This window comes from Mixophyes fleayi, chromosome 10 (assembly GCF_038048845.1).
Source record: "Mixophyes fleayi isolate aMixFle1 chromosome 10, aMixFle1.hap1, whole genome shotgun sequence".
NCBI classification, from domain to species: Eukaryota; Metazoa; Chordata; class Amphibia; order Anura; family Limnodynastidae; genus Mixophyes; species Mixophyes fleayi.
In genome coordinates, this window is record NC_134411.1 from 88,938,974 (window position 1) to 89,011,062 (window position 72,089).

Here is a 72,089-nt window from a genome sequence, read left to right on the forward strand (position 1 = left end):
CTCCCTGAATGTCAGGGAGACTCTCTGAACTAGGAGTGATCTCCCTCACTCCCTGAAGAGTCTGGCATTCTCCCTGATGCTCAGTCTGTACAAAACGTGGTTGGCTTCGCCATCTGTGGCATGATGACACAGTTCAAAAATTGGATCCTATGTCCATGTATTGATGCCTATGGAGGTGTCCATTTTCATGGAGACCAAGATTTAATCAAATCTAGGTAAGACAACATGACTTCAGTAATGGAGACAGAAATGTAAAAGACACTTTAGTCTGTAGAGATTCATTAGCTGCTTTTCATTAACATATAGTTGCCTACTCCCCCAGAATGTCCAGGAGACTCCCGCATTTTTTCTACTTTTTTTATTGAAAGCCTGGGAACGTGCTCTCATAATCCAAAGTGCTCAAAAAAAGTGTGAAACTTGAACAATGTGCACAAGGGATGCGGAACGTGGCCCTCTTCATAAGAGGAAGAGCCTTAGTCCCGGACCCCCAGATCCAGAAGGTCATTTAGGGGGCAAGGGTCTTCAGACCTCCTTCACCGCAAGGCTAGGGGGGCCTTTTGCCCCTGGGATCCGCCAGATCTTCACCCAGGGCTCAGGAACTGGTCCAACCCCTAGAAGGTAGGACAGACTATGGTATCTGGTGGGCCCCAAACTCAGGGCCACACAGCCCCCCCCCCCCCCTAGATCTTCGGGGACGGAGCCTAAAAGGGCCTACCCGCACTCTAAAATCCGTGAAACAAAAAAACATAAAAGTGAAAGTAACAAACGTGAAGAAACATATATAGTGCCGAGTGAGTACGGCCCCAGCCTAATGGCTGGGCTGGTTATAACAATTTTCTCGCCCAGCAAAAGGCCAGGGCAAAGAATAAAGGCGGTGCTTAAGGGAAAATATTCAAAAGTGCATGGGTGCCAACATAACGTCTCCCCCACTTGCATCAGATGTTCTTCATTAAAGCTGACCTACTGCATAACATTACCTTAACTTTATCATCATTTATTTATATAGCACCAACATATTCCGTAGCGCTTTACAATTGGGAACAAACACAGTAAACTAATAAACAAACTGGGTAAAACAGACAAAGAGGTGAGAAGGCACTGTTGGCAAGCTTACAATCTATGAGACAATGGGAGTTTGATACATGAGGTTAAGTCTACATTTTGCATTTCGGCCCAGCCAGGCTGTCACGGTAAAAGTGACTCATAAACTAAATGATCCTGTCACACAACAATGTTGGTCAGGGAGACACTGTCTTGTGTGAAATTGTGTAACGGATGGTAATAGGCTAATGTAGTGAGCTTAAGCGGGTGGTTGAGGAATATTATAAGCGTGCCTGAAGAGGTGGGTTTTCAGAGAACGTTTGAAAGTTTGTAGACCAGGGGAGAGTCTTATTGTGCGAGGGAGAGAATTCCATAGAGTGGGTGCAGCCCGAAAAAAGTCCTGTAACCGGGAATGGGAGGATGTAATGAGGGTGGATGAGAGACGTAGATTTTGTGTAGAACGGAGTTGCCGATTTGGGAGATAATTTGAGACAAGAGAGGAGATGTATGTTGGTGCAGCTTTGTTGATGGCCTTGTAGGTTAGTAAAAGTATTTTATATTGGATTCGGTAGAAAACAGGCAACCAATGTAGAGACATACAGAGTGATTCAGCAGAGGAATAACGATTTGCAAGGAAAATCAATATTTGCCGCTGCGAGCAAAATAGATTGTAGGGATTTGAGTCTGTTTTAGGGAAGACCAGTAAGGAGGGAATTGCTATAGTCAATGCGGGAGATGATAAGTGCATGAATTAAGTTTTTTGCAGTGTCTTGTGGGAGATATGTGCGAATTCTATTTTTTAGATATATATAACATGATTTAGATATAGAGTCAATGTGGGGACCAAAGGATAGGTGTGAGTCGAGGATTACACCTAGGCAGCGAGCTTGTGGGGTGGGATTTATGGTCATGTTATCAACAAAAAGAAAACTGTCAGGTATGCTCTTGTTGTTGTGTGGGAATATTAATTGTTTTAGAAAGATTAAGTTTGAGTTGGTGAGAGGACATCCAAGATGAAACTTCTTCCTTTACGCTTATCTCACCTCCCCCAGCCACAATACATGACTTCACTTCAATACACACAATATATAACATATGTTGTACAGTTAAATAATTAACGTAGTATTTTTAAATAATATTCACATATCACAGGGACAAGGTTATTTGATTCCCACCTTGTTCCAGACAATACAATTAGAGACTGCCCACAATAGTCTAATTAACATATAACTAGAGGTACAAAGACTTGCCTGCCAGGGAGTTAATTGTGGACAATAGTCTATTACTCATTAATCTATTGCAATATCTTTTGTGTATTCACAGTCTGTGGACCTCCAAACCTTAATCTCATTACCTGGGACATTCCTCCCACAGTGATACATTTACAATATATATCAACATAAATTGTGATTTACACATAGAAAGTCAATGCATCTAGTCTACATCTACTTGGATATTGCAAACCACAACTTTTACCATTTAAAATTCAAAATGTAACTTATATTGGCCAAGTATTAAATACAAATTGTCGAGTACATAACTATGTTAATAATAACATAGGTTAGCGTACAAATAAATCACAACATTGGCACACTGTATATTCACAATATATAGCAACATTCATGATACAACTTTAAAACACTGTTGGCTCACACTTCCGGGAAAGCTCAGGACACCCTGGCCAGCACTGTCTGTCTCTCTAAATGTTTATTGAGTTGGGATAACTTTCCCTTAATCACCAAATTATCAGAGATTGGCAGGATTTTCTTTATATCTCCTCCACACTGTCTGAAGTTTTATTTGGTTATTCAGAAAAGCCCCCTCCCTTTAAGCCCCTGGCAAATCTAATCCTAAAACATTAATCTCAATAAAAGCAAAGGTTATATTATTTGGCCACTATACTACAATACTTTTGGGCCTGATTCATTAAGGAACTTAGGCAAGAAATTTCTTACTTAAGTCTCCTGGACAAATGCTAGGGGTTAAAATTAGTTTTCTATTTTGCACATAAATTAAATACTTAAATACTGTTGGTTTTTGTCATGTAGCACACAAATACTTGACAGCTTTTTTGTACACTGATATTTAAAGTTGATATTTGTGTGCTACATGAAAAAAACAGACAGTATTTAACTTCTGTGCAAAATATAAAACTCATTTTCACCCCTTGTATTTTAACATGGTTTTGTCCAAATTTCTTGCCTAAGTTCCTTAATGAATCAGGCCCTTTGTTCCCAACTGTAAAATACTGACGAGTATGTCCATGCTATAGAAATAAAAATTAGCATTAAGGAAGGAAAAATAAGACTTTTAAATATGTTCTCCCATCTGTATTCACAAAGCAGGAAAAGGTACCATGAAACAGGTTGTTCAACAATATACCATGCACTCCATCAAATGTAATCTATTTCACACAGAGGAGGTGCATTTTATCCTAAACAAGATTAAGACATATAAAGCCCCTGGCAGGGGCAGATCTATAACTTTTTTTTTAGGGGGGGGGGGGAATTTGAATAGTCATGCCCCCCTTCATGCTGATTGGTTGGCCCAGTTAGCCCCGCCCCTTCCTTCCTGATGATCAGACCTCTCAGGAGCAATTTTAAAGGTATGAAGATTGATGATAGGGGGGGGCAATTGCCCCCTCTAGATCCGCCAGTGGCATCCATACACATGGACTAAAGGAACCAGTTTCAATGATTGAGAGACCACCAGGGGCTGGCTGGTCTGGGGGGCAGGGGGGCGGCGGCATCTGGGCTACCTTGGGCTGGGTCACCTGCATTTTTTTCCCTTTAAAAGGTTCCTAATAGGCTGCTTAGTTGAGTCTTGCCCCCCACTCTAAAATTTGCCAGCCCTCCCCTGGAGACCTCTATCATTATATTAATGGAATCATTCATAACCAAGTCAGTGCCAGAAGGTTGGTACTCCTCAACATGGGAACAAAATCAGATCCAGGGAATTGTAGACCAGTGAGCCTGACCTCTGTCATGGGTACATTATTTAAAGGACTTCTGAGGGATATATTGCAGAAATGAATTTTATCAGTGTCAGCACGGCTTTATGAAAGACTGGCCTTGTCTTCCAAATTCTTTATAGAGTCCTGAAGATTCTGTATGAAGTTTGTGTGTTCTCCCCGTGTTTGCGAGGATTTCCTCCGGGTGCTTCGGTTTCCTCCCACACTCCAAAAACATACTGGTAGGTTAATTGGCTGCTATCAAATTGACCCTAGTCTGTCTCTGTATGCGTGTGTTAGGAAATTTAAACTGTAAGCTCCAATGGGGCAGGGACTGATGTGAGTTCTTTGTACAGCACTGCAGAATTGGTGGAGCTATATAAATAGATTATGATGATGATGATGATATATTTGGATTTTGCTAAAGCGTTCAATACTGTTCCACATAACAGTCTGGTACATAGGATGCGTGTCAGGCAGTGGCTACAAATGCGGATAAAATCCTGGGATGCGGCTCATGATACTATCATAGTACCACCATTGTATTAGTTAGACCATATCTTGAATATGGAGTATAGTGTAACCACACTGTAAGAAGGACATATGAGAACTTGAGAGGATTCAAATCTTGGAAAATAGACTTCTTAGATGTAACCTAATTTAATATGTATTAATACATTACAAGTCAATACAAAGATTTGTCTAAGCAACTTTTCCTACCAAGAACCATACAGAGGGATCATAAACTGTGAATGGAAGAAAGCAAGTTTCACCATGAATATAGGAGGAAGTTCTTTACTATAAGGGTGATTATGATGGGTGATTTCTAAACACATCAGTAGGCCTATTTATTAAAGCCCCCCCAATTTGGGCACTAACTAGTATTTTTTATAGTGTTATCGCAATTTATGAAAGTTATCTCGTCTTGACAGTCCTGGCAGAAACTGTCCGAGATATCTCTCCCCAAAAATAACTTCACCGCTGCCTTACAGCAAATACCCTCCGTGACCCTCCCTACTTGACAGACTATACTTTGTAGCCTGTGATCGCCTCCTGTTCAAGCAATCGCAGATATCTGTACAGTAAACAAAGCCCTTGCCAGGACAAATATTCAAATCCATGAGACCTCTGTCCATTGTACTGGAAAAGTGAATTAGGAATAAACACACTTACACCTCTTACATAAATAATTTCGACTTCGCCAAATACAACACTCTGTAGTATAACATAGACTGTGCCTTTAACCTACCCATTTTACCTACCCAGCTTTTAACCTACCCATTCCCAAAGAGGAGGGAATGGGTATATATATATATATAGCGCCACTGATTATGCAGCGCTCTACAGAGAACTCATTCACATATACACACAAATATATATATATATATATATATATATATATATATAGTGCCAAGGTTTTATTTTTTATTATAGTTCTACAACCATTTAAGTCTTGATCTGTGCATTTTATATTTTATTTTGCATTTTGTTGACCCAGATACCTGCTCCCCCCCCCCTCTCGACACCCTTGCCTACACATCCTCATACATTGCACCTCACCCCTGCTGCTCCTTACTTTGGCAGTCGGAAGGTGGGACAGCCTCCACAGCTCCTCAAACTGGGACTATGGTGCTTGGCTGTGACATCATAGCCCAGCGCCACACTCCTAGCGTAACATCATATGGAGGAGCGATAGCTGACAGCTTCACAGGTAAGAAGCTGCAGGCTGCGTCTTGAGTGGTTGGCGCTACATTATGTCACTCACTCAGTGTTTTAAGCACCTGCTAACCATTGGCACCCTAGGTAACCTTCTGGGTTCACCTAACGGTATCGCCGGCTCTGCCTCCCAGTTATTTTTCCAGAAATGTAGCGCGATGCTGTGGTCACGCCATGTTGGGGGGCCAGTTTGGCCTACCTCAATCGGGGCAGCTGGAAAGTATGCAGCTATGTTTCAATACAGGATTTAGTTTATTTTTGTATTGCATGCACAGCAAAGCAATGCAGAATTTTACACCTTAAAGTGGGACTTGAGCCCAACTCTCAATAACGCCCTATGTAATGTCCCCATGAATGGCAATTGTGGTTTATTGCACCTGGAGGCCATTGAAAATTGTGAGATAAAGACACTAGTTACGCCCTGATAATGTTAGCACTTGAGCCAAGACATTGTGCACATTCTTTCTTGTCTATTCAATAAAACAGCTCTAAGAATATGAATAAAACATTTTTTCAAAACGCTTTTATTCTGTTACTTGCAAACAACTGTATCAAATTACTTCCAGGAACACTTAGCGGAACAGCTGTGTTTAATCCAGTTGCGTGCAGTACAATCCACATCATGACGCACTTACTGAATTTTGTCATAATGTCATTTTTTGGGGATTTGGATATATAGAATAATAGCGAGAATTGCATCCAAAATAAATTGTACTGTGCCGTTTGTAAATATTGAAAAATAGGGACAGTTTCAAAACCTTGGATTGTCCCCGGAAATTGTGCTGCAAACATAGGGATCATTGATCCCTATTGTTACCCAGGCTACTCACACACGCGTTTGATCAAAGTGGTGCGAGGCACATTTTTTATTCTGCCCTTTTTATGACCTGTTTCCATTCCGCTGACACATTCGTGTGAATATCTTTTATCAATGGTGATGGTGGATATCAAATAACACTACGTAAACGGGATAAACTGCAAAATCTTCCGTGAGTAATGAATATAACAATGGACAAATGGATTTCATGACCAGAACAATAGGAAAGTGTTGTAGTCTAGTGATTCAGATCATTATGTCCATTTAAATAGTGATGCAATTATTTATATATAGCTATTTAATGTTCTATTCACAGTCACCCTTAGCCCAGAATCCTACCAGATAATCTCCTGTTAAAGAAAGTGTAACGTTGGTTACCAAATGGCACTGAGACCATATGTCAAACGCGACTACCTTTGACATATGTTGGTAACCAGCACTTGTGATTGGGGGTCAGCCAGGGGCACTAAATTGATCTCATGTGTTTACTTGCACTGAACACGAGTCAATAGAGCTGGAAGCACCCAACTAACGCCTCCTATCGCAAGCCCAAACGGCTTTGGGGTCATTGGAACTCAGCTTCCACCCTCATACCCAACTATTATTATTATTATTATTTATTTATAAGGCGCCACAAGGTTTCCGCAGCAGCAGTGGGTAAGGGGTCTACAAGGGATAGGATCACCATCAAATCTGGCCACACACTTGGAGCTCTTCATTGGACAATATCTGGACAAATCACTTCCTGTGTTGCTGCGATCAGAAGATGAGGTCACACACACAAGGACAGCAGTCATCTTCAGACTGCAATTTCCAACTGGCATGATAAATAGCTAACCATGATCTAGTTCTTTAGTCTCTGTGCTGGACTAACAGATCCAGATCCTCCCATTCTGTCCGGCACTAGAAGTTTTATACCATAGTGGATCCAATCCAATCAGATCCTGATTGGAAATGAAGATCTCACACACAAAGTGCAGTGATTGACCAGACAAAATGTCAACGTGTGTTGGCAACTCTCCGTAATATCCAAGGAGAGTCCTTGGTTTTACCTGCTTTAAACACAGTGCCTTAGTCATTATTACATTTTATATTGTATTAGTGTTTTAGTTATCGTGATTCAATTGAAGTACACTTGACCTTTTTACTAAACCTATTAATTCCCGGCGTAGGTACCTGCCCCCCTTATAATTAGTCCACCAATCACTGACAGACGACTTCGGCTTTCTAACATTATTATGTTGACCACACACGGCAATCTAGTCTTCCACCCACCGGTTTGTGAGCGATTTACACTCATAGCTCAACATCCAATTAAATAGACTGGGTCAGAATGACCAAATTAAAATGCCCACACCTTTATAACTTCTGGGTCCTCCAGTGACATCACAAACCCACAGGGTACTTTGGCCCATCTAGTTTTCCGTTCCTGTTGGATCAAATCAGATTGGACAGTTAACACACTGTGTCTGCCAATTTGGACCAAATCCAATTCAATTAGCCAGCTGAATTAGTGCAAATTAACCAGCACTTATAAGCTGAGGGCAAAATGAACTCAGTGGAGGTCATTTATGTAGAGCAAAATGACCACTTATCAGCAGAAATACTGCAGGGGAGGAGTTGGGTGGAGGGAATTTGTTCCCACTGCAGCACGGGAAAGGAGCACCGATGCAGAAATGAAATGTAATTTTGCGGAGCAAGATTACACCATACTTGCCAACTCTCCCTGAATCAGGGGCGGATCTAGAATTTTTTTCTACCCCGGGCGATGTAGGGGGGGGGGGGGGGCGATTTAAGCCCTGCCCCCTTTCTAACTTCTAAGGCTGCCGGCGGCTGCACAGTATGTGCAGGTCCGTTCTGCAGTGATAATGTGCTGTCCCGCTGCTCTGATTGTGTTTAAAACATAATCAGAGCAGCTGGGCAGCACATTATCACTGCCGAACGGACCTGCACAGTGTGCAGCCGCCGGCAGCAAGCCCCTGCTAGGGGGGGCGATCGCCCCGATCGCCCCCCCCCCCCCCTGGATCCGCCACTGCCCTGAATGTCAGGGAGTCTCCCTGAAATAGGGGTGATCTCCCTCAGTTCCTGAAGAGTTTGGCATTCTCCCTGATGCTGAGCCAGTACAAGACGTGGTTGGCTTCAGCATCTGTGGCATGCCTTTTCATGTAGCACACAGATATCAACTTTAAATTTCAGGGAACAAACAAGCTATCAAGTATTTGTGTGCTACATGAAAAAAAAGTCAGTATTTAACTTATGTGCAAAACAGAATACTAATTTGCACCCCTTGCATTGTGACATGGTTTTGTCCAGGAGACTGAAATAAGAAGTTTCTTAAGTTAAGATCCTTAATGAATCAGGCCCCTTGTCCTTAACAGATACATATTAATATATTTTGCAGATTACCAAATTAAAAACAAAGATTGTCTCCAGAACTGAAGTTATTGTGTCCTCTTCCTGCAAATATTTTCGTACAGGAGCTGTGTAATCTGTCCATTTGCTACTATCCCCTTACAGGCAGTAAGTATAGCCTCTTCATTTACCTGCAAAGGAGTTTAAAATCATAGCAAGGGTTAACGCAGCTCCTCTCAATATTGCATAGTGTTTGTTTGTCATTTCACAACATGAATACAATGGTTTAATTCACATCTGCCACAGGTACAACTAAACCCCATTCTGTCTCTTAATTCATGATATTGTGTACTCAATGGATGACTAGTTTACAACCATGGGAAATGAGAAGGTCACATGTATTTCCACTGATGGAAATGAGGGAAGCAAAAGAGCCCATATTGTCTTAAACCAGACTTTTTTGGCACGATTGGGCTTTTATTTATTTTGGGTGTTCCCTGATTGGCCGAGACACCCTGTGTTGGTTCTGTGTGGCATACAGTAGCTGAATAAAGCAACAGTGAGTAAGGAGCAAGAGACTGGAGCAGATAAGGGAAACATCAAAAACTTCACCTAACTTCTACTCCAGGATTTTCCATGCGTTTGCCGATACCTGGCTCAAGGTCACCAAGGACTCTACAAGCGTGAGTGTTTTTCTGTTCCTCGTCCCAGTATACTTAACTTGCACTTGTTTTGAGTAAGACCGACTTATTATATATTCTGAAACTTTGGTGTTATCAGACATGATAGCATTTCATAGATGGTGATGGCCAACATAGGATGACGAAGGGGGCAAGAAGCAGCTTAGTGTTGGTTTGGTGGAACCTCAAATTTGATCAATTCTGAACCTTTGTTTGCACTAATAATTTATCATGTTATATGTTACCAAAAATATTTAAGGGTTACGCTGCCCATCTGCTCATTATTAATTTATTACACAGGATGTTGAACTTGGTGATTGTTTTATTACAGGAGTGTCTTGTAAATACACCTCTTCACTGCCACGGGTCCTATTATAAGTAGAGTTCTTTGCATTTCTAAGTAAATTCCGACCAATATAATAAAAGTACACAGTCAAGTGGCCTTGCTTAAATGGGCAAAGCTGCTATAAAAATCCACAGAAACCAATCAGCAGTTAGATTTTATCTGTCTTTTGCTAAAGGATAGAAGCAAACTTGTGATTGGTTAATATAGGGTAGTGTAGATTTGCACCTTTGAGCAGTGACCGTAAACAACGCCGACCACTCATGGAACGTTCCTGCTTCTCGGCCTGTAAGCGGCCCAATGGGATGAGATACAGCCACTCAGTAGTAAGCCGAGTCACCCAATCTCTTCCAGCTTCACTGGAGCCCATTAGTGTAGTCAGAAGATGTCCACACAAAAAGTTATCGGCTCTCTTTGACCGCATCTACCAGAGCCGTAACTAGAAATTTGAACATCTGGGACAAGAAAGAAGACTGAAGCCCTAAGTTTAACCAAATTTGCCTAAAATATTTATTTATCTACCTCTCACTCCCCCTTCAGCTTTGTACTCATTCACATCAGTCCCTGCCCCATTTGGGTTTATAGTCTAAATTCCCTAACATACACAGACACACAGACTAGGATCAATTTGATAGCAGCCTATTAACCAACCAGTATGTTTTTGGAGTGTGGGAGGAAACCGGAGCACCCGGAGGAAACCCACGCAAACACGGGAAGAACATACAAACTCCTCACAGATAAGGCCATGGTCGGGAATTGAACTCATGAACACAGTGCTGTAAGGCAGAAGTGCTAACCACTAGGTCACTGTGCTGTTGTGTATTGTATCTGGTTTCTTGCTGGGTACAAAGAACCCTCTTGATTGTTGTCTCCGGCAGCTACAGGGAAACCAAGGTCACCTCTTTAGAGAGAATGGGGTTCTCGTTATTAGGGACTTATCCAGTGTAGTAGAGTACGTGATTGTTGGTGCAAAGAGTGTTTGCAGACTGACAGTACACGTATGTCTGTTTTGAATTTTAATAACATAGGCATTGAGTCCCAGCTTTATCGGCCAGGTGGCAATCTAAGTGCACTTTAATGGTAGTCTGTTGATAGGTACTTAGACACTTGCTACACTCTCAGGCAGTCTGTAAGTAGAACTACGTCATATTTCTCTCATATGTCTGATATAAAGAACTCTTAGGGGTATATTTACTAAACTGCGGGTTTGAAAAAGTGGAGATGTTACCTATAGCAACCAATCAGATTCTAGTTATAATTTATTTAGTACATTCTACAAAATGACACCTAGAATCTGATTGGTTGCTATAGGCAACATCTCCACTTTTTCAAACCTGCAGTTTAATAAATCTACCCCTTAGACCCCAGTGGGTCCCATTGCACGTTTAAACCTAAAGTTTGCGTAAGTGGGCATTCTAAGTAACATAGATTTCAATGTAAGAAAATGTGTCAAGTTTAGCACAGAACTCAGTTTTGCAATCACTAGGTGAATGACCTAAAAAGCAGCTAGGATGAGAGTATGCGAGACTATGGGACGTCAATGAGCAAATCCACAGATTATTTATTTTATTTCCATATCAGGACAATAGGCCGAACAAATGCATCAGGCCCCTACACTTTCCCTGGGAAGAAAAGAGGTGATGAGTATATCAATAATCACCTTGGATCAAAGCTATACAATCATGCAAAGGAAGAGTAGTGTCAATCAGTTCTTATCTGTTGTGACAAACATTGCTAGGTTTCAATATAAACTCATTCTACATTAACGCAACCTTTGTACTAAAATTGTTTAATTACCCCATAAAACAGGATTAGAGATGAGACAACCACTATGGTCATAATCTTAAAAAAAAAATGATGGTTGCATTGGCGTTTTTATGAAGAAGACAAAGTGGGGTAAAGATCATTTCTGTAACCCTTCCACACCAAAAAGCCAGTAAAAGTTTATAGTGTAGCAAACATTGCTATGAGTTAACAATACTTAAAGGGGCCTAACTGATAAACTCCAAAGTGTTTATTTTGATTCTGCTAAATCTGGAGTCAAATCCATTATTTGGCATTTGACTGGTCCATTATACACTGAGTACACCAGCTACAGTATATTTCAGAGCAGACATCACAAGTATGGGATCTTTAAGCAAGAGACTCGGTATCCAGGAAGTTCCAAACAAAAAAAACCAGAAAGTACAAAGTAAATATTTGCAGCTACTCAGTGATAGTGATTACCTCTCTCAGTTAATGTGACTAACACTGTTACATAATTTAATAAGGGGGGGAATGTTATATACACAAACACACTGGTCCCCACCCAAGGAAGCTTTTTAGCTGTGTAGGGCAGGGAACATTACAAAATCAACTAGCTGTAAATTGCATTTGGAACTATTTTAAGATGTTGGCAAGTATGGCAAGCAACATTGGTGTGATTGTAATGCAAACATAATTATGGTCAAAATAACATTATTTTGTTCTTTCCTTGTGTCTGCAAACTAGTAATAGAAACGCAATTTCATACGGTGCCCCAAGCAGAGCCTATGTGTATTGTATGTGTAATGATTGTGGCGGGGCCCGCTGTCACCATAGCCGGATCAACAGAGGGGTTGATGGAACTGCTGGTGCAGACCCCATTCAAAAATAGGCATGTTACTGGATGGGCATGCCCTGCCACCATGACGTTGGGTTGTCTCGTGGTTCCACTTACTGTTACTGACCAATCCTACCGATGTTAGTGGGCAAGAGACCTCCCCGAATATGTCAACTGCACACCGTCGTGGTGCCCCCTAATTGTAGGAGAATTGTCCCGTCACCATCAGGCTTCTTCACCGGCACCTGGAAACGTTTTCTTCTGGATGTGTGCAGCTGTAGTGGTGTCTTCTTGTTGGTGACGATGGCTGGGTCCTCCTGACGGCTTACTCTGGACGAGAACTGTTGGGTGGCGGCGATGTTGACTCGGGGTAACTGGGGGATGGATGAGAGTGTTAGCACTTATTCATGGGCTAAAGGAACCCAGCGGGTGTAGAGGTCTTGCAGGAATAGAGATGGATCTTTAATAATAGCGGTGTTTAATACTCAATAATAGCTCTTACAAGAGGTATTACCCACCGCTGAAAGGTGTGTGACACACATACACTATACACAGAACTTTGCTGCCCTTTTAATACAGATTTTACACACATGAGGGTATGGGGTAATCAGTCTCAATCAACTTGGATGTTGTCACACTTTTCACACAATTCTGAGTGGCAGGGAGAGGGGAGTGCTCTGCCCCCCTCACCAATCTGGCACCACTATGTCTTGGCTGCGAGATTTAGAGGCCTACTTACCATCAAGTGACAATAGTGCTGGTCTTCTCTTGCGGTTTTACTAAGAAAATGTCGCCATGGCAGCTGACACAGCGGATTTCCAAGCTGCCAACTCCAGGAGAAGAAGTTATTGAAGCCCTTTAACTTTGGAGGTCTCTAGCACGGAGCCCCTGCTTCTGCTCATTAGAGGGAGAGTGGATGTAGATTTTTTGCTTAGAATAACTACGTAATGTAAACTCTGAATACTCAACAATAGACAATATTTATATGCTTTGGGGATGGATTTAACAAAAAAGAAAATAATTTTTTAAATTATAACTCCATTATATATAAGTACGCTACTGACTTTGGGTTCAAATACTTTTTTTTTTTTTTTCCCCCAAAACCACTTTTCCTCTCCTCCCCATCAGTGTAAATCTCTATTGGTGCAACCATCCGCCATAACTCATCTGTATAAGAGAAAAAGTGAAGAAAACAAAACTAATCATAACTGCATAGTACCAGTAAATTAAAATTACTATTATGTTTGAATGCTGGCAGGCATACATAAGAAAACAAACAAACAAACAGGTAGGATGATGGAACAAGGGGCTGCCAATTCTGGCTCCCCCGGTTGATTGCCATCTTGTCTTTCCACAAATCCAGGCCTGGCTGTCCAACCGAAAGATGATTGTGCTAGACTGTGTTACCTACTGACTTAGTAATAGAATTGCGAAATCTATTTAATAAAGTGTTTCTGCAGCAAAAGTATGGTTGGGTGCAGTCTTTATCTCACTGTGCCGGTAAATCGCATGTATCCATCCATCTTATGCTCTTGCCCATGACCCAACTCAACCCCCAAGGTACCTTAAGGGCAGAGGCGGAACTAGTCAACTGTGGCCCCGGTGCAGGGAGGTGGGGTGGAGGGAACCTGGGCCTCCAACCCTGTGCATCTGCCATGTAGCGGGCCCCATTATCTCCATGGGCCCCGGAGCAGGGCACTTGTTGCACCAATGGTAGTTCCGCAACTGCATAAGCGTTCACCAACACCTGGCCCATCGATTTCCAAACCACCACTAAACAACCACCACTAAGCCAAAATAATTACCAAGTAGTCCCCCAGCTTGCTTACCACCAGCCCTGCCGCGGCCCCCTATGAGATCGCCACGGCACAAAGGAAGCCGCGGCACAGTTTGAGAACCACTGGGCTGAGCAAAAGTCAGATATAGCAGTTCAACATTAAATAGCTGTAATAATTGTTGTCCAAACTTGGGTGTGTGATTCCATGGGATAATCAGACTGCACTAGATTTTAATCACTCATTGTTCCAGTTACTGATTAATTTCTCTGTATACAGGACATAAAAGGGAAACAGCTTCCACAATCCAGCAATAACCCATCGTGTGTGCGGGTTAACGGGAGACACTAGATAAGGTTCTGGAGTGACGTAACCTCTCACACCTTCCCCATCAAAAGACCCAAGACCTGTAGCAGACACTTCACAGGAAAGGAGACATCAGGCACCAGGGACAATATGACTTTTCTAATGATATTGGCCCTGCTGGGCTGCCAATTTGTGATGGTGGCAAATTCAGACAGGACTGAAGCCTTGAACATAATGGACAGTGTCCCCGTCATAGATGGGTAAGTCTTGTTCCCGTGATTAAAGATGGCTCTACTGTCGTACTGAGACACTTGACATCTCACTTAAACATGATATAACTAGACATTATAATTGAAGCTGTCTCTTTATAGGCTGTGTTACTCAATTTTTACATAGTAAAACTGTTGTTTTCTTCCAGAAATAGAGGTTATATGTCACAATATTAAAGTATGCAGCTAAGGCATTGCCATTTTATTGATTACATGTTTTCAAAATAGCGAGAATGGTGATTAAATACTTAGTATATAAATATACCAATAGGGTATATAGTAAACGCACCACAAATATACACAACCAACTACTAAAGAGGAAAGTAAGCTCACCTGTTATATTAAAGTGTATACAAATACAACAAAATATATATGTACAATATTTTATAGAATGCTGTGATTGTTGTGGACGGTATGCTTGTTCTTCCTTTGAATGCTCCATATTCAATAAGTAAACTTTATTGTTAAAACCCTTTATTTAAAAAAAAATAATGATAAATAAAAAATGGAAAAATCCTCTGTAGTACTAGTTTGTTAGGTCTTCACTGCTGCAGCCTTTGGGCACATAAATACATTTTCACCGGTATTTCAAATATTCTTATAATCCACAGCAAAGAGGAAATTGTATTTCCTGTTCTTACTTTCTGTTAGCACCAGTGTTTCCCAACCCTAGTCCTCAAATATCCCTAACAGTGCAGGTTTCCAGGTGACCAGTGATATAATTAGCACCACCTGTGGATCTGTTACAATGTGTCAGTCAGTAATGATTACACCTGTAGATCTGTTACAATGTGTCAGTCAGTAATGACTACACCTGTGCTCCAGCAAGGAGTTGTAGAAAACATGCAGTTAGGGGTACTTAAGGACTAGGAGTTGGGAAACACTGACATAGACTATAGACACCATCGTCAAACATTTAGATCTACTTGTCCGCACTAATTTTATATGAATACGAATGCCATGTCATTTACATTTTATCTTGGGGGCAGTATCATTTATGGAAGATGACAGAATAATCTACGGATATCTTATAGTGCACACAGAGTTGACTGAACTGTCCTTAGAAGTCTGTGAACTTTTGCTTACTTAGTAAATAGTTTACTTTGACTTTCTGCTACATTTATAAAGGTCTTATTAGGAGAATATAGTCTAGATTTAAGCAATGTTTTCACTTTATATTTTTATCATGGTTAAAGCACACAATGAACCTTGTTTTTCTTGCATACTACTTACTATTGCGTACCTGACAAAGTAACACAAAGGAGAAATATTTATCAAGCTGCGGGTTTGAAAAGTGGAGATGTTGCCTATAGCAACCGATCAGATTCTAGCTGTCATTGTGTAGAATGTACTAAATGAATGATAACTAGAATCTGATTGGTTGCTATAGGCAACATCTCCGCTTTTTCAACCAGCAGCTTGATAAATTTACCCCAAAATATCCATTTTTATATATGTTTTAGTAATACTTTGGTATTGTGATCTCATATACAGCATAGTATCCCAGATGCAAGTTGAAAAGTACTCACCAAATCATCATGACAGGATATGGGCATTTTCACACTTTCTGACTCCCCTTGTCGAATATACTCTACAGGAACCCAGCATGTATCTGCTTCTTTTCCTGTGTAAACAACATATTCTTGTCACGCTGTGAGATCTTTGAAAACTGACATATTTTTGTCTCAATTTTTAGACATTTTGGGGGTTGAGCTAATGTTCAGAGGGATTTAGTCTATCAGTTCAATAAGGACCAAGTAAACATGAATAATATTACCAGGTAATATGTATCATGAATAGTAGCCAGGGAGTAGATCACTTATGTCACTGGCCCCTGGCAAATTGATAGGCTGCATACAGAAAAAAATGGATGCCTCCACTCTGTGTAGATCCACATTAATGTTGGATGGTTTGCAGTTGCTGTACAGTAGCACCATTGTTTAGTAGAGCTTCAGAATTAGAAACGGTTTTCATACTATAGGAACATACTGTATTAAAGAGGACCTATCACATACACAAAATGATATCACTGAGAATGCAGCCTATGAATTCACTAGGAACCAATGACATCACGGAGAATGCAGCCAATCAATTCACTTGGAATCAGTGACATCACTGAGAATGCAGCCCATCAATTCACTTGGAATCAGTGACATCACTGAGAATGCAGCCTATCAATTCACTTGGAACCAGTGACATCACTGAGAATGCAGCCTATCAATTAACTTGGAACCAGTGACATCACCGAGAGTGCAACTTATCCAGCCTTGTTTCAAATATTGTTGTCTATTAAATTACATTTTGATAGACTGCATATTTGTGAATTTTACTAGACTCATTTGTTCTACAAATCAACTTGATTTTTAGGTTCAGTTGTGTTAACAGAATGTCACATCACCCAGGAAACAAAAGATGTGTTTAACGGGCCTAAGTTCTTCTATTTCATTCTTCTACTCAAATCATGGGTTATTTTTAATGTACAGATGTACATGTAAACATCATAACTGGGTAAAAAAGTCTACATTCAAATGCAGTGAGCCAATTAGCCAACTCAGTGTGGGTAGGGTTTCTTTATGAACAAAGACAAAGGGCAAAGACACATTAGTGGACCCTGTAACTTTTTTTTAAATGTGGCGTAAACTAAAACTATATCTCAAAAATACAGTATCCGTTTCCTCAACAGAGCAAAATATTAGTTTTTTTTTATCATTTAGAGGGGGGGGCGCGAAAGTAAAAACATATTGGAGGTCATTTAAGAAGTGCACTGGCTGTGTATATGTTGTATTCAGGTGTATGTACGCCTGATGTCAACCTGGTACATATGCTACAGGGGTCTCTGATCTTGCCGATCTTGAGATGCCGCCAACTCGTATGGGCGTAAATATGCTATTTTTACAGGAGGTTTTTGTAAATGTAAATTGTGCTCAACATGTATCTAACTCTGCATGGAGCCCAGTATGTGCAGTTGACTAACAGCCCTCCTCATTTCTCTCTCATTAGCCGGATGAGCGAGGCCGACAATGTTCATCTCCTGCCCGTCTTCTAGGCACTGGTCATGAGTCCTCTCTGGATGCTTTAATAAATGCTTAATTAACCGTGCTGCTATTATACCACTGCAGGACACAATGAGAGTACTGCAGGGCAGAATTCTTACTCCCCACAGAGCCCTATCTGTACACTGGAGGAAGGGCAGACAACATGGGTATAACTACTAGCAAATCAGCTGCTACAGGGCCCTTAGCTGGCAGAACCCATCAAGCTGCAGGCCACCGTGCTGCTCCAGAGCGGCTTCTCTCAGCTCTCTAATCTGCTTAATTAGCTCCCTGCTGCGTGGCCACTGACACTGTAATCTTGTATCTGCAAACACTAACTCTGACTTGGAAACATTGTGTTTCTGCAACTCTTGTTCCTGGCCTAGCAATCCTGTATATCTGCAAACCTTATTCCTGACACTTTCTATCCAGTGTGCTACCTTCACTTGCGCCTCCAATAATAAGAATTCCACAACCTTCATATCCTTACAATAAAGATTGGCAGCACGGTGGCTCAGTGGTTAGCACTTCTGCCTTACAGCACTGGTGTCATGAGTTCAATTCCTGACCATGGCCTTATCTGTGAGGAGTTTGTATGTGTTTGTCTGCGTTATTGCTTTACAGTAGATGAGCCTTGCACAGCAATCACTATTATCTAGTAGTGTCTTTTACCTTAGTCATTTCTATCCTTACAAAATAGTTTAAAGCCATACCGCCTTAAAGCTGTAATTAAACATAATATTAATCATACACTATTTTTGGATTTGTGGACATGTGCAAATTTCTTGATCACCCTTAATGGACATATAACCATAAGATGACATGGGCATGTGCAGGAATTTATAAGGCCCAGATGGTTCTGATCTGAATATACACAGTAGCACAGAGTATTTTAGCAGATGATCTCGGGAGGTAGCGATCTGTCCGCTCGTGGGACTGAGTGAGGACAGGGCTGCATGTGACAGGGGCTTTGTCACGAGGAGAGGAATAAAAGCAATTTGGAATCCACAGAGATGGATGCAGAAGGAGGCATGCTACAGCCCAGTGAGATGTCAGGTGCCTGGAAGATCAATGCTGGAAGATTGTGGGGTCCAAGGGTTCTAACTTAGCTGCATAGTGAATGGTAGTGGACAAGTGATGCTGGGTGTAATGACAATGAAGTACATAGTGGGTATGCAGTAATTTGGATAAATACTAGTAAGCAGCAAAATCTACATAAAACACCCTCTTTTCTTCACAGACACAATGATTTGCCCTGGCAGCTCCTGAGTAAATTCAATAACCAGTTGAGTAAAGCTGATCTCAATTCTTTGAACGACACCCACACAAACATCCCCAAACTAAGGGAAGGACGAGTTGGGGGTCAGGTGAGTGCGGGGAGCAGTATGGTATGGGGGGGGGAGGGCAGTGTCTGTACCGGCACATGGTAGAGGCAGCCAGAGAGTAAATATCCAGCCTATCAATTTACTAGAAATGACCTCAGTGAGACATGAGGCACTTTGACTGGATAGGCTGGATATTCATCAACATTTATTTCTAAGGCGCCAAATAATCACCTTACAGATGTGACATACATAAATATGTATATATACATTTATATCATTTGTAAATGATATATAATATACATATAATAACAGTTACATTAATATAAGCATAATAAGCATAATAAGACATACGTGGATAGTCATGAGCTAGAAATTATAGCTAGCGTGGACACCGGTACAAATCCATGTATGTGAGTGAACAGACAGCGGGGGATTCAGATATGACAACAAAGTCGTACGAAGGAGACAGAGAGAAGACAGAGGTTGGGGGGAGGTTGGTTCACCCCACATAATAGCTGCCCCCAAAGTGTGCCCGTGGGGGGTCCACTTTAAAAATTTCAAAACTGGTCATTGATATAAACCCCTGTGTAAAACACAGAAGATTTCTGGAGTTACAGCAAGATATGGTCAGGGCAGTGCATGCCACCTGTCTCTTGTTTATTAAACAATAAAGCTGCATTCACCGTTTACATTTAGTACTAACCAGTTACTTTAATGTTTTTTTTCTTCTGTAGTTTTGGGCAGCGTTTGTTCCCTGTGACACTCAAGGTAAGGACGCTGTTAAGAGGACATTGGAGCAGATAGATGTCATCCATCAGATGTGTGTAAAGTATCCTGAGACCTTCATGTGCGTCACCAGCACTGCAGGTAAAGGGAGTTGGATGGGACAGAACAGGGCTGACACAGAAGGATACAGTTAGGGAGCTTGTGTATATTATTATAAAGCAGATAAGGGAACAATGTTGCAGAACAGAAGGACACAGAATATCAAAGGGCGGCATTTGGACCGCGACAGAGTTTTTTGCATAATGAGCACCTATTCAAGTTATCTAGGGAAATTGGGCATAGTAGATGAACCTATATTAGTTTTACACTTGAATAATATGGCAGCTATTATATTGGATAAGAATTGAATGTGAAATTTGGGATATAGGGTCACTGCAGGTATTTGACATAGTTGTTTTTATCTTTTAGGCAAACTTGGCACATGTCTAAGGCAGCACTATTCGGGGGCAGCATAAAAATGGTTTCATTTTATTGCTACATCGTGTTCACTAACCAGTTTATAGGGTCATAAGGACGGCAGGTTTAAAAATCATTGTTCTTTGGGTAATAATAAGAAGGGCATATACAGTGTCAGGAGTGTACAGTAAAATTCGGCACATAAAAAATGCATCGACCCACAATAGAAGGCACAAAGGGTTAATCACATCACAACAGATCTAGATACCTGAGCTGCCATTAGTGCAGGGTTTCCGCTGATATTTGGGGGTGTACTGACTGAGCAGCTTCCAAATGTTTGTTCTCCTTGTGCAGGGATTGAGGAGGCCTTCAAGGCCAAGAAAGTGGCCAGCCTGATCGGAGTAGAGGGCGGACATTCAATTGACAGCAGCTTCGGAGTGCTACGAACGTTTCACAACCTAGGGGTGCGATATATGACCGTAACTCACAGCTGTAATACCCCATGGTAAGAGCAGTAATCTCTCACTGATAGAACCCTTCAGAAGGACCACATAGCTGGCACGTGTCGGATATATTACAAAATTGATTTGTCTAAATAATGCTTCCTGTATGGGTCTGCAGCAAGACTGGCTACTTATGCAGCGGTTTGGACAAGATTGACCTTAAATCATTTGTGTGTAGGCTTCCACCGACCAACAACAATTGCAGAGAATAAAGCTGGGTACACACTACAGAATTTTCCCCCAACTTTTTATGACGATCGATTTTACATGCGATCGATGGTCCGATCGCTCGGTCCATGGACTGCATACACACTAGCCTTGTTTAGGACGATAAAGGGAAGAGCGGACATCCCTTTAGCGACTTTTTACAGCCATGTTGTCGTGAGCAATGATTGAAATTTGTCGTGGATCGGTCGGAAGTTTATACACACCACACAACGGAAACGAGATTGGAACGAAAATATTTAACGGTACGACCAACCAAATGTGGCGATAATCGTCCATTTGGGCAGACTTTCGACCATCGTGTCACTGCACACACTGACCCAACTTTTGAACGAGTGGTCTTATGTCGGCTGGTTGAGCCGATTATTGGACAAAAACCCTGTAGTGTGTACCTAGCTTAAGGGAGATCTGTTGTGTGTACAGTTATTGGCACGTGATTCAATCGGTCAGAATGACTGGATATAATAGGTCTGTGGCCAGCTTAATTTTGTTGAAGCCCTGGTAAACAGTCACAGGAGAATCCACAAACTAACAGCATTACCTTGGATGAGCTAGGTCTATCTATATTTTTAAGGTCTTCACCTAAAGGAGATGCTCAGCCATAAAGGTTAGCTCTGTTTGGATGTCAGAACAATGCCCAAATGCATTCCTATGTTAGGACCATTAGAGTAAGTAAGATGAGTATATTAAATGGAAGTTGGAGAATCAGGAGCAGAAATCTGCATCCATTTGTTTGCAATATTGAGATCCATTCATCCACTCCATTCACTGGTAACTTTTATCACAGTCAGTTATCTGAATAGATAACTAAATTGCTGTCATCAGGAAATTGGCCCTGTAATTAGCGATGGAATTTCAGACCTTTGCATGTTGATCAGTGTTAGGCTCTATCAAACTAACACAAAGATTACGCATGGAGTCAATGAGTGCAGATCGTTATAAGATTATGCTCTTCTTCGTTTTCACTTTTTCAGGGTAGATAACTGGCTTGTGGATACAGGATCAGATCCAGCAACAAGCAATGGCTTGACTGCGTTTGGGAAGGTAAGAATTAGGGACTCAGCTACTGAATAGCTAAAGTGAATGCTAAAGGTCTCATATAGTGTTGGACACAAGCCCATGTCATTTGCGTAAAATACGCATTTCCCTACTGCGCACGTGCACGAAAAATGTTTAAGCGTTAAGTCCCTATGTGGACTAAGACGCATCTATAAGTATCTCTCTCTATGTTTAAAGAGGCAAAATGGGAGAGGAAAGGGGCGTTTCTTGTAATTTACCTATTATAAAGAGGTGATTGGTTAGAATCTGCAAAACCCACGTGGGATTTAGCCACAATGGAATAGATTGATGCAATGTACGTCAGTCATACAATTATGACTATAACATATTAATATAAAGGGGGCACAATTATTTTACATATGCTATAGAGGGGACATAGTCTTTTAATGTATAATATAAAGGGGGCACAGCCTTTTAGTTTATAACACAAAGAGAGCACAATGTTTCTTTTATTTCCCTGGTACCCACCAGCCAGAGGTACCAGGAGAGACCCAATGCTACTTAGAATTGGGCATCACTAAATGCGGGGCCCTGAACATTCCTTCGGGCCCAATGCTGACAAGCAGAGCCTGCTAAAGACTGAGAGGGTTGGCTTTCTTCATAATATATTTAATTTTTATCCATTTATTTACTATTGAGAGGCAATATAGCTCAAACTGCAAGTGATTGACAAACCATACATTGATAAATGTAGCTTTAGTAAATGTGATGGATTTATACTAACCTTACTTTAGTTAACTTCCCCCTTAGTTTTATTCCATATGGATCACCAATCGGAAAAACTAATAGATAGACCACAGGAATATTCAATGAAACCTGAATACAATAATTCATTACAGCTATTTTATTTATCTATAACAGAAAAAAACAATTAGAGGGTTTTCAACTATATTGCCGGTAAATTGAGCACTGAATGTTAGCAATTATTCCAATGTGACAGATGCTCTGTGCACGAATGTATTTAAAGTTTCCATAGGCGTTGTCAATTTATATGCCCACAAAATTACTTACTCATGTCTCCCTGTCCAACCGCCCCCATCTAATAATTTTGCTGAAAAAATAAAAGAGCAAATAAGAAAAGCTATATAGGTTATAACTGCATGCAGGCCACATACTAGGAAAATAAATGTCATACAATTAAGTGTATAGGCTTTAACAGGAATTGCATAATAGCCTCGGAGGACCACATCTGGATGGCAGGCCACCTGTTGGACATGTGTGCCCAATGGAATAACTATCCCCTTTCTCATTGCAGAATGTGATACTGGAGATGAATCGTCTTGGAATGATCGTGGATTTAGCCCACGTGTCGGTTAAGACGATGAGAGATACCCTAGAAGTCTCTCAAGCCCCCGTTATATTCAGTCACTCATCTGCCTTCGAGCTGTGCAAGCACGCCAGGAATGTTCCAGATGACGTGCTCATAACTGTGGTGAGTGGAAAAGGGAGCATAATTCCTTAAAAATCCCAGCAGGTTTACAGTTAAAACTTCTTTATCAAGCAATATCCCCTCGCTTGATCGTAGGCTTGGACTGGCCATTCAAGTTAAAAGGGTGTCTGGTAGGCCCCAAGCCTCAGCATGCTTGAACGGTAAAAGACAGATGTCTCGGAACCATTCCCAAAATTATGTTTATTCTCTAGGGTACTTAGAGTATAAAGTGTTTTAATGTTGATTATGTTGTGGGTACTAAATGGACATGCTGGAATATGCAGGTCCACAATAGCAAGTCACATATTTTACTATAACATTTCATTGGAAAAAAAACACTTGTGAGGATTCACTACACTAGCTCCAGATGAGGTCATAAAATAATTACTGTGAGGATTCACTACACTAGCTCCAGATGACAGCTGTCAGATAACTATTTACAATGACCGCTACAAACACCTTCTCTCAATTCCTGTAATCAACACTCTTTTAAAGGACAGACGTGGACTAAAAGGGCATGCAAGAACATGCAGGTCCACAATAGCACAGGGACATAATTTACAATAACATTTCATTCAATAAAACACTCACTAAAATCACTTGCTCGCCACTTTTAAAATTTAATGGGGTAAAAAAAATCCATAAAAGCCGACACGATCGCTCACCACAAGCATCTGTTGTCGAATGACTGTCTTTTCAATTGACCAGGACTTCCATTAGCCAATCACAAGCAGCTAGCATGGAAAATTGCTTGTTATAGGCTGAGCAGCTGATAGAAATATTGGTCACTCTAAGTCACAGTCATTCAGCAGCGGGAGCTTGTAGGGACCATTTGCATTGGCTTTTGGGGGGAGAGGGATTTTCTCTAATTGAATTACAAAGACACAAACATTTCCCATTGTAATATAAAAACAGAAGAATTTCCCATTGGAAAACGAATGATTAAGAACAAAAAAAGAGATTAACAAAAAAAGAAAAAAATAGTACAGAAAACACGATATTCTGTCTTTATTACGGCCCCCACATGTAGATCTACCCTGTAATAAAGTACACGTACCTGGTATCCCTATAATTATTACAAGTTCCAGAACAAAATGTGGCCTATTTTTTGTTGAATTAAATTATCTGCCTGTTTTTCCGTATATATTTTCTAGAACAGGAAAAAAATATATATTCAGTTATGTTACCAAAGAAGGGAATTTTTTTTCAAATCTGAACGTTCGGAGGGGGGCAAAACATTTGAAATGCTGTATCTCACCCACATAGCAGCACAACAAGAAAAAAATTACAATGTTCTGCCATGCGTCTTGTTATCGGTTGGAGAAAATGAATGGATATTATGTTTAAATCCACACTTGTGAAAAAAAATAGCATAAGCAACAATTGTAGTGAATAATAGTTAATAAAATCTTAGTTTAGAGGATGCTGGCCTATAAACCCAAAAACTGTCCCGTAAAGCAGAACGTCACTGGCGTAAATCTCGAAGCTCTAATGACTTCTTCACATATACTTCTGTCTACCGCTCCTATCGAAATGCTCTGGACACTGCAAAACAAACATACTTTCAATCTCTTATCTATGCTCAGGCTTCTAACCCCAAACGCCTTTTCAATACATTTAATCATCTTCTCAATCCTCCCACCCCGAACCCTCCATCTACTATCAGTGCTCAGGATCTTGCTTCCTACTTCAAGGACAAGATTGACAAGATCAGACTAGAAATGGTATCCTCTTCCTCAACAAGCCATCAGCTCATTTCCTTCCCACTACCCTCTGACACCCTTTCTTCATTTGACCCCACAAATGAAGAGGAAATTTCTACGCTCTTCTTATCTTCCTACTCTACCTCCTGTCCTCTTGATCCTATTCCCTCGCAAATTGGTAGATCCCTGTCTTCTGTGCTCATTTCACCTCTAACTCAAATCTGTAATCTCTCACTCTCTACTGGCATCTTTCCATCACTATACAAGCATGCAGTGATTACTCCTATTCTAAAAAAACAAAACTCCGACCCAAACTCTCTCTCAAATTACCGTCCCATCTCTCAGCTCCCTTGCCCCTCCAAGCTTCTAGAGAGACTTGCCTACACTCGCCTCACACGCTTTCTTTCCGCAAACAACCTGTTGGATCCTCTTCAGTCTGGCTTTCGTTCTCAACACTCCACAGAGACTGCGCTGACCAAGGTTGTTAATGATCTGATCACTGCTAAGACTGAACGCCATTACTCTCTCCTAATTCTCCTTGATCTCTCGGCTGCATTTGACACCGTTGACCACTCTCTTCTCATACAAACGCTGCAATCCCTAGGTCTTCAAGACACAGTTCTATCCTGGTTCTCATCTTACCTCTCTAATCGCTCTTTCACTGTTAATTTCTCTGGAGCCACCTCTGCTCCGCTTCCCCTATCAGTTGGAGTACCACAAGGCTCGGTGCTAGGTCCTCTGCTGTTCTCTATCTATACCGCTTCTCTTGGAAATCTAATAAGTTCCTTTGGCTTTCAGTATCATCTCTATGCGGATGATACCCAAATCTATCTATCCTCTCCTGATATCTCGACATCTGTGTTGTCCCGTGTAACTGACTGTCTTTCTGCCATTTCATCTTGGATGGCCTCTCGTCAACTCAAACTTAATCTTTCTAAAACAGAGTTAATAATATTCCCACCCGCCAACAAGAGCATACCTGACATTTCTATCTCTGTTGATAACATGACCATAAATCCCACCCCACAAGCTCGCTGCCTAGGTGTAATCCTTGATTCACGCCTATCCTTTGTTCCCCACATTGACTCTATATCTAAATCATGTTACATACATCTAAAGAACATTTCCAGAATCCGCACATATCTCACACAAGACACTGCTAAAACCTTAATTCATGCACTAATCATCTCCCGCATTGACTATTGCAATTCCCTCCTTACTGGTCTTCCCAAAAACAGACTCAAACCCCTAAAATCTATTTTACATGCTTCGGCAAGACTGATTTTCCTTGCAAATAGCTATTCCTCTGTTGAATCACTCTGTATGTCTCTACACTGGCTGCCTGTCTTCTACCGAATCCAATATAAAATACTTTTACTAACCTACAAGGCCATCAACAAAGCTGCACCAACATACATCTCCTCTCTTGTCTCAAAATATCTCCCAACTCGGCAACTCCGTTCTGCAAAAGATCTGCGTCTCTCATCCACCCTCATTACATCCTCCCATTCCCGGTTACAGGACTTTTTTCGGGCTGCACCCACTCTATGGAACTCTCTCCCTCGCACAATAAGACTCTCCTCTGTTCTACAAACTTTCAAGCGTTCTCTGAAAACCTACCTATTCAGACAAGCTTATAATATTCCTCAACCACCATCTTAACCTCACTACCTTTAGCCTGTTACACAATTTCACACAAGACAACTACCCCCGGAATAACATTGTTGTGTGACAGGATCATTTAGCTTATGAGTCACCCTACCTTTGCAGTCTGGCTGGGCCAAGATGCAAAATGTATACTTAACCTCATGTGTCAATCTCCCATTGTCCCATAGATTGTAAGCTTGCGAGCAGGGCCTTCTCACCTCTTTGTCTGTTTTACCCAGTTTGTTTATTAGTTTATTACGTTTGTCCCCAATTGTAAAGCGCTACGGAATATGTTGGCGCTATATAAATAAATGATGATGATGATGATGATGATATGTGTAATATGATCTTAATGCCAATAGAACTGTAGGAAATGGCAAAAATCAAATGTATCAAAATCCTAAACTACCTTTTTATTTGGAACAGAAAGAGAAGAAAGGCCTGATGATGATAAACTTCTTCAATGATTATGTCACATGCAATCAAAAAGCTAATTTATCAGATGTTGCAAGTAAGTTGGGATGAGCCTAAAATATATATCGCACAAGAGAATGCCTCTTCTATTTCAGTAGTTTATTATATATTATATATCAGCACAGTTGGCAGACAGTCCTGATCACTCCTACCTCTTCGTACAGCTTTCACTACCTGCGGCTGCTGGTGTCTTAACTTTTGTTGCTGCTTTTCTAGATCCTGGAATGTTGGGGCCCCATTTGGGGAAAAAAAAAGCAGGCATATAGAATTTAGAAAGCCCCAACCTGTCCCGGCGTTAAATCAATAGCACAGATGTTTATTAGTTGAGGCTGGTTGCAGGGAGGGAGGCCTAATGATTAAATAAAATAAAATTAATATTATTCATGTAAATAAACCTACTTCCTTCCAACCAGCCCTGACGTCAAATTAATAGCATTCATATTTAACAATAGAACTATTACACACCATCCAGCCCCAACATTAAATTAATAGTATCCCCATTCAATAAATAAACCTATTTTCCCCCGCCCAAACAGCCCTGGCAATAAATTAATAGTATTTATATTTAATAAATGCACCGTATTTTCCATAACCACCCAAGTCGCTGTGAATGGCATCATTAGGCCCAGGGAAGTGGGGAAGATGCGGGAGTGTCACTGTTTTCCCGGGAGTCTTTCACTATGCACGTTTTCAGTCAGACCCGCAATCCAGCTAGGTAGGTGCCAACTGATTTTCCGGGTGTAGTTCCAGAAGCTTTAATGTGGGCATACACCTATGGGGTGCACTGTGTAATTTGGTGCCTTATTTTTTGCACTTCCGAGAAAGACCTTTATTATGTTTTATATTACAGCGAGAAAAGTAAAGGTACAACTAATGTTCTGTTCCAAAGTAAATGTGGGGGTATTGTAATAGATGGGGTAAAGGCTTTGGTATTGGTAGATTTCTTTGATCAATAAAAGTGAATAAAAAAAGCCCCCTAGAATCTCAATAGCAGTGCTTAAAAAGCCTAGGGCTCGGGGAGGCAGGGGCTTCCCAGACATTAAATTTTATTATTTGGCATCCCATCTGTCCCAGGTGGCGGTAAGTTATGCCCCTTACCAGTCTATAGCGTGGGTGGACCTGGAGACCCACTATGTGGGGGTCCCCTCTATGGCATCACTCTGGGGCTTGGCCAATATAGATAGGCCACCAGCGGCCTTCTCTCTCCAATCCCTTAAATTCTGCTTATCCCTCTGGGACTCATGTCGGGTTAAATATAAATTGTCCTCCCCTGTCTCACCTCTGACTCCTCTTTGGGGCAACCCACACTTCTCTCCCGGTAATTCAACACAGCAATTTAAATATTGGATGAGGGCAGGAATAAGGGTGGTTTCGGATCTGGTGGTCAATCAAAATTGGGCCTCTATGTCGGAACTTCACCACAGGTTTGAACCGTTTCGTCCGCTTTTTTTTGAGTACTTCCAGGTCCGACACTTTGCCATGTCTATGCCCCCCCAGGAGGTCCTCCGGGCTCCTACCTCCTTTGAATATGTGTGTCTACATTCCCCTCTCACTAAAGGGATGATCTCCCGGATCTATAATTGGCTCATAGACTACACTTTTGATACCCCAGGCAGACACGAGCGGGAATGGGAAAATGACCTGGGACCCCCTCCAGATGACTCATGCTGGGAGGAGATCAGGGAGGGGATTGCCAAGAGCTCGATCTGTACACAAATAAAGGAAACAGCCTACAAAGTGTATTATAGATGGTACTATACTCCTGATAGGCTGTCTCGAATGTTTCCTACGGCCACTCCGAGCTGCTGGCGGGAATGTGGCCAGAGAGGTACGATGCTACACATATGGTGGACCTGCCCTCGCATAGTTCCTTTCTGGAACATGGTCCTTACCCTCATAAACTCTGTGTCAGAACTACAGATAAATAAGGACCCCTGGTCATTCCTTCTCTCTCGCCCTGTACCTGATGAGAGCGGACCTTCTAATAAGCTTATCTCCCATATCTTGGCAGCGGCTAAATCTCTAATTGCAAGACACTGGAAAGACCCTAGGGCTCCCTCTATGCAGGAGTTAAGGTCCCAAATAAGGCATGTCGCATGCATGGAGAGTATAACGTGCTACCTTCACAATAAATCAGACAATTTCGATAAAGTATGGGCCCCGTGGTATTTACTAGAAAGCCGTAGCTGCTTATCCAATACGGCTTCCACTTCTGCAGCTGGAATATAGCTCTTGGGCCGCCTCCGGATCTCCCGGGCAGGAGATGGTGCGCAGCTGGTGAGTACTAATTGTATGCCAGTTTCCTTTTTGGTAGTCTATATAAGTGTGTGGCTTAGCTTTTACTAGCAATGTCCCAAGTTTGCTTGCTTAGTTATTTGTTAGCTATATTGTTACTAAAACTTGTGCCTCCCTACCCCCCAACCTTTCTTTTTCTTTCCCCCTCCCCACAGATATAAAAATATAAAACATAGAGGAGACATTTTGAATATTAATGTTTTTATGTCAATCGTGTTGATTGTATCTTTTCCTGTTGTTTCCTCTTTAAATAAAGAGTTAAAAAAAAAAAAAAAAAAAAAAAGTGAATAAAAAAAAGTAATACTTGTCTTTAAAACGTAAAACCTGTTTCTGGTATCCCTGTTAACAGTGTAATAAAATAGCACATTGCCAAATACCTAATTTATCTCAAGAGTCCCTATTGATTTCATAATCCTCCTCTTGAATATTTTGGCCAATGCCTGTTTATATCTGTAGGACTTATTTAGTACCATTGAATTTAGGGGCAACATCTGCACTAAATCACTGCAACCAATCGGAAATTTGCTTTTTTATGTCTAGAGAAAGTTAGGCAATGAAAGCAATAGTAGCAAATGAAACCCAATGTGTTTAAAGAAGTTTAGACAATAATGAAGAAGACTGCAACAGCAACACTGACCTATATAATTTTCGTTGATGTCAGGGATATATCGTACTCATGGGAGTCCTCTTGTTTTCAACAATGACTTTTCTTCACGTGACGGCGCTAAAACTTTTCTTACTCCCATCATAGATCACTTTGATTACATTAAAAGGATTGCTGGCTATGAATCAGTTGGATTTGGAGGCGATTATGATGGAGTCCCCAGGTAAGGCACAGAAGAACAGAATCAGATAATTAATAATAATAATAATAATAATAATAATATCACTTATTTATGGTGCCATACATTGAAGGAATCATAAAACAAATTAACATCATTCAATGAAATTAAAAATAAGGTAAATATGACCCAGCTCAGATAGACACAGGGACACATTCATTAAGGGACGCAAAACCAACATATTGTGCGCTTTTCTAAAAACGCACATAAGTTGGGCATTCGCATGTCCATAAAACTAGGAGCGGATGTTAAGATGAATACGGGTCTAGCTGCGCTTTGCACTGACAATACACTGCAGGATATGTCCAATACATAAGTGGAATATAAAGTCCCAAAAGAACGCACAAAAGAAATATATTAAGGTCACCTGTTAATAATATAGTCAATAATAATAAAGTAAAAAGTTGGGGTTTATTTCCCCCATTAACTTTATTAGAAATCTGATGTTATTAATGTCTACTGTACATAAAAAGGGGATTTTTACTCACCGTAAAATCCGTTTCTCTGACTCCATTGGGGGACACTGCGAGACATTGGGGTATAGTAGGTGGTCAGGAGTTCTTGTCACTTAAACTGTTAATCTTTGGACTCCTCCCCTGCTATGCCCCTCCTCTCCAGAGAGATCCTCAGTTTTGACTAACCAAGAGTGAACTTAAGGAGGTAACATAACCTAGACAGGTCTTAAAAATAAAGAACCATAATCAAAATTTTCACACAGAGAACTATGTACAGAGCAAGGGAGGGTGCGCAATGTCAAGGGTGGGAATGCTCTGGACCAGCTGCACGCATAATCCTGCGACCAAAGCTTGCATCAGCCGATGCAAAGCCCTGAAGTCTATAGAATTTAGTGAAAGCGTGGACGGAAGACCACAACTGTCTACACAACTGTTCTGCCGAAGCACCATGCCTAGCCGCCCAGGAGGCACCCACTGCCCTAGTAGAATGTGCCCTTAAAGACAGCGGAACGGCTAGAGAAGCTGAAACATAAGCCTCACGAATCGTGGACGTAATCCACCGAGCAATTGACTGCTTTGAAGCAGGCCAGCCTCTTTTATTTGCGTCATATAAAATAAAAAGATCTCTGGTCTTTCTAACCTGCGCTGTACGATCTACATAAATTTGTAGAGCTCACACCACATCCAAGTACTGCATAGACCCTTCTGAAGAGTCCCTCTTTGCCTTAAAAGCAGGGACAACAATTTCCTGATTTAGGTGGAATCTAGAAACCACCTTAAGGATAAAAGACGGCTTGGTCCGAAGGACTGCCCTGTCAGCGTGAAAAATAAGAAAAGGAGGGTCACAGCGAAGTGCCCCAAGCTCAGACACTCTTCGTGCTGAAGCTATGGCCAACAAAAACACTGTTTTCCACGTAAGATACCTTAAGTCAACAGACTGTAATGGCTCAAACGGATGCTTGGAAAGAGCCCGAAGAACCACATTGAGGTCCCAAGGCTCCACAGGATGACAAAAAGGAGGTTACAAACGCAACACCCCCTGCAGGAAAGTCTTGATATCTGCATATTCAGCAATCTTTTTCTGAAAATAGACCGAAAGGGCGGATACCTGCCCCTTGAGGGAACAAAGCCGCAACCCCTTCTGAAGAAATTCCAGGACCCGGGAAATCTTAAATCTTGAGGAATGAAGACCCCTAGACTCACACCATACCATGTATGTCTTCCATACTCTATAATAAATGGAAGATGACGCAGGCTTCCTGGCCCTAATCATGGTGTTTTATGACCTCTTGCGAGAAACCCTTAGCCTTAAGTATTAGGGTTTCAACAGCCAGGCCGTCAAAGCCAGCTGATCCAAACCTTGGTAAAGGAATGGACCTTGAACCAGAAGATCTGCTTGTATGGGAAGCCGAAATGCAGGAGCTCCTGCTAACAACAGCAGATCTGAGAACCACGCTCTGCGTGGCCAGAATGGAGCTATGAAGATTGCAGGAACTTTCTCCCTCTTCACCTTCTTTAGTACCCGCGCAATCATTGGGATGGGCGGGAAAATGTACACCATCTGATACTGCCAAGGAGCTGACATGGCATCTACTATTTCTGCTGCTGGGTCTCGTGCTCTTGCGCCGTAACGCAGTACCTGATGGTTCAGACTGGACACCATCAGGTCTATCTCCGGCCAACCCCACCGCTTCACCAGTAGGGAGAATACCTGACTGTTTAGAGCCCATTCCCCGGGATGCAGGGTGTGTCTGCTGAGGAAGTCCGCTTCCCAGTTCTTTACCCCCGGAATGTGGATGGCAGAAATCCTGGGGACCTGCTGTTCCGCCCACGCTAGTATGCGTGTGGCCTTTCGCATAGCGGCTACGCTGCGAGTGCCCCCCTGATGATTTATGTACGCTACCGTGGTGGCGTTGTCGGACTGAATTTGAAGAGGTTTTCCCCTTAGAAATTCTTGAGCCCTTATCAGAGTGTTGTACACTGCTCTGAGTTCCAGAATGTTTATTGGAAGACGTGATTCCTGAGGGGACCAGAGACCCTGAAGCCTCAGGGTTCCTGTTACTCCCCCCCAACCCAACAGACTGGCGTCTGTTGTGACTAGAGTCCAAGACCATATCTGTAAAGATTGGCCTCTCTTCAAGTTGGATCTGGACGTCCACCAGACCAGAGATAGCCTTGTGGCTGTGGACAGACAAACCCTCTGTTTGTCCAAATTCATCTGCGACCCTGACCATTTCCGCAGGATCTCTCCCTGAAGTGGACGGAAGTGGAATTGAGCAAACGGCACTGCCTCGAATACCGAGACCATCGTCCCCAGAAGCCTCATGCAACTGAGAATCGAGACACTCCTCTTCCTCAGCAAGGCTTTTGTCTTTGACTGCAAAGCTAAGACCTTTTCTGCTGGGAGATAAATTCTCAGAGACGGAGTATCGAAAAACAGGCCCAAGAAACGCATCTGCTGAGATGGCACCAGAGAAGACTTGGGTAAATTCAACACCCAGCCGTGACTCTGCAGAAACTGCATAACAGTCTGAATCTGCTGGGATAAAAGGAGCGCAGACGGTGCCTTCAACAGAAGGTCGTCTAGGTAAGGGACAATTGTTATGACCCTCTGGCGTAATAGACCTGCCATGACTGCCATGATCTTGGTAAAGACCCTGGGGGCAGTAGCCAGGCCGAAGGGGAGTGCCCTGAACTGAAAGTGCGCCCTTCCTACAGCGAACCGAAGGAGACTCTGATGTCCTTCCCAGATAGGTATATGCAGGTAAGCAACCTTGATGTCTAATGATGCCAGAAACTCCCCTTTTTCTATCCCTGCTATAACCGAGCGAAGGGATTCCATGCAAAATTTTTGAATCTTCAGCTGCTTGTTTAGAGACCGAAGAGTCAGGATGGGCCGGAAAGATGCATCTGGTTTTGGCACCAGGAAGAGGTTTGAGTAAAAACCTCGACCCCTTTCTAGAGGAGGAACCTGAACTATTACTTGAGCAGCCAGGAGCTTTTGCATGGCTTCCTGAAGTGCTACACGTCTGCGGGGGCAAGAGGGGAGAGGAGTGACGAAGAACCTGTGAGGGGGGGAGTGGGCTAGATCTATGACATAGCCCCGGATCACAACTCCTCGAACCCAGAGATCCGTCATGGATTTCCACCACTGATTCCTGAATTGAAGAAGTCGTGCCCCCACCAGATGTGCCCCCTGGAGAACTAAGTCACGCGGAGGGCTTGTCCGCTGGACGAGCAGAATCTCTCCTTGCCGTGCCTCTACCTCCTCTGCCTCTACCGGCCGAAGATCTAGATGCTGAGGAATGCCCTCTACTAAGGGCACCTCCCCCCCGGGAAAAACTTTGAAAGGAACGAAATCTACCCTGACGGGGTCTGCTTGAAACCGTAGGTAGAGCCATACTCTTACTTCCCGTGGTCTCCTGAATAACCCTTTCGAGCTGCGCCCCGAATAGTTAGGCCATCAAAGGGTAAATTTTCTAAAGCTCTCTTAGAGTCTGCATCTACCAACCACGTTCGTAACCATAGGTTACGACGAGCTGCTATAATCAAAGCCGAGGCCTTCGCATTAACTGAGACTGCATCTATGGCAGCACTCGCTACGTACTCCGAAGTCTCAAGAACATGTTCTGCTAGATTAAGTAGCTGTGAACGCGGAGTGTTATCGCTAAGGCCCTTAATCAAAGACTCCACCCATAACTGAACGGCTTTGTTGGCCCATGCTACAGCCAAATTTGACCTAAACATACTTCCCACAGCGGTGTAAGCTGATCGAAAAGCCAGATCACACTTCTTATCCGTGTAATCCTTAAGGGTTATCCTCTCCTGGACAAGTATAGCTGCAGATGAAGCTAACCGGGCTACTGGAGCGTCCACCTTAGGCAGCGTTTCCCATTTTACTGTATCCTCAGGAGGCAGCGAATAGAGGGACTTTAATTTTCCCGGCATCATAAACTGTCTATTTGGCCTGCGCCAAGCTTCAGAAATAATTTCCAACATTTCTGGGGAATGCGGGAAAAGAGCTAACTGTGCCTTAGGTCTTTTTAACAAGGATATACCCTTATGTGCTACGGGTTCCGGGTCAGCTAACCCTAAGGCATGTCTGATACCCCAAATAAGACTATCCACACTTATGGAGCCAGAGTCAGCATCATAAAAAGACTCCCCTTCAGGGTCAATATCCACCTCACCTTCCTCGGCTGATGAGTGATCAGAAAGCTGATCTAATTCTAGCTCTGCCTCAGTAGCGGCCCTCTTACCCCTCTGGGGAATAGATACTGGCCTGTCTTGCCCGTGAGAGGACCCTGCCTGTGATGTGTGAATATTCTCGGCAGACTGGCTGCCTGCAAGTGTAAGTGTGGTAGTGTTGTCACGTACCTCTATTGCTCGTAGCATCACGGCCGTCATTTTCTCCATAGCCGAAGAAAAGGATCGCATCCAGGGCGGTTCCACCATCGCAGAGGATCCCTCCTGGGCTGAATCGTCATGCCTCTGAGCGTCAGCAACACAAGCTGCGCAAAGGGCGTCTCGGTCTGTGTGGGCAACCGAAAGTTTATTGTTACATTTTGAAAAGGCAAAATACAATGCAGCAGGCACAGAAGCACCCTTGCCTTTTGCTGTTCCCTTCTCCGCCATTGTTCTGCTTCTTAAAATAATTCTTAAAAGTAATGCAGACAACTTAAGGCGACTAAACAGAAGAGGACTGTGCTAGGCAGTCACTGACTAAGCACCACTCCAAATACAAGCAATATCAAATTAGTACTGTCTGTGAAAATCTCTTTAACTGAAATGACTCACAAGAACATACAATCCCACATATACAGTCTCCCCCAATGCTCACTAATGGACAGTGTAGCGATTAGGGTCTGTAGAATCTTTCCTGGAGAAGAGAGGCAGAGCAGGGGTTAAAGAAATTGCAGAGCTGCACGCTGAAATGGCGGCCAGACTCCTATGCCCGCGCGGGAAGAAAGCGATTGTCACTCCTCCCATTCCTTGCTGTGTCACCTCTGCCTCCCGAGTACTCCCTGGCGCCATCCTCCAATGGCCGCCAGGAGTGAAAAACCGCGGTAAACTTAACTTTCCCTAGCGCTTTGAGAGGCAGTGCCTAGCGCTTCTCACGGTTGCGCCCAGCGGTATCGTCCGGCAGAGCAGCCGCTCACCTCGGTGAGTGCGAGCGCCGATTCTGCCCTGTATTGCGCTCTCCCTGTGCTCGTTGTATAGGGGAGCAGTGCTGCCGGCCAGAGGACTCTATGGGAAGAAGAGCTGCTGTGACTACTCACCGCTGGAGCTGCTTCAGGGTCCGCTTCTGTCCTCAGTCTGCACCAAACACTTTTCTTCATCTCCTAATAAAATATGGCCCCTATGAATGACTGCCGGCAGAGGTGCTGGTAACAGGAGCGCTGGGCTTCACTTACCTGCGCTGGGATCCAGAGTGTGTAGAGCCAAGTCCTGTTCACTCTGCTGGGCTACTAGGATCCCGCGCTGCACCTTATAAGAATAAAATAAAAACATGAAAAACTATATCTAGACTGAGTATGGGCAGGAGCCTATACTCCAGTGACCGAACTCTAGGTCACTTACAAAAAACTGAGGATCTCTCTGGAGAGGAGGGGCATAGCAGGGGAGGAGTCCAAAGACTTAACTGTTTAAGTGACAAGAACTCCTGACCACCTACTATATCCCAATGTCTCGCAGTGTCCCCCAATGGTAGGAAAGAGAAATGCATTTTTACAGTTGCTCCGTATTGCAAACATGTTCTAGCATACATACTTAGCCGTCATCACTAATAATCGGCACTTACAACAGACCAAGTGATACGACAGAGAACACGTACCTTTGAGATGCTCAAAGCTTGAATCGGACGCTGCTTAGCGCTCGGGTTTGACACACCCTTACTGTGCATACACCCATTCTCCTCCCTGTGCCGTCAATGAAAACGTAGGTCAAGTGTCCTTTAAAGGCTCCATTGAAAATCTGTTGATTCAATTTTTCCTAACAAGTTCATGTTTAACGCTATAATTTCCCAGTTGGTCTGTTAAGAGGTAACATCGATATTAAGGTTGAAAGCTGTTTTTGGGAGCAGCCAATTGCTCTGCTTCTCCACTTTATGCAGAGAGAGCATTTTACAACGATTAGTGAGTAAGAATACATCTGAAACAAGATTTTGTTTTCTCAATGGAGAGAAAGTCCAATTATTTCTTACAGTCTAGAACAGAGGTGTCCAAACAGAGTCCTCAAGGACTACCAACCAGTCATGTTTTCTGGATTTCTGCCTGTAGAAACAGGTGTGATAATTACTGATCAAATAGATTAACTCACCTGTGCATGAGTACAGAAATCCTGAAAACATGACCTGTTGGTAGCCCTTGAGGAAGGGGTTTGGACACCTCTGGTCTAGAACAAGTCTTCACCAAAGTGGAATCCTGTTTAATCAAAAGATCTTACCTTCCCCAGGGTACCCGAGGGCCTGGAAGATGTTTCCAAATACCCAGATCTTGTGGCTGAGCTGCTAAGGAGAGGATGGACAAAAGTTGAACTTGAGGCAGCCCTAGCCAATAACCTCCTCCGTGTGTTTAAGGAAGTGGAGCAGGTGAGGTCCCAGACCAGTATAGTAGCAGACAGAACGCTACGTTCTTTAACCAAAGATATTAACATGTGTTCTATGTTCTCCTAGACAAGTATCAGAATGAACTCAGTGAGTCCCAAGGATGAGCCCATAGCCTACAAGGAGATAGAAAGCGATTGTCACACCAGCTATGGCTATGACATTCAAAAGGACACTGCTGACCGTCAGCTCTTGGGCCAAGGGCTCTTTCTTCTGTGTCTCCTTTACAGCTTGTTTGTTTGAAGGCTGATCTTCACAGCTCACAATCCATTAAACAAACTGTGTGGTATACTACGAACTGAAGCTACAGTCGGGGATAATGACGCCTACACAACTGGCAGAGGATGCTGGGACTTGTAGTTCAATCACTGTTTTGGATTCACATTTTGTCAATCCTTGAGGAGGAGGAGTCCTGGAAACGCACACAGGAGTCAAGAAACACTAATTTTAAACACCACTAAACCTAAAATGCAAGTTGGCGTATATAAAAGAAATTCTAGTAACATTATTAAATATATATGTTCAAGTCATCGCAGGTAGCCTATTAGAGTGTGAATTGGATTGGACTCTGTTTTATTGCAAATGTAAATACAGTATCAAAAATCTAAGTTCAGTTAAAGTTTTCCGTATTTTTTTTTTTTTTTTAATAAATCTTTTATTTTGTATTTTAGAAAAAGAAAAACATTATAATAAAATGTTACAAAGAGATCAATCTGAGTATGTTGTCTTATGTTTACATCATCCATAGACAACAATTACATATTGAAATAATAGTGAAAGACTAGAGTCATCCATATATCTCAGATACAGCACCACAAGTCAAATTTAAATCATCTATTACAAATCAACTAAACAAAACCTTAATAGCTAAAATTGTCAAATCCAATAAAGATCTACCATATATCATTTGCGAGGGGGTGGGGGTGTTTCAGTATTGAGCATTTCAACGTTCTAATTGTATAACGTTTTAACACACCCTTCTCTACACAAGGGAGTGTTGTCATTCTATTGAAGTGCAAATTATCCAGTAACTCGAACGCTAAGTACTAGCTAAGGACTAGCTAAGTACAAAGCACGCGCATCAGGTGCGCTTATTTTTGCGGAGCAATGCAGAAACAAGATTTCATTTTGCAGAGCGAGATCATTGACATTAGATGAAAGGGTGGAAAGAGCGCATTGTTAGAGGCGTTCCTGGTTTTGTTGGGCGGTACACAGCATTTTCCACCCTGCAAAATGTTACATTTTTACCAACTCAGAGCTGTCAGTCTTGACACACGTAATAACGACAGCCCTTATGTTCCCCCAGAGGTCATAAATAAGGCCAAACTGAGAGCATCGTTTTAGGAGATAATCTGGAACGTTTTATTTAACAAAAGGGTGGTTTTAAAGTGCCCGGACGTTGATGCAACAGGTGCACATTTGCTCATTGCGCCTCATCAGAAGGTGCATTCTTAGTTGTTTCCCAAGAACGGACAAGAGGCATGCACCTTAACGTGGACCAGTCGGGCATACCGGTGCAAAACCAAGGCGTTTTGGAATGTGCATCAGGTGCAGTGTACATTGCATTACCCTCCCCTGCAAGCATTGCATGAAAGTCTCATTATAGCTACAGTATCATTGTTCTACAGCGGGATCTCCCAATCCAGTCCTTAGGGACCTCCAACAGTGCAGGTTTTCCAGGTGACCAGTAATATAATTATACCACCTGTGAATCTGTTACAATGTATCAGTCAGTAATGATTACACCTGTGCTCCAGCAGAGATGGAAAACATTCACTGTTAGGACTGGGCTTGGGAAGCCTTGCTCTATTGCTCTAGAGAACAAGTGAAACAAGGCAGGATTCAACCAGCACTACGCCCACTGCCTCATATTATATGGTTATTTTCCATAAGCAGATAGCTAAGCAAGTACAGTATATTCTGACTGAGGTCTTCCCTTGTGGACCTTATAAGTTAATCTTGTGATGAGATGCTTTATACAAGTTATTAGGCGGAAGGATAACACACTAAGGAATTATAAGAATTTATTTTGAAACGTAAATACAAACATCTCTTTACAGATAAATTACACCCAAAAAAAAGACAAAAAGCTGAGAATTTATAAACAAAAAGGCAAATTTCTTTTTTTGTTTTTTTAAAACAAATCATTTACATAGGGATAGCCCCAGAAGAATTACATCAGGATACAATAATGAAGCAATATCTGGCTCTTAGCGGCATAGCGTAGCACTGAGCAGTCAGCTGGCACACACTAGAGGAGAGAGCAGAGGCGTGGGCAGAATAATATAAGAGTTACGTACATGCCGCTGGGCACGGGGACACCCAGGAGGTCCAGCATTAGTGTTGTCACAAGTACATGGCAAATTTACAGCATACCTACCTGTGCTTACCCACTCCCCATGTGTATCAGAAGGCCTCGCTGGTACTATACTCTACCAAAGCAAGCATGGCACTGCCACCGGGCATGTTAAAGATTTACAGGCACAAGATTGTGATAGGTTTTAACCCATTTTGTACCAGGGGTAAAAGCAAATCCCCTGGCAAATACATGGATACAACTGTAGGGTTCTGGGGCACTCCTCTGTACTTTATACAGTATATTACAGCCTACAACTCTCTAGGGGATAAACGTATCAAGCTGAGAGTTTTCCAGCAGGTTTGAAAAAGTGGAGATGTTGCCTATAGCAACCAATCAGATTCTAGCTGTCATTTTGTAGAATGTACTAAATAAATGATAACTAGAATCTGATTGGTTTTTCAAACCCACCGGAAAACTCTCAGCTTGATACATTTACCCCCAGGAGTAATTTTTACCTTACTCATTAAGTATTACTAGATTCATATTATCACAAGAGAGAGCTTTATGGATTTAAACCTATTTAAAGCTAACGGGAGGCTGCCACATAGTGCACTGTCTGTCGGCCTGTCTGTCACATGTAATGTATTTTCTCTTTGGGATTTGTACCCCAGAAACGGCCTCTATGCAGACAGAGGGGCCAGAGAGCTCTAAGAGTGATTTTACTCTAGACATATAAAAGTAAAACAAACAATAAAATTGCACAAGAAGAAGGGGAGCTCACACAGACGGAGGCGCCAGGGATTTCGAAGTGAAATTTACAAAGAATACAATATCTTATGCAGAAGGAAGCATTGGATTTAGCAAACGATGGAATTGCCATTCTGCTTAATTTAGACATTTGGGCATAAATAGCCGTCAATGTACAAAACTGTTGGTGTCACATCTATCTGTAGTGCCGTTAGCACGGCCACTAGTTACCATACACCAGCAAAGCAGATCTGGCCACGTGATCTTATTATGGGAGACCTGGAAGAATAGTGAGAGAATATGATATTTGTACATTATTAGGGTAAATACATCCCTTCCATGTGATACTCTAATCCTAGGCTTTAATCCATGCACTGAGACAACCCTATTAACAGACAGGCCAGCTTTAGGTTTCAGCACTGCAGAAGGCTGGACAGCAGTAGCAGTGTCTTGCCGGAGCCCAATATCCTCCCGAAATGATTGGTGAAGGCCACAGTGTGATAAAGTGACCCCAGTGTACCCCAAGCTCCTGACTGGTTCCAGACATGAGAGGGAGAAGCAGGATCTGCGCGGCTTTAATTCCTCAGAGCAGCCAGCCTGGAAGAAGACAGGACAGAGATTAGCGAGGGCTTCCTAGTGACGGGGGCAGGACGGGAGCCTCCAAGATTCGATTCGCGGTGAACTGCGTCATTTTGACCCCACCTCTCCTGTGGCAAAATGATGCTTTTGAGTCAATGTGTTGTGGGGACGAGGCCAAAATAACAGGATTCCCCACTCTCTGCCCCCTTCTGTCCTACCGCTTGCAAACAAAAAGTTGGCAAGTATGATTTATACCTGTACAGACACACACCACGCCATCACTAAAGCATCAACCCTAAACCTAAAATGCAAGCATAAAAGAGCAAATAAAAATATAAAGATTGTGACCATTTACAGGTCCACACATATGGAAATCTCAGGGCAATTGGGTCTAAAATGATCAAACAGGCAAACAAAGCCACCATGTGTGTGGCTAATGTATTATTCGATATTTATATGATCACTACTACTCAGTACTAAAAGCACAAGAGATACATAGCCATACACAGCCCTGTATGTTCCCCATTGCTGGCAATAGTAACAGAAGACCCGTCCTCACCTGCGTGACAGCTGGTCCTCCGGAACGCGGGTGGAGCTCTCGCCCACGGATGATGCACCCTGGGGAAGCTGGTTCAGCTGATCCATCACCTCCAGCCCATTCTCCTCTGCGATCTGCAGTATTAAACTGTCCACCTGTTCCTGGGGGGTGGTCAGGGTCATCGCTGAGCCCATGGAATCCTCCATCACCTGCGGGAGAGTCAAAGGGTCAGTACTGTAAACAGTACATTAAAGGGGACTCTAACCTCAACATTTTGAGGTTAGAACATTTTGAGCGAGTTTCTAGACACACAGGAGCCAACCATGAGTGGACATCGGGGTTCCCGTCTAATTCCTATCCTTCCCCGATTAAGTGACGTACTTCTACCTACAGTAGGGAAGAGGAACGGTGCAGATAGAGATGGTGGGTGAATTTGTCGGATACACCTATAGGTAAAGGGCTTGTCTGACAACCAGGACAACGGTGGTGGTTCAAATGGGCACTGGACAACTTTGAAATTATGCATTTGCTATCAATGAGAAGACCCTTATTATACTCTATGGGAGAGTAAAAAATACTTCTCCAATAACATTCAGCTTTACCAGGTTATAATAACTTGTGCAATGTACATACGCTGTCTGTCATGTGTTTTGGCCCATTAAGCTCGATCTGCATTTAATTACATGGTGCATGCAAAATGAACATAATTTCGAATAGGGGTGATTAATCAATGTTGATGAGGCATTCCACGGTACCCACAGTGTTCAAGGTGGTGGCTATCAACTGAGTGCATCTACCATCCCTCCCAAATAATACCGAATAGATCCCAAGCAGATATTGATCAGGACTGATGCTATTTTTGAACCTATAAATGCTGCAATCTGTGGCCAAATAAAATGACCTATTTGGCACTCAAATATCCCACTGTGTACATTTATAAATGTTTTAAGCTCAATGAAATACAAAACTGAAGATAGTGCCTTTCATTAAGCAGGAAGAACCCAGACTAGGTAGAGACTATGTTCTTTCTTTATTTTCTCAAATTATATGTATATTACAAGTTAACCCGTGCATGATACTCATGCATTCTAGTCAAATCAAGATACTTAAGGTCTTAAAAAGGTTCTTGTCATGCATTTGGGCCTAGCCCAGGCCTCCTCAGGGGAAGGTCATTACTTCCCGACGCAAGCGCCCTTTTTAATGTGTGTTCATGAGGTAAAATTACCTCACGAAAATGAGTTTGACCCCTCAACTCGTAAATTTAGCCTTTACTACCCCTCCCACGGGGGGAAGGGGGGATGATGGAAGTTAACTGACTTGACTATTCTAATTTTTTTGTCAAATAATGTCAGTATACCAAATTTCAGGTCAATTGGATGAGCCCTTTCTGAGAAAATAGTTTTTTCCCGACACACACACACACACTAAGAATTTAGTAGGTCAGTGTATAACTCTGCCCAGCAGGTGGCGCTGCAACTTGTTTTTTTTTTCCACACACACAGACAGACAGACGCCACTAAGCATTTATATATTAGATGTTTAAAAGTCCACTAAACTTACAAAGTTTCTCTATATAATAAAGCTACTAAAATATTCATAAATACCATAGTTTACTTATAATGCTGTCTGGCTGGTAGATAGAGGCCTGTATAAAAAAAAAAAAAAGTGTACTATGGTGTATCCCTTTTACCATGGCCGTACTACCAGATTCCACTAAGCTCAGGACCCAGGACCTTACTACCAAATTAAACTAAGCTCGGGAACCAGGACCAGACTCCACTAAGTTCGGGACCCAGGGCTCTCTCCAGATGCCACTAAGCTCGGGACGCATTAAAGTGCGCTTCTGCTAGTTTATTATCTTTGATAACAGAGAACAGTAGAGTGACACTCGGCAGTGCAGCGAAGGTAAAAGGAATGATAGTACTCTCAAGCTCTGACACGATATGGTATCTGTGAATGTTCTTAGTAGCTTTTTTCTACAAGGGGACTATTAATTAAGGTGTAACGGTCCTTTTAGTCAAATAAAACCCAAAACTGAAGAACTGCAAACACAGCATGATACTTCCCTTCAATTCATTATGTGTCAACAAAAATAGAAGTGATAAAAAGAGACACAGTTGCAAATCAGCGCTGGGTTTTCCGCTCTCTACAAACCACAGGCTTATAAGTTGCCATACAAAGAAAGGTGAGATATTTGGGGGACTTCTGCTCTACATATGAGTCATAAACATTGCGATATACTTCAAAGGACTGTGGAATTATTGTACATGGACTAGTTTAAAGTGGTTAGACAGAAAGATAGGAAAATAAGTGGCAGTATTGAGTTGGCCAAAATACTCTCTTTGCACAAAAGCTCAACAAGACTACCCCCTAGTGGAGGGCTAGGAGCATAGCATTGCTGCAGAGGACCAGGCAGCTAAAGACTGTGGGGAGTTGAGTGGACAAGAGGACAGTTAAAAAAAACATGGCATAGAGCAGCGTGACACTCCAGGTATTGTGAAACTACAAGTCCCAGCATACCCTTTCAGCAATAAGCTGCTATATATTGGCAAAGCATGCTGGGACTTGTAGTTTCACAACACCAGGAGTGTCTCAGGTTAGCCAACACTGGCATAGAGATTGGAAAAAAAGCTGGAGGATGTTATTTGGGTGGTGGGTGTACAACAATATTGTTAAAGAAATACTTCTCTATAATATATAATATGTGATTGATAAAGAGACCCTACTGGACTGATCCGTTTATTGCACTGTGATTAGAGAATGAGTGACGTAGTTACAGAAGACAGACAGACCCCAGTCTCCCCGCTCACTCACCGACGTGTGAACATCCAGATTCTGAACCTGTTGCTCAAACTTATCCATGACTGCAGACACCTTCTGCAGGTCCATAGCTCCCAGCGCTTTGTCCAGAGCCTTTGTCACCTGAGCCATGTTCTTAGTCACCTGTGTGGGGAGAGGAGGAGAAGACCTCTCAGGACTCAAATCCTTCCATGTGCAACTCACGGCTTCACAATAATGTTATTGGACGCTCCCCTATTCTGATCCAGTACACTATTCGGATCCTTCAGACTAAACTAGCACGGGAACACTGTTAAACATAATGCAAGTAAACATTTAAAATATTATTATTTTATTTATTTAATATGGTATTACTACACACATCAAAATCTCTTCTTTGCTCCCCCTTAACTCCCATTTCTATTTCCCTCACCCATTGTCCTATTCTTATGCACCAATAGGAATTAGACCCAATCATCCTCAGTTCAGCAGCGACTGTGATCATTTCACCCACAGAAAATGAAAGTGTTACTAGGCGATGATGCAAAAGTCACAAGACTTCTGCAGAAATAGTTACAGGGACAAAACACACGGAAATAGGACAATACACATCTGCAGATCCTGCATTACAGCGTGTTCTGCAAATCAGCAGCATTATTTACCCCCATCGTGAACATTGCTTCAAGTCTAGAGATGATTCATTGAGATGGCATCATTCAAATACTGATGAATGCAAATATAAGGTCCTATGTCCAGAAAAGCTTACGTCAATTTGTTTTATTGAACACAACAGAGATTCCCTGAACAACTCTAATTTCCCTGCGTAAAGACACCAGGGACAAATTAATCAGAAACCAGTTAATCCACTTATCCAGTGGATCCCAAACTTTCTCAGTTTGAGGCACCCTTAGGGTCTCCATACTTTTTTCAAGGCATCCCTAAGCCAAAACATTTACCAAGAAGTCCCCTGCCTACCTTACAAATGGCCCTGGCTGAGGCACCCATCAGAAGACTGATGCATGTGTGCACATAGGGAGAAAATGCAGATTCCACATATATAATACTCCAATGCCAAAGACTGCGCCCCAATAACACGACAATCATAAGCAAACATTCCTAACACACGAGCGGTCAGCTAAACCTCCCCACAATACAGGGGTTAATACAATAAATAAAAGCACAGCATAGAGGGAGCAAAGAAAATCTCTACAGTCTCAGGCCTGCGGTGGATGCTGTGCACACAATTGTCGCTTAGTGGAACAGATGTTATAATTTGCTGAATTATATACATAGTACAACTGTGGGAAGGATATGCCACATACCCCTTTCATAGTAACCGCCGTTTGTACTTTAGAAGCAACGGCATCTACCCGCGATGCCATCCGCAGCCAGTTCAGACCCTCGTTCTTCTTTCGGATTGCGTTCTCCGCATACACTCGGGCAACGTCCACATTCTTCTGCTGCAGAGCCTGTGAGGGGAAGAAAGACCATGTTCAATGCTTGCCCCAGGCTAGAACATACCATACGGAAAACGAATGTCTGGCCTGCTTGCAATTTAAACAAGACGCCCTTTCCAGGCTGCTAGGAAAAGGTAACAATCCTCCTGTAGACTTCACAAAACAGCAAAGTATAAAATGAATATAATGAATATATTATACCAGCGATGACAGTACATGAATAGATGATACAATACATAGCTTTAAGGTGACACCAATTGTCACAATATTTGAATATAGCTTCTTCATATAGATAGATCAACACATGCTGAAAGATCAATGTTGGCGCAGCTGGTCATAAGGCATAACCCCCCCCCCCCCCCCCTCCTTACTTCCATTGCATTGCTTAACATTAGGTACAGGAAGAGGAAACATTCTACAAAGGAAGAGAAGTATTAGAACACGAGGACATGTACTGACACTGGAGGGAAGAGAAGTATTAGAACACAAGCACATGCACTGACACTGGGGGGAAGAGAAGTATTAGAAGATGAGGACATGTACTGACACTGGGGGGGAAGAGAAGTATTAGAACACGAGGACATGCACTGACACTGGAGGGAAGAGAAGTATTAGAACACAAGGACATGCACTGACACTGGGGGGAAGAGAAGTATTAGAACACGGGGACATGCACTGACACTGGAGGGAAGAGAAGTATTAGAACACAAGGACATGCACTGACACTGGGGGGAAGAGAAGTATTAGAACACAAGGACATGCACCGACACTGGGGGGAAGAGAAGTATTAGAACACAAGGACGTGCACTGACACTGGGGGGAAGAGAAGTATTAGAACACGAGGACATGCACTGACACTGGAGGGAAGAGAAGTATTAGAACACAAGGACATGCACTGACACTGGGGGGAAGAGAAGTATTAGAACACAAGGACATGCACTGACACTGGGGGGGGGAAAGAGAAGTATTAGAACACGAGGACATGCACTGACACTGGGGGGAAGAGAAGTATTAGAACACAAGGACATGCACCGACACTGGGGGGGAAGAGAAGTATTAGAACACAAGGACATGCACTGACACTGGGGGGAAGAGAAGTATTAGAACACGAGGACATGTACTGACACTGGAGGGAAGAGAAGTATTAGAACACGAGGACATGTACTGACACTGGGGGGGGGAAAGAGAAGTATTAGAACACGAGGACATGCACTGACACTGGGGGGGAAGAGAAGTATTAGAACACGAGGACATGTACTGACACTGGAGGGAAGTAGGTTCAGAGGAAATGTGAGGAATAACTACTTCACAGAAAGAGTAGTGGATAAGTAGAATAGCCTCACGTCAGAGGTGGTAGAGGCTAATACAGTAGAGCAGTTTAAACATGATTGGGATAGACATAAGGATAGCCTTACAAAGAATAAAGGACCAAAGAGGGTTTGAGGTTACCATAGGTTAATAAAATGGGCAGACTAGATTGGCCAAGCGATTCTTATCTGCCGTCAAATTTTATGTTTCTATGTCGCTGGCAGTGAAAGGGTTAGCCATCTTGGTTTTGCTAACATCATTCTTCCACATCCATAGAAAGAAAGGTTCCATCTGTCAGATGGAACGTGCTATATAACAGGTTTGACTAGTTTCCCTCAGTAAGTGAAAATACTACCTAGCTTATAACAAAAGAAAAAGCCTTAATGGACTGCACTGTCCGAGCCAAATGTTTAATGCACAGTGTCCAAAGGATATTTATGATACAAGTCACAAAACAAGTTAATAGGGGTGGTTCACTGACAAAGTGCAAAGGTACAGCCAACCAATCAACATTGAGCTTTCAGCAATCTAAGTTCAAACAGTAAAAGCGAATATCTGATTGGTCATTAGACAGTTGCAGTTTTGTTACATAAAATAATTGAATGTCTAACTCACACTAGATTTATCAATGCTAGTTGTTGAGTGGTTGATACGAGTTACAAAACACAATTCAATTATGGTAGGGTGTGCTACTGGGAAAAAATACAGCAATATGTTGCTTCTTCCTTTTTCAAAATGTACAACCATGGGGAAATATAGTCCTGAGCTAAAACATGGTAATATAATGGAACTGGCACAATGTAATGCAACAGTTAACTTTTACACTGCAAGCAAACTGCTGAATAATCTCCTCCCTCTATTTTGCATACTGAAGCCACTGGCATTAGGAAGGAAATGTACATTATTTTGCAGTTCAGTTATGTATTTTGGGGAGCCGTCTACATGGAAAAGTCGAGGCAAACAATAACAATTACCAAATATGTGTACTTAGTATGTAACATTGTGTGTCATTTTTGGCGTTTCATTTCCAAATCCCACGTTACAGCATGCTCCATCACTAGGGGGCGCTATAAGAGAGCTGGCCTTGGTCTTATAAGTGCCAAACTTTCTCTTTCTCTATCAGGGAAACTCTGGTCAGGGCCAGAATAAACCCAGAAATACCTCCTGTTCAGCAAGAGATTGGTTCTGCAAGAAGGGACCAGATTACTTCTTGTATGCGAGCTGGGTCCCTCCTAAATCACCGATTTCTTAATTTGACTGTGATTATGTGTGGATGGCAAAAACCCCAGGGACATATGATCCACCCTGCACAGAAAGAACCGTCAAAGTGGCTTCTACGTCTATAGCGGCAAAGGCATTAAAGAGGTAACTTTGAAGTTATTCATTTACAAAAACCCCTTCTATTCTGTGCTTTGTAGAGCTGGTCTGCTGACTAAAACAAAAGGTAGCTTCACGACTGACTGGCACCGTTTAATAGTTATTGCTTGATGGTATGTAAACCTATGGCTGTGTTTCACAATAATCTGTCCAATAGGTGACACTGTTCTATTGAGGTCTATGGATAGGTTACTTTGTCACAAACAAATAATATGGGACGTTTATAAATACAGATATCCATACAAGTCACCCTGTCCATCACCTTTTTGACTTTGGCGTTCTCAGTATTGGAATCCTTCTCTGCTTTCTTCGCCAGCTTCTCCAGCTGCTTGGCTGTGAACTGGAGAGAGTCACAAATTAACAACCAAGTCTACGATAAATCTAAATATATAAGAAAGTGCATGCGGCGGGTAAATACAGTTAGCATAGGACACTTTCTACTCACCTTTAACTGAAATAATGTGTCTGTAAGAAAGGAGATGGAACGTTAGCGATTGTTCACAAAGTAAGCGGACAACGGGGCTAAGCTGTAATAACAATGGGGGACATTTAGGAACACAGGTGCCCAGCAAGAGGTGGTGTAATCCCTAGCAACTACAGTCTTTTTGTTCTCTATTAGAGGATAGAAAATAAAAGCAAACATCTGATTGGTTGGAATGTAATTTTCCAGGGCACCAGTTTACAGAAATGTTCCCCAGAGATCCATACACAGACAACTCTACTGAAACGCCTATTTAAAATATGGGATAATAAACAATTAACAAAGGTTTGCTCATCATTAGGTCACCAGTGAAATTAACTGCCCAATACAGATATCCCAGTAAACATGGTTTGCTATATCTATATAGTGTAACACGTATAAGGGATCTTAAACACATGTAGAGCAGCAGAGAGAGTTAGGAGTAAATCCGGCTAAAGAGGGCAAATTAGTATCTGGAGCAGCACAGTGGCTTAGTGGTTAGCACTTCTGCCTCACAGCACTGGGGTTCGATTGCCGACCATGGCCTTATCTGTGTGAAGTTTGTATGTTCTCCCCATGTTTGCATGGGTTTCCTCCGGGTGCTCCGGTTTCCCCCCACACTCCAAAAACATACTAGTAGGTTAATTTGCTGCTATCAAAATTAACCCTAGTCTGTCTCTGATGATGTGAATTACATTTGTCTTTGACATTGTTAATCAGTCTACAACATGACAACCTTATTTAAAAAAAATAAAAAAAAATTCCTAAATATTATTTACAATTTATCGTTATAATATTTGCCTCTGAACTCATTTTACGAAATACATCTGCCCCTTGTTCTCAGGTGGAACACTGTTCTTAGATTGTTTTGTTGCATACCTACCATATTACTAACTAGTACCATACAAACTCAGGTCTCCCGCTCTTACATTGAAAAATGTCACAGCAGTAACATCTGTGTGGAGGACTTCCCTGCCACTGACAGCCTTCACTATGGTTGTTACATTTATCTTCTAGAACTCGGAAAACTTATGCTGGGAAGACCAGGTGGCCATTCTGCAGAGCTGGTCTGTCACAAGCCTCCAATGCTATGTAGGACCACCTAATGGCCCCCCAAAAAGGACTGACTGGGTGAAGGTACTGAACCTCTTGCTATGGCTTTTAAAGAGAGCCAGCAGGGAGACCCAGTAAGGTACACTTGTAAACAGCAAAATCGCATTAACGAACAACAAAATGCCACCTCTTTAGCGTTTCAAGAATGGGGGCACATGGATGGCACCAAGTATGTGGAATCCAAAAACTACCTTTGGTAGAAAGGAAGGCAACGTTGGAAGGAACACTTTGGCCTAATTGAATATTAGGTATGGAGACAGGTGGGAAAGAGTCACAACCTAGAAGAAATACCTAGCCAAAGACACCATCCGATGGAACAAACAAGAGCATCAAACCTTGTAGAACTTGGAGAATGAGGTTAAGGTCCCAAGAAGTAACAAGAACATAATAAACAGCCTGCACATGGCCGTCACCAGAGGAAAAAAAAAAAAGATTAATCTCAGAAACGAGAGCTGGGGAAACTCCAGGAGAGCAGAAGTCTGAAACTTGATGGAGATCAATGCCGGTCCTGACTCAAACAGGAGTAGAAAAACTTGGTTGTCTCACACCAAAAAAAGATATATGTACAAAACCATGTGGTAAATTCTGGCAGAGAAAGTTTTATAAACCCTGAGCAATGTAGGCGAATCATTCATATTTAGAGGTTAGAAGAGATAAGAGGGTTTGGGAGGAGTAGGGAAGTCAGGTAGACAGGCAAACTGGAAAGGCCTGCTCAACAGCAAGATACACGCCCAGGTCCCGGGATCAAGCTCCATAGGGAGTTGAGTTTGTGATCAGGGTTTGTTTTGGCGACAAAAAATCTGCCATTCAATTGCCTAACCCCAGGAGATAAAACGCTCTAAATGGACGAAACTTCAGAAATTGAGTTACTTTAATCATGATCGGGGGGTTGCAAGTGTTCAAATAAGCCTTCTTAGTGGCATTATTCCCCTAGACCCTGGTTGTCTAGTCTAAGATATTGATCTTTAGGGAGAACGCCTGAGCACAACATATACCTTAGACCCGGTGGTGAAGATACAATCCTAAAGGCTGGAAACCATAGTGAGCACCTGAAATACAGAGACAAAAAAGGACCTTCCCACCAGCTCGAGGAGGCCACCACCCTAGGAGCCTGTTCGATTGAGCTCAAAAGGTTCTTTAGAGACCTGGATATGAAGGAGACTCCCCTTACAAAGTGGAGACCATGGTCACTACTGATCTCATGCAGTACCCAATAGCGGTGCGAGAACTGGTCAGGAGAGTAGAGTTAGGATCTCGTCATTGCAAAAGAAAAAAAAACATGAAGATCAACAGAATGGCTTGGGCCAATTTATTATCAAGCCAAAGTTGGCCAAGATGGCTAGCTCGAGATGTTGGATCTCCAGCTCCCTAGATCAGGTCTTCACCACAATATCATTCCGATATATAAGACAATCATGGTAACCATGACTTTTGTAAAGTCCCACCTTAGCTAAAGACAGGCAATGGTAAGCGCTCAAAATTGGAAGGGTCCCGCATGCAAAATGGAAGAAGTGCTAATCGTCCTCCAAGATGGTGACATTTAGATGTGCACCTGTTATCCAGGGAGGCCAGGAATTTCTCTTCACTCATGGCCTGAATCATTGAGCTGAGCGATTCCATCTGATATCGCTCCTAGGTTGAGAGCTTTAAATCCAAAATGGAATAGAACATATCATACCTCTTGGCCAACAGGAAAGAAGTAAAAAATGTTCCTGAACAGGAAAGATGAATGCTGCATTCAGCTCTCTGAATGCAAAATTGAAGGCTTACACATGCACTCAAGGTTTCTGGAAATGTTGGATAATAAAACAAATGGTTTTGGAAAAATCTGAGAAGGCTATCCAGTAGCCCCATTGATGCTGTTATTAAGCACCCAAGGACCAGACGTGGAACAAAAAAAGGCAAGTTCCCACTGCTTCTGAGCACAAGGGACACAGCTGGTAGCCAGGCAGTCTTGTTGTTGTTGGTATCTGCAGATTTGTTATACATGTACTGTTAAACATGACGTCTCCTTAAAGCAATGTTACCCAAGGAATGTGAGCTCCATTTTTGTTCTATTTATACTTTTCTTTGTGTATTGTAAAATGCTTATCTGATAAAAGGCTGGACTGAGACATCTCCACATATTATGCCAGTACAGTGTCTGAGATCCTTCTGCACATGAGTGAGAATATATTCTCTCTAATCAGTAATGTACCAATAGTGAGTCTGAAAATATGCTTATACCCTTATACGTAAGTTGATTCTAAGACCCTTTCTTCGGAGTATAAAACGAGAATGCAGCCAGAGAGACCCTTGGCTCCTGACTGGACCTTGATGAAGAAAGATGCCTATTGTTTTTCCAGCTTTCGTGTGATAGAGGGGTCCTGGAAATTGACTGTTACTTGAACGTATTGGAAGCCAAGTATTTGATTTACTTTTTCTTTTATGTTATGTTTATTATAAAAATCTTGCATTCATGAGTCATTAACTCTTTGAAACCAAAAGAACCTCATTCAACTTGGAACAGAATGAAAGAAACTTGTGCCTAAAACTAACTTTAACTGTATGTCCCCATTTCCTCGAAAAAGCTAAACAACTGGTCCAGGGAAAGAAGTCCAGCTAATGCATTCATTTTCTAATAAGTGAACACAGAGTCCTACATGTTCAAGACGAAAAGCTCTTCTTCATTTTACAATTGATTGACTTGGAAGCTGTAAAAGAGTAATTGAATTATGATGGTCCAACCAAATTATCTCTGACACCAACCTCTGAGCCCCTAGTCTCAAATTCTGCCATGCATGCGAGGGATCAAACCTCACATCACCTGAAAGTCTTCTAGCCCAGAAGATGCAGCTTGAGACAGAAGAGCAAAGACAGCAGAAATCAGTCCCACTGGGATGATGGTCTGGTAAGCTGCTGGAGTGACAGAATGGTAATGGTGTGTCCATGATGCTGTTCGAAGAGAATTGCTGTTGGTCTCTATGTCACATGTTCTGTACCTTATTGTGCCTGCACTATGCATGCCACCTGGATATGTACGTCATTTCCCTGTAAGGATCATCCGCTTGGTCCATTGCATCCATAATCCAGCAGCAGTACTAACTTAAAAATCTTGCGGTTCTACTACTCTGCTCCAGAGACTGGACCTTTGCCCCCCTGGAAACCTGGGACATTCAGGAAACCTTGCAGGCAGTACCGATAATCATGTGTAGTAAGCTCGCCGTTTACGCTATAGACAGACAAGAGCTGGTTCTGAGCAGGACTGACAGATGAATGACCTAAACCCACCTCAATGGGTGATTCTATATAGGGTCCGCATGCTAATGAGATAGCCGACAGACAGTCTACAAGTGGAATTGAGCATGGTATTCCAGAAGAGGCAGGATGAACACAGTAAATGATACATAATATATGCACACATGGCAAAAAAAAGATGCATGAAAATGCAATCAGCTGACTCTTACATAACAATAACCAATTTTAATTTTTTTCATAGGAGCCTCTTAAACTATACTATCACACATCATTACCATTATATAATACTTTAGTATATGATCAGTCAAATGTCCTGAAAATAACTACAATATCAATCACATCATTAGCTGCAAGATATGGATTAGGTCACCATTACTCAATATCTGTTGACAGTCACATACCTTTCATTTACTCAGGTGTAAGACTCATTCATAGTTGATCAGCATGACACACCCCAAGCACAGTCACAAGACCAGAGAGGCCAGACCAAGCCTGATACAATGACTGCAGTCACAGTACAATGATTTCACAACTATAAACATCTACTGGAAGCTGACAGTGGGGACAGATCTTTGTGAATAAAAGGTCTATTATTTTTCAACTAACCTATCAGGCAGATCTGTTATACACAGTTAGGAAATGACACCTTATACTGACATTACTATTATACCATAGATTGGGATGCATTGTTTTTGGGGCTGGTTGGCAGATGAATACAGATAACAGATACAGCTGTCAAATTATAAGTTATAGTTGGGACAGTAGCTTGAGAGTCAGGGATGTCTGGTATTACAGTGTATATAGGCAACTACTATAGGATAATATATGTTAGTAGTACAGTTGATATAGGGAGAGCTGAGCAGTAGGTGGTATAGGCGCAGACAGGGCTCAGCTGTGTCAGTATATTATATAGTAGGTGGTGTGGGCTCAGACAGGGCCCCCCTGGCTCAGCTGTATCAGTATATTATATAGTAGGTGGTGTGTGCTCCGACAGGGCCCCCCTGGCTCAGCTCTATCAGTATATTATATAGTATCAGTATATTATATAGTAGGTGGTGTGTGCTCCGACAGGGTCCCCCTGACTCAGCTGTATCAGTATATTATATAGTATCAGTATATTATATAGTAGGTGGTGTAGGCTCATACAGGGCCCCCCTGTCTCAGTATATTATATAGTAGGCGGTGTGGGCTCAGACAGGGCCCCCCCCCAGTCACAGTATATTATATAGTAGGTGGTGTGGGCTCAGACAGGACCCCCTGTATCAGTATATTATATAGTAGGTGGTGTGGGCTCAGACAGGACCCCCCTGTATCAGTATGTTATATAGTAGGTGCTGTGGGCTCAGTATATTATATAGTAGGTGGTGTAGGCTCAGACAGGGCCCCCCTGGCTCAGCTGTATCAGTATATTATATAGTATCAGTATATTATATAGTAGGTGGTGTGGGCTCAGACAGGACCCCCCTGTATCAGTATATTATATAGTAGGTGGTGTAGGCTCAGACAGGGCCCCCCTGTATCAGTATACTATATAGTAGGTGGTGTGGGCTCAGACAGGGTCCCCCTGGCTCAGCTGTATCAGTATATTATATAGTATCAGTATATTATATAGTAGGTGGTGTGTGCTCAGACAGGACCCCCCTGTATCAGTATATTATATAGTAGGTGGTGTGGGCTCAGACAGGGCCCCCCTGGCTCAGCTGTATATTATATAGTATCAGTATATTATATAGTAGGTGGTGTGGGCTCAGACAGGGCCCCCCTGGCTCAGCTGTATATTATATAGTATCAGTATATTATATAGTAGGTGGTGTGGGCTCAGACAGGGCCCCCCTGACTCAGCTGTATCAGTATATTATATAGTATCAGTATATTATATAGTAGGTGGTGTAGGCTCAGACAGGACCCCCCTGTATCAGTATATTATATAGTAGGTGGTGTGGGCTCAGACAGGACCCCCCTGTATCAGTATATTATATAGTAGGTGGTGTAGGCTCAGACAGGGCCCCCCTGTATCAGTATACTATATAGTAGGTGGTGTGGGCTCAGACAGGGCCCCCCTGGCTCAGCTGTATATTATATAGTATCAGTATATTATATAGTAGGTGGTGTGGGCTCAGACAGGGCCCCCCTGACTCAGCTGTATCAGTATATTATATAGTATCAGTATATTATATAGTAGGTGGTGTAGGCTCAGACAGGACCCCCCTGTATCAGTATATTATATAGTAGGTGGTGTGGGCTCAGACAGGCCCCCCCTGGCTCAGCTGTATAGTGGCCTAGTGGTTAGCACGTCTGCCTCACAGCACTGGGGTCATGAGTTCGATTCCCGACCATGGCCTTATCTGTGTGGAGTTTGTATGTTCTCCCTGTGTTTGCGTGGGTTTCCTCCGGGTGCTCCGGTTTCCTCCCACACTCCAAAAACATACTGGTAGGTTAATTGGCTGCAATCAAAAATTGACCCTAGTCTCTGTCTGTCTCCCTCTCTGTCTGTCTTTGTGTGAGTGTGTGTATATATTAGGGAATTTAGACTGTAAGCTCCAATGGGGCAGGGACTGATGTGAATGAGTTCTCTGTACAGCGCTGCGGAATTAGTGGCGCTATATAAATAAATGATGATGATGATGATGATAGTATCAGTATATTATATAGTAGGTGGTGTGGGCTCAGACAGGGCCCCCCTGGCTCAGCTGTATCAGTATATTATATAGTATCAGTATATTATATAGTAGGTGGTGTAGGCTCAGACAGGGCCCCCCTGTATCAGTATATTATATAGTAGGTGGTGTGGGCTCAGACAGGGCCCCCCTGGCTCAGCTGTATATTATATAGTATCAGTATATTATATAGTAGGTGGTGTAGGCTCAGACAGGGCCCCCCTGGATCAGCTGTATCAGTATATTATAAATATATAATAGATACTCACCGTCCATCCTGGGCTCCCTTCTATCTCCAGCCACCGACCAGAAACTACAACACTTCCGGGTCCTGTCACCTGCTCCCCCTCCCAACTCTCGCGATGCCCGGCTGTGAAGCCGGGAACGAGAAGTGGGCGGATCACATGACCACCACTTCTCCTCCTGGCAGAGGGGTCTCTGTAACACTAGTGTCTTCACCCTTGTACCCACAATCATTAAATATCTAGTTCCTGTCATATATTATAAGGTTTATTATATTATTTATAAAGGTTTTCTCTTAATAAAAAAATTATAAGACTATAACTTATATGTCTATAATTTGGGGCATATATTGTGTTTATAATTTATGTGTCAGGTAGTGTATTTATCAGTAATATGGGAATGTATGAGTATTATTCTAACTGCTGTCCTGTTATCCAAAATATAATCATATAATGGCTCCACACTTAACCTAATTTATTTATGAGCTATATGTAAATATATGATAATAACATTTGAGACATATTCCCAGGAGAACCTATGGCTGTAAGGAGACCTATATGTTCCAATGTAAAAGTGAAAGTAGGACCGTTACAAGTGATAAAGTGAGATTAGGCTGAAAGACTTCCAGTGTATTATAATGAATTTGAGCGTCTATTCTGGGTTATTATACAACACTCCGGGCCTGATTGGTTTTGGAACGCAAAGGGAACACAATTTAAATTTTTTTTCAAATCGGACGGAAATTGCATGCACATACATCCATATTCAAGTACAAGAGGATCTCAGGAAACGTTTCAATATGAATAGGGGTATAAGTACGCTCTAGATGCACGTTACTTGCCGTATGCAGACAAGATAGATTACAATGCAGGATATGCACAATGCTTATGTGCAATATCAACTTCTATTAGAACGCATGGGAAAAAAATTAAATACAGTAGTAACTCTTAATACTTTAATCATTAATGAAAATACTAATTTGTTTAACATGAAATACATATATCAGGACATTTGTAATGCCTACTGTACATAAAATGTATTTTAGCAGTTGGGGGTATATTTAGATTTGATAAAGTGGAGATGTTGCCTATAGCAACCAATCAGATTCTAGTTATCATTTATTTAGCGCATTCTACAAAGTGACAGCTAGAATCTGATTGGTTGCTATAGGCAACATCTCCACTTTTTCAGTTTAGTAAATTTACCTCTTGGTCCTTTACAATATGAGATAGATTGGTTATATTAGTTGATCCATACCATCAGGGGCAAACGCAGGATTTGTAGAGGGGGGTTTCCACACTTCCCGCCAGTGGGCGTGACCAGCATGCATGGGAGCGTGGCTAAAATTTTAGACAGTGCTTGGCTGCTCTCCAACTCTTCCTATCCTCATAATATACATGGGCAATGCTGCGTGCACTACTGTTAGGTGCACACAGCTCTCCCTTTTCAAGCAGAGCTGTGTGAAGCTGGAGCAGGATCCAGCCACCTCAATTATACCGTGCCCCAGGCTTGGCAGCGGGTTTCCAGGCACTAGTAAACCCCCCTCGGTTTGCTTATGATATACACCTCTTTTACATTCCACAATAGAACAAGGGAGGGTCCAACTTTATGTTCATATTCTCTGTATATGCATACCATAAAATCACAAAGCATGAGATCTACTAATTATACTTAGGAAATATATCTTTAATTGTACATTTTCACTGCCTGTAAGATTGCCCTCTGTAGGGCTCCCCCTGCACTTACACTTCAGGTCGGCAGGGGGCGCTGTTATCACATATGTAATCACGTATAGGCCTCACAGCCTCGGCCTTTCCTTCCCTCAGTGACCGTGTACCCAGCGGTCACTATGGCTGATACCGCACCGGGCCCCGATCCAGAGCCGGAACAAATTCGCCTGAAAAGCGTCAGAGAAGAGAAATTCATAACTGTGCCCGAGAAGAACAGAGTGAGTACGGGGACAGTAGCGGCTAATGCCCTGGATAGTATATAGGAGTGTATTACACATCCAGGCTGTACACCTTATACGTTACAAGTATTCATTTACTGTGTCAAACATCAATAATATTTGGTTTCAGATAGCCTCATTAGGAAATGCTATGAGTTGTTATAAAGTAATTGGAATTTATGCCATTTTCTTAATGCACTACATGACAGGGTGGCTGCCAGCTAGTTAAAAAGGGCAAAAAAAACCATATAAGTTGTGTTATGTAAGAGCTACTGACATTAAAAAGTATATTTGAGACAAAGTTGCAATTGTGGAGGGAGTTATTTTCCAACACACAGTAGACTTCCTGTATGTAACCACATTAAAGGACCCTGCAGCCAGCCTCAGTTAGTCACCAGTTGCTGATAAATGTGAAAGAACAGTAGGTTTCAGTCAGCTGTACAGCAGATGTAGAGAGGAACAAACGTCACAACTGTGGGAATAATATATATATATATATATATATATATATATATATATATTAATTAATGGCCACATATGCCCCCTGTTAAATATCATCTCTTATCGCAATGATAAGGGATGATATTTTGTCGTCATTTATTAAAAAATCATCAGTGATTTTCCTTAACTCTCGTCTCTTGAGTTCTGACCCGGAGCCTTTACATCACATGCACAACCTTAGTTCACCCATGCACAGAGCCATTTTGTGGTAGTAACCGGGCGGAGAGCGGGAAGGCTGCGGAGAGGGATCCGAAGATCCCTCTCCTGTGATGCTCCCCCCACAGGGCAGAATGGCTAACACCATCTTTAGACGGCATTAGCCATCAGGCTCAGGGTCGGAAAAGCTAGGCTTTTTGGAGCTTGTTAAATTGGCCCAAACAGCAGTCCCCAATGAAAATTATGGGGACTTAGGTTTAATGCAAAACTTAGCCTAATGCAGGAGATATCTATTATATCTCCTGTGTTAGGCTTTTGTTAGAGTTAAGTGATACTTAAAAATGCCTAAACCATGCGGGAAAAAGCCGTTTCCACTTGGTTTATGGCTTAATAAATAGGCCCCTATGTCCTAGGATTTGTCTTTTTGGTGTCACCCTAAAAGAAACCTTCATTAGACCATCATCATCGCCATTTATTTATATAGCGCCACCAATTCCACAGCGCTGTACAGATAACTCATTCACATCAGTCCCTACCCCATTGGAGCTTACAGTCTAAATTCCCTAACACACACACACAGACTAGGGTCAATTTGTTAGCAGCCAATTAACTTACCAGTATGTGTTTTGGAGTGTGGGAGGAAACTGGAGCACCCGGAGGAAACCCACGCATACTATACCATACCATATGGTGCCATTGCCATAATTCCAAATTCTCTAAGCATCATCCACTCCTGGCTGATGATCCAATTACATAGAGGAGGTCTTTGTCGGTACGTGTTTGGTTCCCAGCCCTGCTCAGCGGTGAGCCATGCCTGAGGACTAGGTTGTCGACAAACAATTGCCGTCTGAAGTGTCCTACATGCTGTCGTATTTCTGTGATTTTTTGACGTGTTATATTAATGCTGATTTTTCAGATTTACTTTAGACTTGTTCTTTCTATTTGTTTAGTGCTGAACCTACAATGTTTGTTTATATAAGTTTAGTCTAATTTAATTTCCCTCATGTGGAGTTTTTCCTTTGGGGATGTTTTGTTTGTTTTGTAGTTCTTGAAAAATATATAAAAATATGGGATTATACAATAGTATTTTTGTCCTTTTATCCCCTTGTTAGCTCGGGCAATGTCGAAGTGTAAAGGAGTTTGAAAAGTTAAACCGAATCGGGGAAGGAACCTACGGTATTGTGTGTAAGTATCTGTAATCATACATAACACATTAAGGGGGGACTGTTACGTTGTAGAAATAATGTGTAACCCATAAGTACCATGAAAAGAAATCCCTTCTATAGTTATAAAATGCTGCCTTTTAAATACATGCAAATATTGACTTTAATTTATACAGCATTTTACAGTATAACTCGGCGGTTCCCAAAGTGTGCGCCGCGGCTCCCAGGGGTGCCGCGGCGCTGTCACTGGGGTGCCGTGGGCCAGCCCTAGAAAAAAGAAAGCAAACAGAAACTTACCAATCCGCGCGGTGCTAGGACCCTACAGCCTCCTCTCTCCCGCAGCTGTCACTGAATATCGACGTCAGTGACAGCTGCGCGAGAGAGGAGGCTGCCGGGTCCTAGCGCCGCGCGGATTGGTAAGTTTCTGTTTGCTTTCTTTTTTTCTATAGCTGGGGCCTGGCGCGGGGCAGAGGAGGAGGACAGATGGCAGAGGAGGAGGGCAGATGGCAAAGGAGGAGGGCAGATGGCAGAGGAGGGGGACAGAGGGCAGAGGAGGGGGACAGAGGGCAGAGGAGGGGGGCAGAGGGCAGAGGAGGGGGACAGAGGGCAGCGGAGGAGGGCAGAGGAGGAGGACAGAGAGCAGAGGAGGTGGACAGATGGCAGAGGAGGGGGACAGATGGCAGAGGAGGGGGACAGAGGGCAGCGGAGGAGGGCAGAGGAGGAGGACAGATGGCAGAGGAGGGGGACAGATGGCAGAGGAGGGGGACAGATGGTAGAGGAGGGGGACAGATGGCAGAGGAGGGGGACAGAGAGCAGCGGAGGGGGACAGAGGGCAGAGGAGGGTGACAGAGGGCAAAGGAGGGTGACAGAGGGCAGAGGAGGGGACAGAGGGGGCAACGTGAGAGAGGGCAGTGTGCCTGGATGCAGAGGGGGCAGTGTGCCTGGTTGCAGAGGGGCAGTGTGCCTGGTTGCAGAGGGGGAAGTGTGCCTGGATGCAGAGGGGGCAGTGTGCCTGGTTGCAGAGGGGCAGTGTGCCTGGTTGCAGAGGGGGAAGTGTGCCTGGATGCAGAGGGGGCAGAGTGTCTGGATGCAGAGGGGCATTTTTGCATACAACTAAATAAGTATTTCTGTTGTGACCTAAATACTTATTACAATTTTTTGACCCAACTACTTCTAAAACAGGACTGCTCAGTAATTATTTTGGAGGGGTGCCTTGAAAAAATTTGGAGACTCTAAGGGTGCCGCGAACTGCAAAAGTTTGGGAACCACTGGTATAACTGATAAGTCAGAAAGTAATAAAAGATATTTGGTGTCTGGAAACTCCGTGTTCTAAGACATATTTTCTAAAAGATGCCACATTGAGCACCAGATGCACTTAATTTGTATATTTACTTTACAATGTAGTTTGTAAACTATGCTAAAGCAGGCATCACATATAATATAGGAATCCAGTCACCCCCCCCTCCCACTACACTGTATTTGGATTCCACGCCCTCCCTCCACAATTCCACGCCTGTCCCTAAATATATTATACAAAGAAATATGTCTGATTACTCTCTATATATCACTTGATCATAGTGTAATTATCTCCAAAAAATCCAGTTGGTCTCTACAGTGCAATAGCTACAAATTTCGCTTTTACAACTGGTTTACTGGTAAAAGAAAAGTGCAGACGATAATAATAATAATATCATATCGGTCATTTAAAACCAGTCCAGTATGAAAATGATATGCTGCATTGTAACTGGTTTAGGTGCATGGTAATCGTGTGTCCTCTGATACAGCATTGGTATTAAATATGGGTATCTTTTTAAATGGCTTACTTAATAATTATAGAAACCAAGTACTTAGACTGATTGACATTTTCTCTACTCATTATTGAAAACGAAGTAAAGTGTGTATACTGTCCAGTTATACCGTACCAAAATGAAATCCAACATTTAATTTTCTTACAAGAAAAGTATTAATATACATTACTATATATTAATATACCATTACTCCAAAAAGTTCTAAAAGCCAGAATAAGAAAGTGAACCGTTATGCATGTTACTCCAGAGGACTCAATAAAACTATCCAGAAACAGACCCAAGTATACTGGACAATGGATCTTGTACCTGTACATCACGGAATCCATAAAGTATATCAATATGTTGCTCTCTGCTATGTAAACCACGTACTCCTATTTCTTCTGGTATCACCATTGCTGGTATTATGAGGTTATTCAGTGCTGTCTTCTGATTACAGATCGTGCCAGGGACACCAGGAACAATGAGATTGTGGCACTGAAGAAAGTCAGAATGGACAAAGAAAAGGATGGTGAGTGAGCTTGTATGGCACACAGTACATGAGTGCTCCCTCAATACTCACCTGTTCACCAAAGCCTGCCAGACCGTGCCCAACTCATGCCCCCCTCCTTCTTTCCCTCTAAATATTCCCACCTTGTTCTCCCACTCAACCCTTCTCTTTAGATGCTAAGCTCTCATTAGCAGGTCCTGCCTTCCTCTTCCTCACTTGCTTCCTACCCCACCGTTGTCACGTTCAGCTTGCCTCACAAAGTTTTGCTAGTGTCAGCGTGGTGCAGCGTTGCATCTCCCATCTGCCCGCTGTGTAGTGAAGCAGATCTGGCAGTGTTTGAAAGCAATAGGCAGCCGCAGGGTTGGGAGGAAGGGAGAAAATATGCTGGACTGACAGGAGAGAGTATCCTGGGCACATAAATGAGTTAGGGTAATCTAGGGTCCTCAGTGCCCACCGAGTCCTAGGTGAAAGCCTAGGTTATATAATGGGTGTCTGGATCTGCTGCAGGCAGCTGTAAGTAAATACGTAAGGCTTTCTCTTCATAAACTGGGAATTGTGTATAACACCTACAGACTAACTCCAATATATTGTGGAAGGTAAGGAGAAGAAACCCCAGTACAAAACATTTATCTAGTGTTTGATACATGAAAGTACAGATGTTCATCCACAGATGTGAAGCTAAAGATTCACACAGTCCAGGGATAGTTATTGCTGGGCAACGTAATCCGTTATTGAATTGTACATCTCCCTACCCCCCAGGTATCCCAATTAGCAGCCTGCGAGAGATCACCCTGCTTTTAAAGCTGCGACACCCCAACATAGTGGAGCTAAAGGAAGTGGTTGTTGGACATCATTTGGAGAGGTGAGATTAACCCGTCCTCTGCCAGAAGAGACAAAGTGAAGACGTTGCATATTTCAGAATGAATCTGTTACCGCTCTCTGCGGCTGGTTATGAGGATGTCCTTTCTGTGTTTCTGCAGCATCTTCTTGGTCATGGGCTACTGCGAGCAGGATTTGGCCAGTCTACTTGAAAACATGCAGACCCCATTCTCTGAAGCCCAGGTACTGGCAGAGATGTACACTGTTGTGATTATATGGATTTGTCCGACTCATGTTGCCTGTAGAGTTTTTAAGTTTGGGGAAAAAAGAAGCACTAAATGGTAAACTGCCGCTTGACTTACACAATGCTTTAGTTCTGGTCTACAAAGCTCATAAAACGCGTGGGGTCTTCTTTCAATGCACCACAGGCCCCTCTGTAAAACAAGTGTAGAGTTTCCCCAGTGGACACGCACTTTCTGATGACATCATAGAATGAAGCACAGCTTCACAGTCCCGGATAAAGCCCTTATCTTTTAGAATTATGCCATGGTCATAAGTGCTCAGCAGCAAGTGTTTACCGATAGGCTAATTACACATAAAGAGCCTCATTTATGGGCTCATTTAATCGGATGTCTCTGCAGGAGTCATCCGATTGCACCTCGTAGCAGTAACACCTCACGGCTTATTGAATCTACGCCTTAGAAGTTGGAAACCAATCCATCAAAATTGCACCCAGAGAAACCAAGAGCGCAAATACAATTTTTTGGTGCATGCAGGGAGAATACCGCTTGCTGTTGCATGTAGCAAACTAAAATCTGTCAGCTTTGTTGTAACGCTGAGATTTGTTGGGTTGAGTTAGGATGCACCTCTGCCTGCACAATGCTACATGACTTTGCTCTGCAGTGCAGCACGGTTTTACCAAGGTGCAAAATTACACCTTTTAGACTAACTAATTAGCCCCAAAGAGTGGGCTTGTAGATACTAATGTCCTAAATCACAGGCAGCCTTAAGGACCTAATGGGTATTGTGGATGTACAGCAGCTAAATTCTTATTATTATTATTATTATAATTTATTTATATAGCGCCACTAATTCCGCAGCGCTGTACAGAGAACTCACTCACATCAGTCCCTGCCACATTGGGGATTACAGACTAAATTCCCCAACACACATACACAGACAGACGCACAGACAAGGGTCAATTTGTTAGCAGCCAACTAACCTACCAGTATGTTTTTGGAGTGTGTGAGGAAACCGGAGCACCTGGTGGAAACACGGGGAGAACATACAAACTCCTCACAGATAAGACCATGGTCGGGAATTGAACTCATGACCCCAGTGCTGTGAGGCAGAAGTGCTAACCACTAAGCAACCGTGCTGCCCAAATGGCCTTACAGTGTACCCATCGCCCACACACAGTGGGGGGGAGCCATTTTCAGCCTATGAATTTACTAATGACATCACTGACTTTTAAAGCACAGAGTGCCTGAGGCCTCAGTGAGGTCACTACTTCCTACTGAATTTATACGTTTGCCTTCTCATGTATCTTGGTTCAGCCAACAGACCTGCTTCCTCCTTTGTGTGTAGACAATTAGAACACTTTCATCTATAGATTAGTCAGCGTTTCTTTATTGTGTAAGAAATCTAAATTAGCTGTACTCTACATGTCTGTCACTCGCTGCAGTGTTTGCTATGTAGTATTGCTATGCTTCTGACTGACCAGCCTTTCACTGTAGTATTATTTATGCTACCTGCAGTTTGTATTTGTCTCCTTGTATATTGCTTGTCCTAATTAACTTTATCTGCCAAACTTGTGATCTTTGCACAAGGCTCCCTGTTCTTCCTCCTGTGTTTCTTTCTCCACTTGCTGCTTTCAGGTTAAATCAGGGTTTCCCAAACCCAGTCCTCAGGGCTCCCCAACAGTGCAGGTTTTCCGGCTCACATGTGACATAATTAGCACCACCTGTGGATCTGTTACAATGTGTCAGTCAGTAATGATTACACCTGTGCTCCAGCATGGAGATATGGAAAACCTGCACTGTTAGGGGGTCCTGAGGACTGGAGTTGAGAAACACTGATCTAGCCATATAGTGAGCTGTCCCCACTTGGCATCTAATATATTTTATTCCTTGTTTTTCCTGGCACAGGTAAAATGTATTTGTTTCCAGCTACTGACGGGCCTCCAGTATCTGCATGAAAACTTTATAGTGCACAGGTAGAATGATGTTAATGACGAAAGAATATATAAAATGTTTTTTTGTTTGTTTTTTTGTCAATCTTTTAAAGGAAAACTCCCAACCAGCATCCAATGTCATCAACAATACCAAACCAAACCCAATTCATCTTATAACGGGTACTGCATCTAAATCTTACTGCTTTCCATTTTGGTTACTTATCGTCCACGCTAGCATTCTCCTCTGTCACTGGAGTCCATAAATAAATGCTAACTAGAATCTGATTGGTTGCTATAGGCAACATCTCCACTTTTCAAACCTGCAGATAGATAGATTTACCCCTAGGAGTTCTATTGGGAAATCTTTATCGCTCAAATAGCTGCATTACAAAAGATTATCTTTTTTTTAATCAGAAATTAACTTGGCCTTTAAATAATCAAAGTGTATTTTTTATTGTTTATTTATATAGCACCACCTTATTACACGGCTCTATACAGAGAATGTTTGTCACTCACATCAATCCCCGCAACATTAAAGGTTACAGTCTAAACACACAGACACACAGAACTCCATAGATAGTGCCCTGGTCGGGAATTGAACCTAGTGCTTTAACTCAACAATACTGACCATTGTGATACCGTGTTATCCCCAGAGCCGAGACAATATTTATGATTAAGTGTAATATGACGTTATGTATTATACTCGTCTTTACTTTGCTGTAAGATTTCAATGCTACGTTCTCTCCGAACAGAGATCTGAAGGTGTCCAATCTGCTCATGACTGATAAGGGCTGTGTGAAAATTGGTAAGAGAACATTTTTTATTACTCTAGGGGATAGAACGTGATTTATTTATTTTTCGTTTTGGCTAAACTGACCTTTTTTGTTTTTTACATTTTGCAGCTGATTTCGGTCTCGCCCGTGCGTACAGTGTTCCTGCGAAGCAAATGACTCCCAAAGTGGTGACCCTGTGGTGAGTAGCTGGCAGTGGAGGGTTAACCAGAAGTTCCTCCGACCGAAATGCCAGTCTGTAATGTCAAGCAGAAACATTGTCCGCTGTACATAAAATCGAAAGTGACAGCTAAACAAACCTAGCCTGCTAAATTATTCTGTAGTGCAAATCCTAAACTCTCTCCACCAGCTCCCGACCACCGCGGTGTCAGTCCGATTTCTCCCTATATCGATATGTGTCTCTGCACATTTCACAACGTTGGCCAAGAAACATCAGTGATATTTTATAAATGTTATGGTTCTAAGTCGCTCTCATCTCTGTAGAAGCTCATGCAGACGAGCACAATTTCTGACTCTTAAGTTTACCTTCCTCCTTGCCATGAATCCAGCCAGAAGATGGACACAAGCCTTTTCTATAAGGCACATCCTAAGGTGGAAGCTAGGTTCCATAGTGCACAGGATGTCATACTTTACAGATACTTCTAATGAGGAAGGGATGACCTTTCATTGTCCCTGTGAGAAGGGACCTAGAGCAGATTTTCAGGGCAACCACTTGGACCAGGATCCGTACATTTACCCATCACTGCACCTTACACACTCGGTCTCACCAAGAATTGTCAAGAAGCAGGGCCTGATCAACCAATAGGCTGATCAGGCTGCAGCCTGGGGCGCTGGAGTCTGGAGGGCGCAGCGTTCCCGAGATTAATTTTTTTTGCCTGTCATTTTTTTTATTTTATTTTTGGTGAGGCAGCGTTGGGCCTGCATCATCAGGACCGCCCCTTGTCTAAAGGGGGGCGGCCCGACTGTCACTACTACATGACAGGCAGTCTGGCAGCGATCGCTGCTAGCTGCCTGTCAGTGTGGCCGCGGGAGCTTCTAACTGTGGTCACGTGAGATCAGGACTTCCTCACCTCACGTGACCACAGTAAGAAGCACCCGCGGCTACACTGACAGGCAGCTAGCAGCGATCGCTGCCAGACTGCCTGTCATGTATAGCGCTGGAGAGAGGACTGCTGCCTAGGAACAACAGGTAAGTCCTAATGTCTGGGGGCGGAGGGGCAAGTAAAGAGGCTCATGGTGGCATATAATGCTAAAGGGGCAGGTGAAGAGTCTATTGGGGCAGATAACAATGCTAATGGGGCAGATAATTCTAATGGGGCAGGTGAAGAAGCTAATGGGGCAAGTAACAATGATAATAGGGGCAGATAACAATGCTAATGGGGGCAGGTGAAGAGGCTAATGGGGGCAGGTAACAATGCTAATGGGGGCAGCTAATTCTAAAGGGGCAGGTGAAGAAGCTAATGGGGCAAGTAACAATGATAATAGGGGCAGATAACAATGCTAATGGCTAAAGTGGCTAAAGGGGGCAGGTGGAGAGGCTAAAGGGGGCAGATAACAATGCTAAAGGGGGCAGGTGAAGAGGCTGAACAGGGCTGATGAAATGGTTGAGGGGACTATTTAAAAAAAATAGAGCAGCTTTGGGGGGGACATAATCTTTGTATTGTTTGGCCGGTATGAGGATGGTCTCTGTGCTTCTAGGGTCATTAGACTGCTAAATATTAGTCAGGTGGGGCTGAGAGAGGTTTATATTTGATTATAGCTCTGTGACAACAATTTTCATATATTTTATTGCCTACATATGCCTGTGCTATGGGGTAGTTTTATCTGGCCATAATGGACTGTTGTGTTTTGGAGCCTAATCATTCAGGATTCATTAACATTTAGCATTATAATACAATTGCTGCATATTTTCAAAACAGGACCCCAACTTTCCAGAAGCCAGCTAGAAGACAACAAAGCTGCAAGAAAAGGGAACAGAGAAGAGCAAGAACAGGTAAGAGAGAATGTGCACTCTGTCTAAATTTGAATGCTGATGAATTCTCCTGAATATACATATTCAGGCGTATTCCTATACGCTTATATTGGGGGGACGCTGCGGCGGTAATAGCCTAGGGCGGCTGGAACCCTTAATCGGGCCATGGCAAGAAGTAATCCCTTCCTATACTAATCTTTATTGTCCCCTCTGTCTGGGTGCTGTCCTGGTAGTATAGATGGCCGCACATGCATCAGTTGTTCTTGTTCACAAAGGAATCACATCTGCTTACAATATAAGCACACAAGATTCTATCAATGTATTTATTCCATTTTGATGGAGCAGAGCAACATTGTATACTGTTTTAGCATACTTGCCAACTTTTCCTCATTGGCTTCGGGGAGATTTGGGCAATTATGGCAGGGTGCGGGGCTAAAATGACGCAATATTTGCGTCATTAAGCCCCCCCCCCGCCACTTATATATTGCGGGTGCGAGAACCGGGAGGTTACCCTGCTTTCACGGTAGATCTCCCAGGGGAGTAGGCAACTATGTGTTAAAGAAAAGCAGTTAATGAATCTCTAGAGACTAAAGTGTCATTTACATTTCTGTCTCCATTGCTAAAGTCATGTTGTCTTACCTGTCAGTCTTTGATTAAATCTTGGTCTCCATGAAAATGGCCACCTCCATAGGCATCAATGCATGGACATAGGACACAATTTCTGAACTGTGTCATCATGCCACAGATGGCGAAACCAACCACGTCTTGTACTGGCTCAGCATCAGGGAGTGAGGGAGGTCACCCCTATTTCAGGGAGTCTCCCTGACATTCAGGGAGAGTTGGTAAGTATGAGTTTCAGTCCGATTGTTTTGGATGAAATGGTTTGTCATTTATTTTTGTTATCTTATCTACGTTGACTAAATGGTGAACTTTTTTCCTGATTTTATATGATCATACCAGGTGCAAGCTGGCCACTTTAGACTTGGGGGGGCAAGAACGCCAGACTCTTTTAGCAGCGCACCACAGTAGAAAAATGGGTGTTGCCCAAACCATGGTGGGCCTGGTTTATCTAATGTGTGTGTGACAGCCAATGAAATGTATATAGAACATTGTTAGTTTAAAGAGCTCTAATCACTACACAGCTAAAGCCCCCTGACCAGTATTTAATGCAAAGTCTATTTTATTCTTGTTGACAAATGTTTCTTACAGAGACCATTCCAGTGAACACAGTTTAATTCAGACACCCTGGAACCTGCTTCTGTATCTGATAATACATATTTTCATATCTAATATAATTAACGAACAAATTCTTTGGCGTTAGTAAATATATATATTTTTATTTTGGGATGGTTCCCCTTTAAGAAAGTATATTTTTATATTTGAAACTGATTTTACATTTGTCTTGGTTAGACTAGTCCCTAAATGTAATCCATTAATTTCACAATGTGTGTGTTTTTTTTAATTTTAACAACCATAATTCAACAGGGATGTGAGCTGCTTATCTAAGGTTAAGTGCATTGATTATTTGTACATAAATCTAACTCAAGCAAGAAAATCTTTATCTTGTGTCAGTATTTGTGTCCCAGCTGGTGTAATGTGATCCACGACCTTTTACATCTCTCAGTGTCAACTTACACTGTACTTCCTCTTTCCTGATTTCAGGTACCGGGCTCCTGAATTGCTTTTGGGAAGCACAACGCAAACGACGGCCATTGATATGTGGTGAGACAGGTTTTAAACCTCTAAAAATAACAGACTCAAAGGCCATCTGTTGGCAAATTACAGACAGTCCTTGTAACGTTATAAAAACTCTGCATGGGGAATGCTTTTTGTTTGCTATCTAATGCCTTTTATTATCTTACTAGCACTTATGTACATTGTTTGCCTAAAGCATTATTATTATATTTTATTGATAACGTGCTGACCTAGCGCCCAGCACTGTACATTGATGGCATCACGACACAAACTAATTATTTCACCGGTTCTCTGTCATTGGGAAATGACAGTTTTTATACTGGCAACAGGAGTGAGATTGAGGAAAGATGTTATTTGATACCAAGCTCTCGTTAAGCTTCTCCCACATGGTAAGACTATAGTTGGCCAATTAGATCAATTCACACAAAGCGACCATCCGTTGCACTGTGCGTGATGTGGTGTTTCGGTGGTCCTGCCAAACAGCCAGATTGCGGCTCTACCCGGCAGCTTTAGGAGTAGATCACTGCTCTCTAGTAGTGGAACCAGTGAGCTGCCTGCTAAATCCATTTCATTTTGACAGGAGGTGACTTGCTAGACTATCTGTGCCATATACGTGACTACTTGCAGTGACTGCTTACCTTCACAACTCTTGATTTTACAAATAACAGCATATGGAATCTAGTAGGCATTTACACAGTTTCAGGAAAATAAATGGCATGTGCCCATGAACTTCAATGATTGTGAAATCCATTGCCTGGTTTGTTGGCTTTGTGGTAATACAGCATTAAATGGTGTGTTCTGTATAGGGCGGTGGGCTGTATACTGGCAGAGCTCCTGGCACACAAACCTTTACTGCCGGGCACCTCGGAAATCCAGCAGATTGACCTAATCATACAGCTTTTGGGGACCCCAAATGAAAACATCTGGCCGGTATGTATGTATGTAGTTTTTACAGATTTCCAATCCTCCTTGGTGACCTGGTTTCAATAATGTATTACTAAAAAAATGTTCCTAATTAGGATTGTCCTCTGTTCTGCTAAGGCATGGATTATGACATTGAGTCAAAGTTAACTAATGCGTCATCACATCATTCCTTTAAATCATACTTGCCTACTTTTGAAGGCAGCTGTACAGGAGGGGGTCCATCGAGGGGGCATAGCCACGTGTGGTGCAGCATTAGGCTCTGCCCTGTCAATCTTAGACAATTTTGGCCAATCGCAGCAGGGGGCAGGGTCACGATGCCCCGTTTAGCCCCACCCTCTTCAACAACGGAGACAGCTGAATCCGGGATTTTTGCCTGCTTTCTCGGGAGTCCGGGAGAGCTCCCAGGACATTCCAGGAGAGTAGGCAACTATGGTTTAAATTAATGGACCAACAATGTCGAAAATTTAATTGTCATATATGAAGTATGAAGGTAAAAGTGCATTGCTCAGTGTTACTCAGATGTTCAACTGCAGTTTTATCATCTTATTAGGTATCTTGTACCTTATAAAAGAGAGATAGAGAAGCCTTCCTCCTAATATGGAGCGATAGAGCATGGCAAAGATATTTACTTACATTATTTCATATATACTATTCAGCTTCGTTATACACAGCATACTAGGTGATAAAATGTATCGGCAACACAAACAGTTCTTCTTTCATCTTTCTGCCGTCGGTGGACCTTGTAACAGGACTGATTTTGTGTGCAGGGTTTCTCCAAGCTGCCACTTGTTGGTCAATACTCCGTCCGCAAACAACCGTACAACAATCTGAAGCACAAGTTCCCCTGGCTCTCTGAAGCTGGTCTGCGACTCCTCAACTTCCTGTTCATGTATGACCCCAAGAAGAGGTGAGACAAACCGATGTCAGAAAGCTGTGTGGTTTCCGGTCAAATATGACATTGACCTGTATTTCTTTTGTTCTGGTAGAGCCACAGCCGAGGACAGCCTGGCAAGCTCCTATTTCAAAGAAAAACCTTTACGTAAGTAAGACTATCGTTACCTTCACGTCTAACGAGCATCGGTCAAAATGAATGAACAACTCCAGTTTATAGTGGCAGCATTTAATTATGGCTGCGTGTCGCTTGCTTCAGTGTAGAATGTATATGTATATATGACATTTGGCTTGTTCAGCATCATAACAATCATTTCCTGTTTTCTATAGCCTGTGAGCCGCAGCTGATGCCAACGTTCCCAC

General features: G+C 42.5%; 3 protein-coding genes across 3 annotated transcripts in view; 2 read left to right on the forward strand and 1 right to left on the reverse strand.

Moving 5' to 3' along the window:
* Positions 1–9,306: 9,306 nt before the first annotated feature.
* DPEP1 (dipeptidase 1) lies at positions 9,307–38,313 on the forward strand. Its single transcript, XM_075189061.1, has 11 exons — positions 9,307–9,559; positions 14,535–14,821; positions 19,103–19,229; positions 19,922–20,054; positions 20,724–20,874; positions 22,072–22,141; positions 23,412–23,588; positions 27,362–27,446; positions 30,456–30,531; positions 37,455–37,590; positions 37,675–38,313. The coding sequence occupies exons 2-11, from the start codon at positions 14,712–14,714 to the stop codon at positions 37,846–37,848; spliced, it is 1,239 nt and encodes a 412-aa protein (XP_075045162.1). The 5' UTR covers positions 9,307–9,559; positions 14,535–14,711; the 3' UTR covers positions 37,849–38,313.
* A 2,796-nt stretch (positions 38,314–41,109) lies between these two features.
* CHMP1A (charged multivesicular body protein 1A) lies at positions 41,110–56,517 on the reverse strand. Its single transcript, XM_075189062.1, has 7 exons — positions 56,425–56,517; positions 49,134–49,153; positions 48,951–49,028; positions 45,869–46,015; positions 44,583–44,711; positions 41,790–41,977; positions 41,110–41,248 (listed from the first exon to the last, which is right to left on the reverse strand). The coding sequence occupies exons 1-7, from the start codon at positions 56,429–56,431 to the stop codon at positions 41,227–41,229; spliced, it is 591 nt and encodes a 196-aa protein (XP_075045163.1). The 5' UTR covers positions 56,432–56,517; the 3' UTR covers positions 41,110–41,226.
* Positions 56,518–58,161: 1,644 nt separating this feature from the next.
* Positions 58,162–72,089, forward strand: part of CDK10 (cyclin dependent kinase 10) — a 14,277-nt gene continuing 349 nt past the window's right edge. Inside the window, exons 1-13 of the mRNA XM_075189065.1 lie at positions 58,162–58,346; positions 60,116–60,188; positions 62,411–62,482; positions 63,221–63,323; positions 63,442–63,523; positions 65,428–65,495; positions 66,206–66,258; positions 66,356–66,425; positions 69,879–69,938; positions 70,718–70,841; positions 71,603–71,742; positions 71,822–71,874; positions 72,057–72,089. The exon at positions 72,057–72,089 is cut by the window's right edge and continues 349 nt beyond it. Of these exons, the coding sequence (XP_075045166.1) occupies positions 58,248–58,346; positions 60,116–60,188; positions 62,411–62,482; positions 63,221–63,323; positions 63,442–63,523; positions 65,428–65,495; positions 66,206–66,258; positions 66,356–66,425; positions 69,879–69,938; positions 70,718–70,841; positions 71,603–71,742; positions 71,822–71,874; positions 72,057–72,089 (1,030 nt within the window). The 5' untranslated portion in view covers positions 58,162–58,247. The remainder of the gene's footprint in view (positions 58,347–60,115; positions 60,189–62,410; positions 62,483–63,220; positions 63,324–63,441; positions 63,524–65,427; positions 65,496–66,205; positions 66,259–66,355; positions 66,426–69,878; positions 69,939–70,717; positions 70,842–71,602; positions 71,743–71,821; positions 71,875–72,056) is intronic.

Bases quoted from the DNA above. Each gene is read 5' to 3' on its own strand.
- DPEP1 (XM_075189061.1), top strand. From the start codon at position 14,712: ATGACTTTTCTAATGATATTGGCCCTGCTGGGCTGCCAATTTGTGATG. The intron at 19,230-19,921 runs GTGAGTGCGGGG...TTTCTTCTGTAG, and splicing joins AAGGACGAGTTGGGGGTCAG to TTTTGGGCAGCGTTTGTTCC. The intron at 22,142-23,411 runs GTAAGAATTAGG...TTCTCATTGCAG, and splicing joins GCTTGACTGCGTTTGGGAAG to AATGTGATACTGGAGATGAA.
- CHMP1A (XM_075189062.1), bottom strand. The intron at 44,712-45,868 runs GTATGTGGCATA...CTCCCCACACAG, and splicing joins CGGCGGTTACTATGAAAGGG to GTGACTAAGAACATGGCTCA. The intron at 41,978-44,582 runs GTGAGTGAGCGG...ACTCTCCCGCAG, and splicing joins ATCTGGATGTTCACACGTCG to GTGATGGAGGATTCCATGGG.